This window comes from Bufo gargarizans, chromosome 5 (genome assembly GCF_014858855.1).
Source record: "Bufo gargarizans isolate SCDJY-AF-19 chromosome 5, ASM1485885v1, whole genome shotgun sequence".
NCBI lineage: Eukaryota > Metazoa > Chordata > Amphibia > Anura > Bufonidae > Bufo > Bufo gargarizans.
The window spans coordinates 56,744,415-56,815,694 of NC_058084.1; the positions used below are offsets into that span (position 1 = coordinate 56,744,415).

The 71,280-nt window shown below is 46.0% G+C and overlaps 1 protein-coding gene across 3 annotated transcripts; it reads left to right on the forward strand.

Moving 5' to 3' along the window:
• The first annotated feature begins 5,451 nt into the window (after positions 1 to 5,451).
• ZHX2 (zinc fingers and homeoboxes 2) lies at positions 5,452 to 51,511 on the forward strand. Of its 3 annotated transcripts, none has more exons than XM_044293062.1 (4): positions 5,452 to 5,892; positions 28,254 to 28,319; positions 44,447 to 46,982; positions 50,619 to 51,511. In XM_044293062.1, the coding sequence occupies exon 3, from the start codon at positions 44,633 to 44,635 to the stop codon at positions 46,976 to 46,978; it is 2,346 nt and encodes a 781-aa protein (XP_044148997.1). In that variant the 5' UTR covers positions 5,452 to 5,892; positions 28,254 to 28,319; positions 44,447 to 44,632; the 3' UTR covers positions 46,979 to 46,982; positions 50,619 to 51,511. The 3 variants fall into 3 exon arrangements, with proteins under 3 accessions (XP_044148997.1, XP_044148999.1, XP_044148998.1); XM_044293064.1 differs by lacking the exon at positions 5,452 to 5,892 and adding an exon at positions 6,798 to 6,840; XM_044293063.1 differs by lacking the exon at positions 5,452 to 5,892 and adding an exon at positions 27,160 to 27,276.
• Positions 51,512 to 71,280: the final 19,769 nt, after the last annotated feature.

The following is a 71,280-nucleotide window of genomic DNA, read 5'->3' on the forward strand; positions in this document are numbered from 1 at the left end:
AGCAGTATGGAGATTGTCGCAGGCTGCAGTCAGAGGACAGAGAGGTGGCGCTGGATCAGAGCAGGCGCAGGAAGGTAAGACAAGTTGGTTTTTTGGCATTTTGGCAAAAAGTGTATAAAAAAATTAAAAAAAACTTGGACAACCCCTTACAATGACAGAATTGTGCCTGCCTGCAGTTGTACCCGGGGGGGCTCTCCATGTGTATGTATACAGTGCTATGAGAGATGCATGTATGGAGCTCCCCCTAGTGGTGGCTTCAGGCAGACATTATTATGCACCTCTATGGCAGAGTGAAGGAGTTTATACAGAATTATTGCCAGATTTCATCGCTGGTTGCCCTTTGACGAGACGATTAGACTCAGGGGACACGTTGTCCCTCATTTACCATTGTGGCCCTATCTGATTTCCAACATACCAGTAATTGGGCACATTCTGGCGCTTCTCTACATTTTAGACAATATCTAGGGGATGCAGGGAGTCGCTACCGGGCCCTGAAACCTGAGGGGGCCCCTCTGCCGTATAGGAGGACACCAATATCATAAAAGGGGCATGGTATGTGGAGGGGCCCCTACTACTGATTTGTATGGGCAGAGATCTGCCCCATCACCACTATGGCAGCAGACACATTTTTTTCTATAGTCTGGTGGGATGTTCGTGCTGCCCGGTGGCACGAGCTGTAGCGGGCGAGGACAGGGCAGGGACGGGCACAATGAGTGTGCACTGGCTTATGATCGAAGCCGTTCTTACAATGCTTCACGTGTGATGCCACCCTGCAGCCTATGTCATGCCATATAGACATATATTACGATGCGCGCCTCACAAAGGGAGCGCCAACCGGTACGACGCACCAGCTCCTGCCATGCCTGAACGTTCCCGGCCTCCACCCCCAGAACTGGCTGATGATTCACTCCCCTGAAGTTGTGGCCGCTGGATGACATCATCACGTCGTACAGCAAATGACCCCCTCCTCCATCTCCAGCCCCCACCGGCCTCTCAAGAGATCATGTGATGCGCCTGCATGCCCCAAATCTACTTAACCTCTTCACCACCAAGCCTGCAGTATTAACCCACAGAAGCCCTTAGGAACCTGTCCTCCTCTCCCCATCCCGACCTACGGATACATTTAACCCCTTATTCTTTTCAATCCAGGAGGAGCCAGCCATCTGTCGCTTTAACCCCTGTGATGACTGACGGCACCTGGGAGTCGCAAATGACGGTTAACCCCTTGAGTGCCAAAGGTGTCAAATTTAACCAACGTTGGGAATGAGTGGGCTCAGGAAACCACCAGAATTTACAAAGTCCCCTCGCACTCCGCCGCGCAAAGCTTACTTAACCCCTTGTTGATCACTTAGCAGGATCCTTAAATGTGAGATCGAGATGTTTTAACCCTTACAACCCTAGACTGTAAAAATGTTTTAACCCACAAGAGGTCAAGGGCTAAAAATTTTCATGCTGAGCAAAGATTATTTAACCCCCTGATGACCATGATATCAGATTAATGACTGGACTCAAAAACATTAAATCCGTTGCAAATGTTTGGAGGGGAAGGGGGGGGGGGGGGGGCAAAGACCCGCCGAAGACCATTTCCATCAGGACGGTCCTTGCGGAAAAATGCAAGAAAAAAGTGGCACCAATTAAAAAAAAAAAAAAAAGGCGCTACGTGAAATCTCTCTTGGTCCCGCATTATCACCTTGGGGCCCTGCGTCAGGCTGGCGGCCCACACCACGGTTATGGCGCTCTGTCATCACATCCTGATATTTTACGTTATGGCCATTTGGCGGCATATTGCACGAGGTGTGTTGCTAATCAAACATAATTTAAAAAATAGATTTATTTTTTCCCTGATTGCAAGTTTGCAGATGCATGAACTCACATACATGGACACAAAGTCACGAGTTCACCGCAAGCGCGATTTTACCGCGCACGTGTATGCTCGCTGTGGAGCCCCGGCCTTTGAGTTTTCATATTCTGCGTCACAGCATCTTTCCCTGCATACCTGTTAAGCCCCTGATGACCACAGCAAACAAGATCATGTGATCTAGTTTGCGAGCCTCACACGGATGTATGGGCTCACGACCGTTGCCTGTTTTGCAGTCAGCAAATTGCAGATACACAAAACACGGATACGGGCCGCGTGCATTCCGCGGAACGCAACATCCGGCCCATAATAGAACTGTCCCATATTTGTCCGTAACGTGGACAAGAATAGGACGTGTTCGATATTTTGGTGGATGCATGCAACGGAACAGACATGAATGGGTCCACATCTGGCCCGCAAAAAATGAAGATTGGATGCGGACACAAATACGTTCGTGTGCGTAAGATCCAACGCCGTAACCGCCAGCTATGTACATGGTACTAATCCACATGAGCCCTGCAGAAGATCCACATCCTCAAGAGTGAACTTATTTAACCCTTTGTTATCAAGCAAGCCATGAAGCGGCATTAATACACAAGAAGGGGGGTAGATTTAACCCACAAAAGCCCAGGAAGCCCCCAGAATGCTGATAGGTCATCTTGTCTGTTAAAGACTATTTAACCCCCTGATGGCCACGACCTCGACTCCACACAAAGTCATCAAATATTATTTAACCACTTAACCCCCAGTCCTCTCCAACAGAAAATGATTTAACCCCTTGAGAGCCACAGGTTTCAATAAACAAATGAGGGGACTAGCTTTAACCCTCAAAAGCCCAGGAATCCTGCAGAATCCATCAAGCTGTAGATCAGGCATCCTCAAACTGCGGCCCTCCAGCTGTTGCAAAACTACAACTCCCAGCATGCCCGAACAGCCTACAGGTATCAGCCTACAGCAGGGCATTGTGGGAGTTGTAGTTTTACGACAGCTGGAGGGCCGCAGTTTGAGGATGCCTGCGGTAGATCATCCTCTCCTCTAGTATTAACCCATTAGCCTAAGGCCTCATGTACACAGCTGTGGCCATATTGCGGCCCCCAAACAGCGGGTCCGCAATATGTGGGCACCGGCCGCGTGCACCCCGCATCATGGATGCGGACCCATTCACTTGAATGGGTCCGCAATCCGGAAGGTCTGGTGCCAAACAGAGGCACAGAACCCCAGGGAAGGGTTCCGTGGGGTTTTTGTCTGGGCCTCCGCGCCAAAAAAAAAAAAAAAAAAAGGAGTGCATGCACTCCTTTTTTCAGTGCGGATGGACCACGGACCCAGTCAAGTTGAATGGTTCTGGATCCGTCTACGGAATCCGCACAGATGTTGCCCGTGCATTGGGGACTGCAAATTGCGGTCCCTAATGGACGGAGTCGGCGATCAACAGCAGTGTGCATGAGGCCTAAGACTTTTAACCCACCAGAGGCCAGGAGCTTTTGAGAGATGTATAGGGTATGTTCAGACATACCCGCCATATGTTCAACAAAATCCGCCACGTAGCCCACGGCAGAAATCCTTGCGCTGCGGTTTCCACTGTGAGATTTCAATGCAGTCCCTCTCTAGATTTAGCTTCACTGCGCTGTGGCTTTGCAAGGGGTCCATGCGGTATATTTGCCAAGGCATAAATCCTCAGCCGCATGAACTACAGAGAGGCCTCCATAGGAAACAATAGGAGGCTGTTCCAGTGCAGATTTAGTCCGGGTTTCGGCACTGAATCCGTGCTGAAACACATTCAAAACATCCTGTCTGAACACATCCTCGTACATGGTGTAAAGAGAATCTGGCTGAGTTGCCCATAGCAACCAATCAGATTCCACCTTTTATTTTGCAGAGCTCCTTTTCAGAATGAAAGGTGGAAGCTGATTGGTTACTAGGGGCAACTCAGCCAGTTTTCCTTTTACACTAGTTTTGATAAATGTCCTCAGGATTCCTCGTGCTTTTTGATCCTGCCCATTTCAACGGGACACGGAATCCGTACCAAGAATTAACACATCACTACTTTTTGACATGCTGCGACTTTTACGGCCATGCCAAAATCCCATTGGTGTCCGCCTCCCGTTGTTTTCAGGGACAGTTTGTGCACCCTGCAGTTTAGGCTACATTCACACGACCGTATGCGTTTGGCGGGCCGCAAAACACGGATCCACAAAAGATACGGATGACGTCCGTTTGGCATCCTTTTTTTTTTGGGCGGATCCATTGTAACAATGCCAGACAAGAATAGGACATGTTCTATCTTTTTTGCGGGGCTGCAGAACGGACATACGGATGCAGACAGCACACAGTGTGCTGTCTGCGTTTTTTGAGGACCCATTGAAATTAATGAGTCCACATCCTATCTGCAAAAAAAAACCGAGCAGACGCGGAAACAAAATACGTTCATGTGCATAAGGCCTTAAAGGGATGTGTCTCTTCTGCCAGTTCAGCTCCATTCAATATCGGCAGCATTATGCTTAAAGGGGTTGTCCAGGTTCAGAGCTGGTCCAGGTCCAGGTTCAGAGCTGAATAAAAAAACTGTGTAAATTAACAAGTGGTTTTCCTGTTGAAATCAATGGAGATGATGATCCACCAACGTTTTGTGCACAGCTTTTTGGTGTGGAATCCACACTAAAGAAACTAGGTGCGAACGTACCCTTAAGGCCTCATGCACACGGCGGGTTGGCAATCCACGGCCGCTGGCCGTGTGCACCCCGCATCACGGATGCGGACCCATTCACTTGAATGGGTCCGCAATTCCGGAGATGCGGAACGGAGTCACGGAACACCGGAAGCAATACGTAGTGCTTCCGTGGTGTTTCTTTCCGTTGTTCCGCACCGCAAAAAAATATGACGTCATATTTTTTTGCGGCGCGGACAGACCACGGACCCATTTGCCTGTGCATTGGGGTCCCCAATGCAGGGTACGGCCGCACAATGGCCGTGTGCACGAGGCCTAAAACCGTGAGTTAAAAAAAATAAAAATAAAAAACCACAGTGTAAACTAACAAGCGGGATTTCCTGTTGAAATCAATGGAGATAATCCGCCAATGTTTTGGGCACGGCTTTTGGGTGTGGGAATCTGCCCCAAAATCCAAGTTGAAAGATAAAAAACCGCGCCGCGTAACTCAACAATCGGTTTTCCTGTCGAAAATGACTCGCAGGCGTCTTTGGCGTCGTGTTTTCGGGGGGCGGAATCCGCCCCCCAAATCCATGTCGATGGGTAAAAAAAAAAAACAACAACACAACAACCCTGCGTGTACACACCCTCCAAACGTTCCCCTTCTTGGCGCCCTGAACCGAGTTTCTTTAACCCCTTCCTGACCAGGCAGGAGGCTTTAACCCCTTCACAGCACCCTCAGCTCACGTGACCCCCTTCCTTTTTGAGGTTTTTTTTAACCCCTCGCTCCCCAGGCTGCTCTCGCTCGGCCGAGCAGATGGGCATTGTGAGCCATGCGTCCCCCCCTCTCCTCTCTCACACACACGTGCTCGGGATCAACAGTTTGCAGATCTCCCTCCCGACACCTTGAACTTTTTGTTTGTGTTTTTTCCTCCTTCTCATCCCTCCCCTTATTTCTTCCAGTAAAGCGCGGCGTGCACTTCCCAGGCGACGGTCCGTCCGGGGATGGGATCGGTTACAATAAGCCCCCTGTTTATGGGGCAGGTTACGCCCATCCCCCTCCTCCTCCTCCTCCCTTCCTTCCCCTCCTCACAATGGGAGCTCCATGCAAATCACCAGTGCGCAACTTTGCGCAAGAACCGAGCTACGATCCGGGGTGAAGTGCGGGTGGTATCGTATGCAAATCCGTCTGCTGACGTTACAGATCATGTGGGTTTTGGCGTAGATTCCCCACTGATCGAGGATTTTTTTTTTTTTTTTTTTGCCTCCGCTCCTCTTGCGCTGTGTGTTGGGGGGGGGACGAAAATTCGTTGCAAGGTTGCGTTTACCCCAACGTTCCATCCGCCTTTGATACATTGTTGCCGCCAACGTTCCATCGCCCCGGGAGCCGCAGGTAAGAAGAAACTTCCTGGAGGAGGCCGGTGACACGTGAGAGGGCAGATCGGACGGGGTCACCGACCGGCGATCGACCAACTTTAGCAGCGTGTTTAGTGGGGGCAACGGAAACCTTTACAGGCAGATGGGGGGGGGGAGGTGACTAACGACTGCTGATTGTAACACGGCGGGGGGATCGGGGACAACTTGGCCGCCGATCCGATCGGGGGCGGGGGGCTCTCTAGGAGGAGCCGCACTACCTACGTTTCCCTATGTCGACATCAGCAACAGAAAATATGGCGTCCGCTTTCGATAGGGCGTTACGTAGAGGCTGCCGAGAGCTCCGCTCCTGCCCTCATCACGGCTGGGCCTGCTGGAGGCACAGGGCAGGGGGATGGGGGGGACAAATTTGGGGTGATTTGGTTGTGATGTGGTTGCATGACGCTGGTGCAGCGCCCCCCCCCCCCCCCAAACTGCAGGGAGGGAGAGGGGCTGAGCACACACCACCATGGCTGGCGGATCCCATCAGTGGGGGGCTCTGGACCATGGGGGGGGGGGGGAATAGTGCGATCATCAGCTAAAGTTCACACAAGTCTGGGCAGCTTTGTTTTTACGGAGGGGGGGGGGTGTAGCTGAGCTGAGTGTGTCACTTGACGCAACTCCCGTCAGCCTGTGTGCTTGTAAAGTTTAGGAATGGCGTAACGGAGGGCCTATTCGCATTTCGTTTTCCCTTTATGTTAAGGGTAGGCAACCGCAAAGGGGTCAGGCGCCCCCCCCCCCCCCCCCCCCCAAAGCACCCAACGCCTCCTTTATTTTTCTGCTACTCTTTGCTATAAAGGGAGAAAAAAAAGGTATACAGTGCGGTTTTTTTTGGACGCCGAACGGTGTGTGTGTGTGTATGTATATATGTATTTTTTTAATAGAACTGGATGACTGAGTGTGAACAGGACCTGTCATGTCCCAAGCCGTGAGTATTAAATCCGCGACGCCCAGATCGCCCCCTCGCCGGCAACGCGTTCGCTTCTGCAGACCTGACCTTTAGGGTCTGTTCACACACCTGTGTGTTTTGATCGGGTTTTTATTTTTATTTTATTGTGCAGTTTTTGAAACCTTCAGCCAGGAGCGGAAAATAAAAAATGTGATATCGGGCTTCAAAAACAACATAAAAAAAAAAAACCTGCACGTGGACCTTCGCGAGACTAAAACGCGTCCTGTTTTGCGGCGTCAAATCGGCGTAAAGTTTTCAAAATGGCGTGATGGCATTTTAACCTTACTTTGTAACTTTTAGTATGTGACCCACGTCTAACTCGTGACCTCCCCCCTTCTATTCTCCCGCTCAATCGTCACTCCTAATAATAACCTGCACCCCCCCCTTCTCCGCCATCAGACCTCATGCACACGACCATATATACTTTCCGTGTCCTTCCGGTTTTTTTGCAGACCGTATGTGGAACCATTATTTCAATGGGTCCGCAAAAAAAAAAGGAAGTTACTCCATGTGCTTTCCGTTTCCGTATGTCCGTATTTCTGTTGCGCAAAAAAATAGAACATGTCCTATTATAGTCCGCATTACGGACAAGGATAGGACTGTTCTATTAGGGGCCAGCTGTTCTGTTCCGCAAAATACTGAATGCACACGGACGTCATCCGTATTTTACAGACCGCAAAATGCATACGGTCGTGTGCATGAGGCCTCGTCCTGTGTCTGCACTTGGCGGACGACCCAAGGCACTTGAGAAAACTTTGAGGCAGTAGCATCTTGTAAATTGTTCCTTGAGTGCCCCCCCATTAATCTGATATAAACGACTCTGAGCTCTTCCTGGAAGTTCAGGCGGGGGCCCCCTCCTCGTTCTGAGTACCCAGCCCACTTGCAGCTCTATTGTTACCCCTCAGCTGACCTGTTTGATCAGCGGCTGGAGCCATGCTGGGAGCAGTAGGGTTAATGTACGTTGCTGTATGCGCCCCCCCTTCCCTGATGGATGAATGGAGTTGTACTGGTGAAGAGTGAACTTGTGTGTAGGAAGTGCCGCCATCCTGATGTCCTAAACGCTGCTCCACCTGATTACTTTACTTCAAAGTTGTTAAATTGGGGGGGGGGGGGGGGGGGCTGTTGTTGTCAAGTGTTTCCTGGCGGCTTTTGTTGGCCGAGCTGTGGGAATCCGGGGCTTGGACTCGTCACGGTTTAGGCCTTTATGATCAGTTTACTACATGTAGATTCAGGTCTCATTCCCATTTCCGTTTTTCACGGACGTGTGCTGCCCGCATTTTCCGCTGACGTCGCACTTGCCCATTGATTTGAATGAATTTGTTCGCAAATCACGGAGACGTGCACTACTTTGGTCCGCGCCCGTTGGAGTCTATGGGTCAGTGAAAAAACACTGATGCAACGCTGATGCCATTTTTTTTTTTTCCTTTATTTTTTTTAATAGAGCCTCGGTAGGAGACGCTCTGGAAATTCATTTTCATCGGAGCAGTGTCCGTGACTTACGTATGACACACAGAGGGCAAAGAACGGATCCTTCACGGATAAAAAGTGGACTGATTTTCCACGTGGAAATGTGAACGAGGCCTAAGACCTCATGCACACGAGCGTAGGATTTATTTATTTTTTCGTCCACCTCCAATCTAAATTTTTGTGGATCAAACGGACCCATTAATTTCTACGGCGCCACAAAAAATGCGGACAGCACGTGGATGTCATCTGTGTGCTTCTACGGTCGTGCCCCAAATTATACAACATGTCCTGTTCTTGTAGAGCCTGCACAAATTGTGGGACGCACACAGACCGCATCCGTATTTTGCCTGTCGTGTCCTGAATTCAGTAAAAAAAAAATATTTCAGCCTCGTGTTTTTTTTTGAAAACCCCATTCGCCTGTAACCGCAATGGACAATTTGTGATCGTTGTAATTTGAAGGTGACTTTGGGTCGCCACTGAGCTGCAGCCTAAGGCCTCTTTCATGCATCCGTGACAGGATTGTCAGTGGTTCACCCATGATGGATCCGTGTGTCCGTTTTTTTGCCCACCGTGTGTCATCCGTATTCCACAGACACTGCTAGACTGAAAACTAGGCCTCTTGTACAGAAACGTTGCGGACCCGCAATACGGCCACACAATACACGGGCACTGGCCCGTGTGCACTCCACATCACGGATTCGGACCCATTCACTTAAATTGGTCTGCAATCGCGGAGATGCGGAACGGAAGCACGGATCGGAACCCCACGGAAACACTACGGAGTGCTTCCGTGGTGTTTCTGTCTGTGCCTACGCACCACAAAAATATAGAACATGTTCTATTTTTGGATTTATTTTTTTTGCGATGCGGACGGATCACGGACCCATTCAAGTTGAATGCCTCTTGATCCGTCCCGGCCGACGCACGGACTTTGCCCGTGCATTGTGGAGCGTAAGTTGCGGTCCCAAATGCACGGAACGGACGCACAACGTTCGTGTGCAAGAGGCCTTAGTTTCTGGAGCGTCTCCTAGCAACCATCTGTGAAAACCACTGACAGAACATGGATGCCTTCTGTGCTGCGTCATTGGTTTTTCACAGACCCATAGACTTCGATGGGCGTGTTTATTCCACATCGTGCATGTCTCCGTGTTTTTTCCACCGGTCAGTGGAAAAATTAACTGATTGTGTAAAAAAACAGAACAATGTCATTCAGTGACGGTGCTCGTGGATTTCAGGCTTTACCTCATGCGGAGGTGAATAGCCTAACAAGTAGTGCTCTGGCCTTACTGTGGCAGCCATGTTGTGGTACCGGAGGGTACATCGAGTATGGACAGTGTTGACCTTGGTTCTGTCTGACACCTGTTCTAGTATTATATTCTGTCAGCAGTCCTTACTCTCCCACCCGACATAAAATAGCTGTTCAGCTGACAGGTGTCTCCCTCTGACCTCCCCATAAACATCAGCACACAAAATGGCCGACTGCATGGGTATTACAAGGGGGAAGACGGAGTGATGCAAGGTCCAGGCGTGGCACGCGGATTCCACACCGCAAATCTGTGGCAGGTTTAGAGTACGATGCGTCTGAGGTGTAAACATAAAAAACTTTACATTTAGTAGAAATAGGAGTTGTGGCTTTCGCTTTTTTTACTTTAAAACCCAGCAAAATCTGTATGCGACACAGACCCGGCCTTACGACCCCAGCTCGTGTCCCAGGCTAACGAATAAGCCAACATGGCGACATCCGGCTTTCCTGACGCTCTTTCACCTTGTCGACATCTCCAGTCAGTGGATCCCTTCCCAATGTCGTCCACATTAAAGCGAACATTCACTGAATCTGAATATATCTTTTTGATTATAGTTAAAAAAAAAAAAAAAAAAATTGCCGGTACATGATCATGGGTCGGCCATCTTGCCTGAGCTGCTTTTAACAGCATTTCGAGATTCGCTTTACAGTAGCCACAGAGGCACAATGGACAGGAGATGGCTAATTAAGTGTTGTGGGCATACTCTGTGACCTGTGCAGGGAAGGGGAGTAGATAAGCTGTGACCATCACTTGGTGTGAAGGGTGGATCTTTTGTTTTGTTATTTATTTTGTTATATATAATTGCCTGTCATTGTAATCCTGCTTGTGATGCTTGTGAGATGACTGCTGAGAAGTGATCCCTGCAAAGCAGGAAGTCTCAGCATTTTATTAGGCTTAGTGTTCAGTGTAAAAATTAAGTTTAAAAAAATCATAAATGGTGATATGAAACATTAAAAATAGCACCCCCAAAAAGTCTAAAATAATCATTCATAAAAACTTGATTTAATTAAGTTTGTTTTCCGATGACCTGTTGCCATAAACCTAAATCCTATGAAGCTTGTTGTCTTCTAGGACTGATAATGGGGACCATGACTACAGGGAGCGAGGGGCTACTTTACGTACATGTCTCAGTGGAGTGAAAACGTCCTTATGGTGGACTGTTTTTGTTTTTTATAAGTTTAACTAGTCTGGTTATCCTTTATTGTTTCTGTGTTAACGCATTTAGTTGTTTTCTCATCACAAAGCTATTTTTGTGGTTGGTAAATCGAGGTTTTTTGTTCCTAGTACAAAGAATCTGACAGATCTTACCTCATGGGAAAGTCTTCTTCTTGCCTCAGCCTGCCTGGCAATAAAATTCCTTACTTGTGCGGTGGGAATAGGATTGTTAGGACAGTTCAGATTCCATGTGGTTTCTCGTTAGTTGGGTCAACGGCATGACCAAGTTATGGAAGCCTATAGTCTTTGTGGACAGTAGGCTGCTGCTAGGGACAACGTTAGAATAGGGGCTGTAATTTCGAATTTTTGAGAAACCAAACTTCATCATACCTGGGTTCTTCTGCCAAAGCAAAGAGCTGAGGAACCGGATAAAGATGTACAGTCATAGTTTATTCATTCCTCCAAAAACTTCTTGCCTTTCTTTTTTTGTTGTGTTCCCAATAGCGTTGAGCGAAATTGTGTTTTTAAGTTCGGCGTGAAAGCTTTTGGGTTATCTAAGAATTCCATTATGGATTTCGCATACCATGGACCATAACGTATGGTCCCAAATGGATTCTGCTACTAAGGACCATAACTTATGGTCCGTGGTAGAGGAATCCATAACGGAATTCTTAGATAATTCCGAACCTTGTACGTCGAACTTGAAACACAAGTTCTCTCATCCCTAGTTCCCATCTTTACGAGGAAATAAGTGGAATCAACATGGACCGAAATATGGCTGTCAGATGTCTCTTCTAAAAACTGACTTTTGCTGTGACTTGAGTTGTAAGAATGGATAAGTTCCTGATTTAGACTGTTCAATGAGATCTCTTCTGGTTGGTAACGTTTGGTATTGGTGTTCTCTAACATTTTTAGTCATTGGATTCACTCATTCTCCACTGTGAATGTTTAATACATTTTATATAAATGTTTGCTTTGTGAGCGTTGGCATTTGAAGGCCCATCGGCATGGGTGACCTTCGAAGACAATTTGGTTGTCATATATATATATATATATATATATATATATATATATATATATATATATATATATTTTAAAGGTTTTAACTGTAAAGTTAGCTGTAGACCAATGTTCCCCAACTTGTAGTTCAGGCTGTGGGACATTGCTGTAGACTAATGACCAGAGTGAAGTTACCATAGTTTATGGTACTATGGCCCAGAATTGTTCTTAAGAGAAATCCAAAAGTTAAGTCTGGTTCATTGAAGTTTTCCAGCTCTGGTTGTGTATTGTTAGTGTGATGTCCAGTCTATTGACTCTGCAGAACGTATGTGGATCCTCCAACCCATAAGTAGATACGTTTGTGATAATTCCCTGGCTAGTTGGTGGGAAACTGTTTGGTATATGGTGGTTTAGAAATGAGATGTTTTGGATTGTAGATGTTTTCCCCGCTTTGGGTGCATAGTTTACTCTTTTTACTCTTCAGGACCAAAGGAGGATTGGGAGCCTTTGAGGGTCTGGTCTAGATCTTACGGTGAAGACCCCCTATGGAAAAGTCATCAGCCATAAAAAGTCCACATGACTTTACAACAAGCAATATGGGGTTAAAGAGGTCACTTAAAGGTGCCTATGCATCTTCAGCAGCTGTTGGCCTGGAACTCTCATTCAACCAACAGCTGGGGTACGACCACACAACGCAGTCGTGTGGCGCTTGTGAGCGGGTATGTAATGTTGATGGCCGTTAACAGTACAGACCGGCTGAACAATGCGGTCTCGTTAGCTTAATTTGAGCCTGCTGCGTCTCTTTTGGCCATGCGGTACTGGCACACAGTGCGGTCCTTGTCACCAGCACCGAGCCACTGCGCTGTGTGGTTGTACCCTTAGGCCTCATGGACGCGCCCGTAAGGGTTTTGCTGTCCACAAACCACCGATCTGAAAGAATACGGATCCCGACCCTCGCTTTCCTATTCCTCACATTGCTCTCTATTGTAGAAATACCTATTCTTGTCCGCAACACGGACAAGAATAGGGAATGTTCTGTCTTTCTGCGGAGCAGGTGAATGAACATACGGATACTGACAGCACGCGGTCTGCCCTATAGAAATGAACCGGTCCGCATACGAGCCACAAAAAATGCAGATCAGGTGCGAGCAAAAAATCTGGTTGTGTGCATGAGGCCTTATTTTTCCTGCTTCACCATACACGCGTATGCTCGGCTTAGCAGTGTGTGCAATGTGTTCCCAATGGCGACAGAGGAGTAAGGCTGGTCTCATACCTTTGGTGTGAATTCTGTCAGACAATGCAGCGTGCAGCAGTTTGTGTCCAGCCGATTGTCTGCCGCAATGCGAGCGGATCTCCGCCAGACCCCATTGTACTTATTGGGGCTGACGGGCATTCCGTTTGCATCTGGAGAATTCCAGCAGGCTGTTCTCTGCCGTAACAGCCTGCCGGAATTCACACCGCAGGTGTGAAACTAGCCTAAGGCCTCATGCACACGACCGTATGTATTTTGCAGTCCGTAAAAAATATGGATGACGTCCGTGTGCATTCCGTCCCTAATAGAACGGTCCTATCCTTGTCCGTAATGCGGACATGTTCTATTTTTTTGTGGAACGGACATACAGAAACGGAATGCTTACGAATAACTTTTTTGCGGACCGATTTGAAATTAATGGTTTCGTATGCAAAAAAACGGAACGGACACAGAAAGAAAATACGTTTGTGTGCATGAGCCCTTAGACTGAGGGACCATAACCATTGACGCCCCACCCAAAAATCATCTAAATGGCTTTGACCTTCTAGTTCAAGAAGCGTTAAGCCTCTTTGTACGAGAGGGTTTTCCGTATGGGTGCGATGCATGAATTGAACGCACTGCACCCGCACTAAATCCTGACCCAGTCATTTCTATGGGTCCGTGTGCATTCCATTTCCGTATGTCTGTCTGTGTTTCCATTCCGCAAAACAAGACAAGGATAGAGGGACTGTTCTATTAGGGGCCAGCTGTTCTGTTCCAAAAAAATACGGAATGCACACGGACGTCATTCGTATCTTTTGCAGAAGGCCAAATACGTAGTCGTGTGCATGAGCCCTTGTCGTGGCTTGCAAAAAATACAGATGGCGTCCGTGTGCATTCCATATTTTTCGGAATGGAACAGCTGGCCCCTAATAGAACGGTCCTAACCTTGTCCGTAATGCGGACAATAATAGGACATGTTTTATTGTTTTGCGGAATGGAAATACAGACATACGGAAATGGAATGCACACTGAGTTAATTCCGTGTTTTTTTTTTTTGAAATGAATGGTTCTGCATACGATCAGCGAAATTAATGGTTCTGCATACGATCAGCAAAAAAAAAAAACGGAACGGACACAGAAAGAAAATACGTTTGTGTGCTTGAGCCCTTAATGTTACATTAGTCAGAATAATATCGGTGCCACTTAATCTCGTGACTTCCTTCAGCTTCGCGTTTCGTCTACATTCGGGCAGATGCCTTTTAATCGATCACTGTGGGGCCTCTTGCACACGACCGTATGTATTTTGCAGTCCGCAAAAAACGTATCCGCAAAAAATACCGATGACATCCGTGTGCATTCCGTATTTTGCGGAACGGAACAGCTGGCCCCTAATAGAACAGTCCTATCCTTGTCCGTGATGCGGACGATAATAGGACATGTTGTTCTAATTTTTAGCGAAACGGAATGCTAACAGATTAGCTTCGTTTTATTTAGAAATTTTTTTGCGGACCCATCGAAATGAATGGTTCCATATATGATCCCCAAAAAAAAACGGAACTGGCACAGAATGAAAATACGTTCGTGTGCAAGAGGCCTCACTGATTAACTCTTTCAGCACTGTGACACCTGTTCTGTCGCCGTCCTCCTCAGGCTTTTCCTTACGTTAATTTACGGGGCTCCAGCACTGCAGTGACTTATTACATTCTGGGCACATTGCAGAGTTGGAGCCGTGGGAAGTTGATGCTGCAGTGTATGTCAGCGAATAGACATTAGGGCAATGGGGAGGCTGGCGATTTAAAGGGATATTAAAAAGACGCCTGTTTGAAGCTTCTAGAAAGACAGGTATGAAAGCATTGAATCTAGATCCTGTTTTATCTCTACTTACATTGTGCAGTTTTTTATTTTTTTATTTGGTCATGTTCATACTGATCGCCCGCAGAGCTGCCTTCACCAAAGGTAACGTCTGTCTGCCACCTGCATAAAAGCAGCTGTCGATGAGATCATTGATCCGGTCGCTATCGGACACGCGCCAAAAATCAATCTATAGACAATGGCATCAGCTGTTTATTGACGGCTCTGGTGTGGAGTGCAGCTGTCTCCTGTGGGGCTTATCGCAGGCCGACCCAGCTGGCGAGCACGTTACACGATCAGGTTCACGTTGGTCAGTCCGGCGAGCGTACGAATGTGTGATTGCTGGTCAGTCTCGAATATTCCTCAACTTTTTGAGATCGCAAGTGTTGTCGTAAGCCCACCGTAGACTATAGTGGATTGTTCGGGATTACAAAAAACTGCTGAGTTGCAATACCGTATACAACCTGGGGAAAGTTGTGGCGCTGTTCTTATTGAAGACCACAACCCTGTTTTCTAAAGTTTAAAAAATTGCCTGTAAGGTTTAGGTTTTAAGATGGTCTCCTGCACATGACCCTATCCGTTTTTGCAGTCTGCAAATCGCAGACACACAAAACACGGATACTGTCCCGATAGCCTGCAGCCATATTTTTTGTTTTGTTTACTCCTTCCCAAATGTCTGCAAAACGGACAAGAATAGGACATGTTTTTTGCGGTGTTGCGGCCCAGACTTACGGATGCGGCCAGAACAGGAGTGTGCTGTCCACATCTTTTGCGGCCCCGTTAAGGTGAATGGGTATGAATCTGATCCGCCAAAAATGTGGTTCGGATGCGAGCCGAAACCACGGTTATGTGCATGAGCCATTACTCTGTCCTTACCTATGGGACAAGTGAACTGATTGTGGTGATTCCGGCCATTTTGAGTAGCCGTCCTTTAAAAATGTAATGCCAACGCGTAATTCATAGAGCTGGAAAGTTTTGACCAATGTCGGCCATGCATACAAGCGTGTGGCGTGATCGGCCGATCCTTTGCCTTTTTGCACAAGCTGGTCGATGCTGTTTAAGTGTATGGCCGGCATCAGACCTGATCGTGAGGGGTAAAGATGTCCATTCGCTTTAGATGAAACTGGGCTGAGCGCTCTGAAATTTCGTAACCTGTACTTGAACCATGAACTCGACAGCAGATGTCGGGCATGTTGTTCCTAGGAGAGATAAGCCGGTGCCAGAGACCCTCTCCCCATTGAAATAACCCTAAATACTTGGCCAAGCCCAAGAAGGTGAAGCAACTATTGGCCTACAGCCTGTTAAAGGGAACCTATCAAAAGATATTTACCCCTCCCTCTCCCAAAACGCCATCAGTACCCGCCAATTCTACTCATCTATTCTCTAAAGTAGGACCTCATTATGGTTCCACATGTTGTATGCAAATCTAGGTCCCTGAAGTCCAGGAGGTTGAAATGTGGCCAAACAAAGTCAAGGTCTTCGTGCCCGAATCCCACCTCTTCTGGCTCGATTGAAGTCCCTGAGAACAGGGACGCGCACTGTGCATGCGCAAGGATTTGTCCTGGCTGATAATGACGTTCCCTGTCCTCGGGGATGTCGATCAAACCAGGAGGAGCAGGATTTGTCGCATGGAGACCTTGACTTCTTTTGGCCACGTTTTCACCTCCATGACTTCAGGGACCTAATACGCATATGGCACGGGGAGGCGTCAAAGTTTTTGTCAGCTCGAGGACTAAATTTTGGGTGTTGGTGGCAGATCGGAAAGAAGGGCCTGGGTTGGATCTTTTGGCCTGTGACCAACCTAGGCTCCGGAATGGCCGACTAGAAAGCAAACTCTCAGCCAGAGTTGGCAGGAGGCTTTACAGTCCTCCTGAGCTAAGAAATAAAAATGAAAAAAAAGTATTTTATTTTTTATTTTTTCATTTATACGCTTTTTATTCCAACTATAAATGGCTTAGAAACTAAATAACTTGATATTTCGGCTAAACTATTCTGTAAATGAGATCTGTGACCTCCGCGTTGTTATGGTGGACGCGTCTCGAGTGCCTGACACGGCTCAACCTGGTTAAGCTGTTATGTGCGGCCGCCGTTCTGTAGAAGGTGTGAATGGAAAGCAGCAGTTGTTATGATTGTGGATAGGTTGATTGTATCAGACGTCTCTATTTATTCTTATGTAAAATGGGGATCGGCGGAGACGCGATCCTATAATCTGTTAAACAATCTCCCCCGTCACTCGCTGCGAGGGCCTTTATGAAAAAGCAATTTGCACCGTAACATTGGAGAGGAGATGCTGCGCCCGCTGATTGGTCCTTCTGCGGTTTTTGTAAGGCGTTTTGTACCAGAGCGATGATTAGAGGGTAAAGTGAAGGGCCGGGAACGGTGAAATACAAATTATATTAACCCCTTCTGAGGGGAGTGGGGGTGCGGATTCCACCAGAGCTCCCAGGGTAGAACGCTGCTTGTAGGTGGACATCTGAGCAGGTCCTGCCGGTGATGAAAGCTCCTGGAAAACAGGTTACGACTAAGGCTACTTTCACACTAGCGTTCGGGGCTCCGCTTGTGAGTTCCGTTTTTGAAGGCTCTCAAGCGGCCCCGAACGCATTCTGAATGGATGCGGATCCGCTCAGAATGCATCAGTCTGGCACAGTCTGTCCTCCACTCCGCTCAGCAGGCGGACACCCGAATGCTGCTTGCAGCGTTCTGGACGGATCAAACGGATCCGTCCAGACTTACAATGTAAGTCAATGGGGACGGATCCGTTTGAAGGTGACACAATATGGTGCAATTTTCAAACTGATCCGTCCCCCATTGACTTTCAATGTAAAGTCTGGACGGATCCGTCTGACTAACTTTCACACTTAGACTTTTTTCTGAAATATAATGCAAACGGTTCCGTTCTGAACGGATCCCATCGTTTGCATTATAGGAGCGGATCCGTCTGTGCAGACACCAGACGGATCCGCTCCAAACGCAAGTGTGAAAGTAGCCTTAAAGGTGTCCTGTTAAAGGGGTTGTACAGGATTGGAAAAACATGGCTGCCTTCTTAGAGCCTGTGTGCGGTATTGCAGCTCGCCTCATTCAGATTATTTTTATTTTTTTAATTTTATTATTCTGTACACGCCCCTTTAAATTTACTTCTAGGGGATCTTTTTGATGAACTGTGGCAGAAAGTTCTTTTAGGAAGCCCCTATGTACATTTTGTATGCCGGAACGCTTGGGGGGGGGGGGGGGGGGAAGCATGCGGTGGCCACAGACGTGTTTAGCTCTTCTGCTTGGTGGGAGGACTTCCTGTCCTGGAAGGGGTTGAGCGCTCCTTCAAGATATGCTCAGCCTTGCGTGTCTCTGCAGCGCCATTAGGGAAAGGTCGACCTGGAGGAAACGAAGGCCCTCGGAGACGTTACTGTCCTGACGCATCTTCTCATGAGGGCTCTGCTTTCAGGGGCATTTCCTGAGCGTGAAATAAAGATACTGTAAAAATGACTAAGGGCTCATGCACATAAAAACAGATCCGCAAAACATTCGGATGACGTCCGTGTGCATTCCATATTTAGCAAAAAAAAATGCTTAAAGGATTTCTCCAGGTTACGGACATTGATGACTTAGGCCTCTTGCACGCAACCGTGTGTGTCCCGTGGCCGTATTGCGGCCTGCATACGGCGGGTCCCTAATACACGGGGCACCGGCCGTGTGCATTCCGCATCAAGTGATTATTCTGATATTACTGACCTGTCCGGAGGATATGTGGTCAATATCTGTGGCTTGGAGAATCCCTTTAATGCAGACACATGGAATACGCGCAGAGTCATTTCCGTTTTTATGTGACCACCCCCCACTTCCTCCCCCTTACTGAAGTGAATGGTTCCACATACGGGCCGCAAAAATATATATATTCGCGTGCATGAGCCCTTAGGGTCTTTGGTCCCACTGAAATGCATTGACTTCATGTGTCCCAGATCAGGTCGCCTGCCTGAGGCCTATCACTAATGGTCCTATGGGGGGGGGGGGGGGGGGGGGGGCTGGGCCTTTACCAGTGTCACTCGATGTCAAGTCAGAGATTTTAAAGTGCAGTGGCCCTTTAAATCTAGCTTCTAGTATAAGGGGTAGCTAGTGGCCTCTCTGGTCGGACGGGTTTGTATGGCCGGTTTCTTCCCTGGAATTCTTGGCCTGGTCCCTGAGCTGCATCTGTGCTGCGAGGACAGTTTCTGCTGAATATAGAACAAGCCTGGCTTTGCTCGTCGTTGTGGGATGTGCCGCTCCCCTGCCAGCAGTGACATCACAAGATCTCCATGACTCATCGGCTCAGCTTTATTTTTACACACAGACGCAGTTCTGCCTGCTCCGAGGACAGCTGGATGCCAACAAATATGGCCGCCTTTGCCGCTTCCTCTGCTTTTCTTGAGTCCTGAGTGGCAACTTTTTCCTAGGGGGGGCAGAAGTGCAGGAGCCCCTGGGGCCTTGCCGTTACTTCCAGAGGCTCTGCTCTCTCTGCAACGGCCGCGCCCTCTGCCCTTTGACAGGGCCAGATGTGATGATGTTTAGGCTAGGGCTGCACGACGACATGTGAATGTCGCGCGACAACTTTTATAATGATAGTCTATGGTGCCGCGCTGCGACTCGACAGTCGCAGGAAAATCCATCTTGGATGGATTTTTTGCTACGGTCGTGTCGCAATCGCAGTGTGACACCATACATAGACTATCATTATAAAAGTCGTCGTGTAGCTCTAGCCTTTTGCAGCCTGGCCCCGTCAATCAAAGTGCAGAGGGTGCAGCAGTTGCAGAGAGAGCAGAGCCTCTAGGTGTAACGGTAACGCCCCCGTTGCTCCTAGAGGCTCATCTGCATATATTAAAGCATCATATTTCTCAGCAGTGCGGGCACATATGAACATGGGACCAACACAGATGCCTTCAGCTGCCAAGCGCTGTAACAGGTCAGCCAGTGTCATAGGTACAAAACTGCTGACAGATGCCTGCCTAACACCTCCATTGAGAACAAAAGGATTGGGCGTGCTGAAATCTGATATGTCCGATCCTTCTTCTTTTTTTTTTTTTTTTTTTTTTTTTTTTACCCTCTCTCTCTCTGATGTCTGTTGAGGAACACATGATGTGACTCCATACACATGTCTGCCGGTCCTGGCGAACTCGGGGTGTTCTCGTAACAGGATCCCCTCCTCGGCGCTAATCACAGGCTTGTAATACTATTCCTATATATTAGTTGGTCAGTGGTAACCCCCCCTCCCCCCTACTGCGCATATGTGGCCACTAATGATGCCTTTCTTTGTCACATGACCAGGCGGCTATACTGAAACAGCAGGTGGCGGCACCAGTTTGTCTCCTCGTGCCTCCATCTGATTGTGCATTTATGTGACCCTAATCACCGGGACCCCCCCCCCCCCCACACACACACACACACACACACTAGTAAAATGCACCACTACCTCCGTATCGGTGAAATGTCCTGGCTTTTTTTTATTTTTTTATAAAAAAAATTGAAATTAAAAAAATGACACAAAAAAAAGCCCTTCTTTTTCAGCACGGCAACTAGAAGACGGGGGAATATTCCCGATGGGATGATCCGTTACGCCTCCTGATTGCAGTCTGCTAGGCAACTGCTAGGAAACAAAATGGCTGCTGCTTTCGTCAAGCGTCGTGGTCAGAGAGCGGATGCAGCCGAGATTCTTCTTAACCCTTTCACACCAGAGCTTGACCCGATGAATAGGAAGCCGTTTTTTTTTGTTTTTTTTAAGGCGGTTTATTGGTTGGGCCTGAGCTGGTGCAGCGAGGCCAGGATTTAATGAGCGTGCCTTCCATGAGGCCCTTAAAAAAGAAAAATCAGTATTTTTCCACAGCCTTAAATGAAACGGCGGCATATGGTCACGCAGCCTTCTCTGGCAGCGAGCGGATTTGTCATGTGGGACCTTACTGGCATTCTCTGCATGAAAGCGCAGTTCAATGGTCAAGTGATTTCCTGTGCCGAGCTCCCAGTTTCTCTTTGTCAAGTTTAGTGGTTTGTAGTATCCTGGTCGTTTAAAGTTTCTGCTTGTCTCGTCGTTTTTTATTTTTGTATTTTTAATATTTTTGTGTTTTAACGTTAAATGTTTAGTTTACATTCAGTTGAAATGTACGGTACGTTCCTAAATGTAGCCTTTTTTTTAACTTTTTAATCTTTTTTTCTTTCATCTGAAGCCACTTTTTTACTGGCAAAAAACTGCATCGTAGGTAAATGAAGTCAGGATTTAGTTGGCGATATGTACACATTCACGTTATAGTACTGAGAAAAAGGCCAAATTGGCTTTGTAGTTTTTCAGCATTTCCACTCATGCAAACGACTGTATTTTGCGGGCTGCAAAAAAAAAACAAAAAAACACGGATGACGTCCGCGTTGCATCCGTTAATTTTTTTGCGGATCCATTGTAACAATACCTGTCCTTGTCTGCAAAACAAACAATAGGACGTGTTCTATTTCTGCTATTTAAAAAAAAATATATAAATTTTTGTGACCCCGTTGAAATGAATGATTCCGCGCATGGGCTGACACCGACAAAAAAAATACGTTTGTGTGCATCAGCCCTTTGCTTGCTTATTAAATTTTATTTGAATTATTTTTAAAAATGTTAACTTTTTTTTTTATTATTAATGTGTAAAGAGTCAAATCTAGAATTGTACAAAAAAAATTCACTAGACCTTTTTGCTTCTGGACGCAGTCTGTCCGAAGTAGTAAGCCGAGCCGGCCGCACAACGACATTTGTTGCATGGCAAAAAAGGGTACAGCTACACGGCGACATGTCGCGTGACTCTTTGTAATCCTAGTCAATGGTGTCGCAATGTGACATGCTACAGCAACTCGACAGTCGCAAAAAAGATCTGGATGGATTTTTTTGCGACTGTCCTGTCGCAGTGCGGCACCATTGACTATCATTACAAAAAAATGTCTGTTTGTAGGGAAGCTGAATATCGCCGCCTTAAGGGCTTGTTCACACCGTGGGTTTTCTGCCCCGAGACCAGACAGAATCCGCCTCCCATTTTTGAGTAAGACTCTGAGCGGACGTTCATAGGGCCACAGTATTTTTCTTTTTTTTCTTTGAATTCTAAACCAAGTCAAGAAAGGACATGTCTCTTCATGGCGCAGTTTCCGTACACAAACTACCTGGAAAGCTGAGGGCGGCCGCTCGCCCTGTTGGATGGCGCTAATACCACAGGCATCCGAAGCAGCAGCAGAAATCTGAGGGTCCTTTGGATTTCTGCAGTGTGAACATACCTTTAGGGCAACCATACATTATCTTTCGGACAACAGCTATGTCTCAGACTCCCTCCCAGTTCCTCGGCTGAAGAAAGCCGCAACCAGACGCTTCTGGCACCAGCTTATCTTCCGGGAGAACAAAAAGATCTGGCAAAAATATTGATCCTCCTCTCCCTCGACGCCATCTGTCAGGTGGGAGTCAGGAGCTCCCCAAACACAGACTGATGAGTATGGGGGCCATTAGGCCTTCTTCGCTCAGGCTTATTTATTTTATTTTTTTATTTCATTTATTTGTTTAAAAAAGTGGCATGAATTTTAGGTGTTTTGTTGCTTTATTTTTATTTTTTTAAACAAACAAACATATTTTTCTGGTGTTTTCAAATATTATAGAGCAGCTTGTGTGAAAACCGGCTGTTCTGGCACCGCATTACGGATGCAGACCCATTCACTTCAATGGGTCCGCAATCTGGAAGGTCTGTGCGTAAAGGGGGCACGGGACTCCACGGAAGCACTACGGAGCGCTTCTGTGGGGTTTCTGTCCATGCCACCTCACCGCTACTTTTTTGTGCTGCGGACCGTTGGATGCGGATCGCGGACCCCATGGGCCTGGACGGTACATGGTTGTGTGCATGAGCCCTTAGATTGTTTACGCTCCCTTTATGCCACCTCCTTAATATTAAAAATAAATAAATACCTGACCACTTCATCAAGTTTTTTTTTTTTTCCCAAGCCAGAGGACGTGCTAGTCATCGCGCAGAGTCTCGTTCTCAGACCCACGTTAGCCGCCTTATGGTGGGTGTTTTTGGGTTCGGTAGCTTTTAAAAAAATTAAAATAAAACCTTGAGCGTCATTAGAAATGTGTGAAGAAGGGTTTTATAGTAAAATGTTATGTTGACCGCCCTTCCAGAGAGTGCTCCACCATTTATGGACTTTCCTCTGACCATCCAGTAATCCAGAATCTTTGCTAATTCAGTACCTGTCTCTGCCCACTGACGCCAGCTTATCATTTTGCTGGTAATCGGTAATTGCGAGTACTGCCCCCGCTTTCTGCTCCTTCTCTGCTCTTCGTTTTGTGCCATTTCAGATGATAGACTGAGACAGACTGGTTGCGATGAAATATTCTGCTTGACAACCCCATAGAAAAGTTTGGTTGCCAACAGTCCTGAAGTTGAAGGGAGTATCTTTTAATTTTCAGAGACCATCCCGGTAAATTCAGGCTGTCCCGACTCAACAAAAGGGCGGGGCTGCTGTAAGCTCCGCCCATAATTTGGCTGATCCTGTGTGGGTTTGACTGTTCCCAGGGGCGGGGCTTAAATGATCTGAATTTACTAACTGCAATGTTGCGAAGCCTGGAAAAGACTATAGTTGTACGTGCTGTATCCCTAGCAACGACTGTCCGTTGGTCTTGTAGAATTTTTTTAATTCATTTTTTATTAGTAAAAAAAAAAATGTAAATCTTGGAAAACTGGTGGATTTGTTGCAGAAATATCAGCAACGGACTCTTTTACCTGGATGGGGCGTGCAGAAATCCATGCACATGCTACAGAAACAATCCCATTCAGACGAAGGGAGCGTATAGTCATGGAAATTTCTGCAACGAATCTGCCGCATGTGAATTTACCCCTACTGCTACATTTCGCGAATGGGAGGGGGGAATTGTCAGCCATGTTACTTAGACATCTGATAAATGCTTTTCAAGTGGTCGCAAAACTGTCTCTTTAATGGAGAAAATCGGAATATTGAAATCTCTTAATTTTAACAGCCACTTGTAAATGAAGATCTGATGTCCGTCACTACAGCTGGTTACAAAAGAAAGAGACCTGAGGTTATGTTTCCATGCCGCCGAAAATGAATCTTTCCGAGGCTGCATCCTCTGCGGCGTGATTTTACTTCAGGGGCTCCAGCTGTTGTGAAACTACAACTCCCAGCGTGTTCCATTCCCGCCTATGGGAGTTCCAAGCTAGTGTACATGTTGGGAGATGCTGACCCCTGACTCGGGCCTCTCGCACACAAAGGATTTTTTTTTCCGTTCCGTTTTTGCGGATTCCGTATGCGGAACCATTTATTTCAATGGTTCCGCAATATGTTTCCGTATTTCCGTTCCGCTGAAAGATAGAACTTGTCCTATTATTGCCCGCGAATAACAATCCGTAGCTCCATTCAAGTCAATCGTTCCGCAAAAAAAACAAAAAAAAACAGAATGCATCTGTATGTCTTCCATATCCGTTCTGCTTTTGCGGAACCATCTATTGAAAATGTTATGCCCAGCCCAATTTTTTATGTACTTACTGTTTAAACATTATTGTATGCTTCCGTTTGCGATCTGCAAAAAACGGATCACTAATGGAATGGCAAAACTGAACGGAACGAAAACGGAAACCCTACAGAAACCAAAAAAAAGAAAAACCGATCCGTTTAAAACTGACCGCAAAACCATACGGTCGGGTGCAAGAGGCTTTAGAGAAATAATTACTTTGAAGTGGAGGAAGGAGGACATTAGGGCCTTGTTTTCTTTTTAAAGGGTGTTGACTCCGTGTTGACATGAATTGGGGGGGGGGGGGGGGGGCTGGGAGAGCAGGTTTTTTTAAGATGTTTTGAGTGTGAGTGTTATTGGATGGATTCTCCTTTGACGTCCGTAGGGGTTTTCATTTAGAAAATGAGCCTCTTCAGTCGCCTTTATGATGCTAAGGAGTCATGTGGCTAATTAGCACATCACAAGCTGGACAAATGGCTGAATGTGATGTGGGGGGGGGGGGTGTTATGTAGGTCTGACCGTGTTATATTGAACTGTTCAGACATCACTGTCATCCAATATCGGGAGGAAGTGTTGTACAAGGGGCTGTATTAACCTGTAAAGTTTGGTCAGATGGCTAATTTGAAACTGGCCTCAGATAAGTTGAGGCCTCCAGTATAAGTTTCTTCTCAGACCTCAGATATGGTATGCCTAGTTGTGCAGCGCACTCCCTGGCATTTATGGTTTGTTCTCCCCAGGTGGGAAAAATCAAACAACCTAAAAATTTTTACTGTACTTGGGCTATGTTCACATTTATAATGGAAGCTACGATGTCATTCCCATACTGTTGTATGACTGATGCTCTCTACGGACCACATTTGGCTCTTTTGCTGCTCCGTTGTGGTGCCTGGCGTCTTAGTCTACTTTCACACTGGCGTTTTGGCTTTCAGTTTTTGTGAGATCCGTTCAGGGCTCTCACACGCGGTCCAAAACGGATCAGTTTTGCCCTAATGCATTCTGAATGGAAAAGGATCCGCTCAGAATGCATCAGTTTGCCTCCGTTCTGCTTTGGAGGCGGACACCAAAACGCTGCTTGCAGGGTTTTGGTGTCCGTCTGACAAAACTGAGCCAAACGGAGACACAATGTAAGTCAATGGGGACAGATCCGTTTTCTATGACACAATCTGGCACAATAGAAATCGGATCCGTCCTCCATTGACTTTCAGTGGTGTTCAAGATGGATCAGTCTTGGCTATGTTTAAGATAATACAAACGGATCCGTTCTGAACTGATGCAGACGGTTGTATTATCTGAACGGATCCATCTGTGCAGATCCATGACGGATCCGCACCAAACGCGAGTGTGAAAGTAGCCTTATCTGGAAGAAAAGTTACGCCTGTCTAATATAAATGAGGGGGGAAAAAAACTCCACTTCGTCACAAAGAGTGAGGGTGCATGTGACCATAGGGTCAAACACTGGTGATATCTATTGTATGTGGGTTGGCGCTGTTCACACTTGCTTTAGTTCCTTACAGTCAAGCTTCTGTTGCTTTTTGATGATCAGAAAAGTGTAGGATACCCACAGCGCTATCTATTGAATAGTGGCTGGGTTTGGTATTGCATCTCGGTCCCATTCACTTGAGGGCATGTGACCGAGGAACGTGATATCACTGGGCTAGGCTAAGCTGTGAAAAGCGGCAGTGCTAGTGCCAGTCAGATACTGATGACCTATCCAGAGAATAGGTTATCAGTATAAAAGTCTCTAAAAACCCCTTTAAGAAAGTAATGGATCAGTCAGGATTCTTTCAGGTATCTTGCACTTTTCTGATAAACTAAAACCATGGAGTGCTCCAAAGGATTGGTCATTATTTAAAAAGTGTTGGAAAACCCCGTTGAGGACTAGTTTTGGTATTTGAAGGGGTTTTCTGGCCTTACACCCCTATTTATTCTGACCCTGGACCGTGATTTGTCTAAAACAAGAAACCCTCATCTGCTCCCTGCCGAGATGTTCATCAAATTTTTATATATTTTTTTAAAATCTTTCCTTCGACATAGGCATACGAGGATTTGTTTTATAAAGGGCGACATATATTTTGAATGATGCCATTTTTGGAATACCTGTATTGTAAAACCCTTTACATTTTATTTATTTTTTTTTAATACGCATTTACGCCATTGTTTTTAGGTTTTGTTAGCGCAGTAAAAATGACATCATAACTTTTTATCTGCCGATCTGTACGGGGTTGGAGATATCAACTTTCTATGGTTTTTGTTCTGTTTTACAATTTAAAAAAAAAATAAAGAAAAAGCAATCTAGCTGAACAGGATGGATAGGAATAGACACTTCACAGGTTAACCGGCTCTGTAAGGTGTGTCACTGGCAGGCAGCAAATTCATGCGGGATTTCCGGGGGTGTGGTTTTTTTTTGTTTTTTTTTTGTTTTTTTTTCCTTTTGAATGTGTGCAAAAATACTCGTCCGCTAAGGAAAAGATTGTGTTTTGTTATTGGAAAGTATACTTGCTAAGGGTTTCTAGGGTAAATTTAGGGATTCTACAAAAAAAGCGCCTTGTGGCGGTATATGGGCAGTAATGGCGCATTAAGTTGAGAACCTACCAGCCACATCTTTGTTTTGGCCTTGTGGAACCCGTCTGAGGTGTGTGTGATTCCCAGCTCTTATATTCACATAGTCGCCGTCCTAAACCGCGCAGTAATGGTTGACACGTAGGAGAATCGTAGTCGCCAATAATACATTTAGCGGACGACGTGAAACTTCTGGGTCTTCTGGGGTATGTTTGTGGGGGGGGGGGGGTGTCATTATTGTCCAGGATTGGAAAAACATGGCTGCTTTCTTCGAGGAATAGTGTTACGTGGCGTCTCTCTGGCATTAAAGTGAATGGAACTGTACTGCAGTACCGCACACGGCCTCTGGACAGGTGAGGCGCTGTTTGTGTAAGAAAGCAGTAATTTTATAGTCCCTTTTTAAAGGGGTTTTTCAGGAGTGGAATATTGATGACCTATCTTTTGGATAGGTCATCAATACCTGATTGGTGGGGGTCCGACTCCAGGCGCCACTTGTTGATCAGCCATTTGGTGAGCGCCGCAGCCTCTCCTTAGGCCAGTGAAGTCTTGTTCGTCAGTCACGTGGCCTAGGCGCAAATCACTTCCATTTAAGTGAATGGACTTGGGCTGCAATACCAAGTACAGCCACTATAAACGGCGCTGTGATGAGGCCGCAGCTGCGGGGCCTGATCAGTGGCGGACCCACCCCCACAATCATATATTGATGACTTAGGCCTCTTTCACACTACAGGTTGTTTTTTTCCGTTTTGCGGGCCGTTTTTTGCATTCCGTATACAGAACCATTCATTTCAATGGGTCCGCAAAAAAAACGGAATGTACTCCGTATGCATTCCGTTTCCGTGTCTCTGTTCCGTGCAAGGATAGAACATGTCCTATATTTGGCCGCAAATCACGTTCCATGGCTCCATTAAAGTCAATGGGTCTGCAAAAAAACGGAATGCATAAGGGAATGCATCAGTATGTCTTCCGTATCCGTTCCGTTTTTTGCGGAACCACCTATTGAAAATGTTATGCCCAACCCAATTTGTTATATGTAATTACTGTATGCTGTATATGCCATACGGAAACAAAAAAACGGAACAACGGATCCGTGAAAAATGGACCGCAAAACGCTGAAATAGCCATACGGTAGTATGAACGAGGCCTTACCCTGAGGATATATATGGTAATATACTGAACGCGGCAAAGAGAACCATGTATATAGTGGGGACTAATGTCTGTGGACCCTCCGTGGGTGACCTGAGGAGTCCCCTGGAGGACTATTAATCCGGAATTCCGGATGTCATTTTATGTTAGCGGAACGTTTGTAACCATTTATTCTTCATTTCAGGTCGGGCTGTAGAATGTGGCTGGACGTGTCTGAGAAAAGAAGCCCCTCGTAACCAAGGTGTCCGTGGTATGTAGCCCTCTGTTCTTAGTTTTTTAGATTTTACCTAATGATTGGAATTTAAAGGGGTTGTCCCACTTCATAAAATAGGTTTTATCTAATCTATTTACCCCCACACAACATATCTTCCTATCCATGTTATTATCCAAAAGCTACCTTTCATTCAAAAAATCATGTAAAGCGATTCCTTTGTTGTTTTCTGTATCCCATGGATACGGCCTCTTTCGTCCGGCCGCATCGCTGTGCCGCGCCTGCGCACAACAGCTGAACAAGTACTCGGGCCGCCTCTCCATTCTTACAAGTACGCGCACGCCCGCGCATGCGCAAATACAGCAGGCGGGTGCCGGAATCAAATAGCCGGCACCCGACCTCTATGACAGGGAGCGGGACCTTAGGGGTTAACTGCCGCTGATCGCAGCCCCCTATCATAGAGGTCGGGTGCCGGCTATTTCACTCCGGCACCCACCTCCTGCATTTGTATTAACATTGGTGGCGCAGTGCGCCCCCCCCCCCCCCCAGTATAATATACATTCTGTGCGGCCACCCCCCCCCCCCCAGTATAATATACATTGAGGGCGCCCCTCCCCCTCCCCAGTATAATATACATTCAGTGCGGCCACCCCCCCCCCCCCCAGTATAATATACATTGAGTGCGCCCCTCCCCCCCCCCCCCCCAGTATAATATACATTGAGTGCGGCTCCCTCCCAGTATAATAAACATTGGTGGCGCAGTGGGAAGTGCCAATGAGGGTTAAAAAAATAAATAAAAAATTAACTCACCTCCACCAATTGATCGCACAGCTGCCGGTCTCCTGTTCTATCTTCAGGACCTGTGGTGACGTCACTGAGCTAATCACATGGTCCATTACCATGGTGATGGATCATATGATGTACCATGTGATGACCACAGTGATGTCACCAAAGGTCCTTTCACAGGTCCTAAAGATAGAACAGGAGACCGGCAGCTGTGTGATCAATTGGTGGAGGTGAGTTAATTTTTTATTTATTTTTTTAACCCTCATTGGCACTTCCCACTGCGCCACCAATGTTTATTATACTGGGAGGGAGCCGCACTCAATGTATATTATACTGGGGGGGGGGAGGGGCGCACTCAATGTATATTATACTGGGGGGGGTGGCCGCACTGAATGTATATTATACTGGGGAGGGGCGCCCTCAATGTATATTATACTGGGGGGGGGTGGCCGCACTGAATGTATATTATACTGGGGGGGGAGGGCCGCACTCAATGTATATTATACTGGGGGGGGTGGCCGCACTCAATGTATATTATACTGGGGGGGGTGGCCGCACTGAATGTATATTATACTGGGGGGGGGGCGCACTAAATGTATATTATACTGGGGGGGGCCGCACTCAATGTTTATTATACTGGGGGGGGGGGGGGGGCGGGACCTCACATACGGCTCCATGTGGATGACTCATACACATGAACGAGCACGCAGGGTGAGTCATGAGGAGGCGTGGCCTTCACTCAACTGCCTGAGAACCAGGAAGTTACCAGTACATCTACTGCTGGTAAGATTAAAAAAGCGAAGTGGGACAACCCCTTTAAGGAGACGTCCCCTATTTGCCAGTTTCCCTCCTGATTTATAAACCGCCGCGGTTACTGCTCTCCAGGAGAGCACATCGCTCCAGTCTGATGTCAGCCAGCTTTGATGATGTCATGGAAGTTTCCAGGCAGCGTGACTCAGAAGCGGTGACTGGCAGGATGCAGGGGAGATGTGTCATCCCTGCACCTGACTACATGATCAGCTTCTCCGCATGTTCAGCGCCATTGTCTTGTTTAGAGGTTTTTATGATCGTACAAGTCTGACTAAACCGCGTGACTGGAGCGAAAAGGATATGGGAATCTGAGGGGGGGGGGGGGGGCCTCTACTGGCCGACTCCAGATTATTTGTGCAAACAGATTTAGATGTTTTTTATTGAAGTGGAAATGCCAAAAAATAGTGTTTCTTATTTTACTTTATTACAAACTTTTATTTTTTTCATCTTATCCACACAATGTTTTCCTTTGTGTTTTTTCATCTTTTACTTTATTTTATTACAAACTTTTTTTAAACCATTTGCACATGGAGTTTTCCGTAAGTCCCATAGACTACAATGAAAAGAGGCGCGCAATTGGATATCCACTTGTGTCTGATATTGCAAATCTGCTTTGAGTTGCAATACAACTCCCAACCTGTGGACAGGAGTGGTGCTGTTTCGGAATGGAAGCTGCCTTGTTTTTCTAATCCTGGACAATCCCTTTTAATATCTAGTTAGAATACCCCTTTAAAAGGCTTTCTCGGTAGTAGGATATTGATGACCTATCCTTAGGATAGGTCACCAATATCAGATTGGTGGGAGTTCAACTCCCAGCACCCCTGCCAATCGGCTGATTTTAACACGCTGCGGCCTCTTCCTAGGTCAGTGACATTACATTCATCAGTCACGTGGCCAAGGCACAGCTCAGTCCTGGGCTGCAGTACCAGGCACGGCCACTATACAGTGTGTGGCGCTGTGCTAGCACAATAGCCTGTTCAAATACATGATTGACAGGAGCGATGGGTGTCGGGCCCCCACCGATCAGATATTGAGGACCTATCCTGAGGATAGGCCATCAATTTTCTACTCCCCTTTAAGATAAAATGGTAATGGCCAATTTCTTGTAATTAATACTTTTTTATTTTGCACTTTCATCAGATTTGTGAAGTGGAAAATAGTATTTTTAGATATACAGTAGATGTGTGTTTGTGTGTGAAGTTCCTTTAATCCAGAATGTCCAATAATCTGACACTTGTACGTTCTTGAATATCTTCTGCCCTTTTTAAAATTCTTTCCTGTCTGATAATCCAGACTATCTGCTAATCTGTCCCCCTTCATGTCTTATAGAGGCCATATGTGTGCCTATAGTATTTCTTTTCACATTGCTGGCTTCCGTCAGGGCCTTGATGAGTGTCCTGCTGGTGTCTCTGGTCCCCTGGGCGCTGCAGCGGATGTACTGCGGGCGTTCCTCTGACGCCGGTATGGTCCGATCACTGTCGTGCGCGTCTGACAGGAGTAGATGGGAACATCCTCCAGACTGGACTGGGGGCAGATTATATCCGTCACTGCTCTCTGGACCTGTCAGGACCTATAAAACGCTCCTCAAGTCACCGGCTTAGGCCGTGGCCTACTTTCTCAGCTTTATTCTGCTTCATTAAGTATTGCAGTTGCTGCAGAAGAGCGCGGCGCTCCGGCTATAATTACTTCTGTGTACACCGCCCCGGTACATGTGTGCAGAGGGGCCGTGCTGGCGCGCTGTGGCTTTCTTGCTTTGACATATGGAAGGTGTTCCTGTGGTTTCCTGATGTGGGCTCAGACCAGATGAAATGTCACACTGCGTCCTCTCCCTGCCGTGACCACTGGTGTCATCTAAGCCTGTGACCAGACCACAGCGCCAGGTGCTGATCCATCTGCAGCGTTTACTGTCATCTTCCAAGCGGTCGCAGACGTCTTGAGGTTTTGACATTCTGCGAATGTGTGCAGAGCGGGAATTCACATTTCACAAGCAGAATTTTTGTATCTGCTGTTGAGCAAGAGATCCGTTTCTTAATCATGTGACCCCTCCCCCATGCTGTTTTCCGTGAAGGAGCACCCCCCCATACGGTTTTGTGTGGTAGCACAGCCCCCTATGCAGTTTTGCGTGGTGGCGCCCTCCCCCATGCTGTTTTGGGATGGTGGCGCGCCCCCCACTATACTGTTTGCTGGGTAATCGTAGCCTACTTTTGTGTAACCATTTCATTTGGGGCATTTTTCTTGAGAATATTATACAATTTTATGTCCGTTTTCCTTTTCTATGAATATCTAGTAATCCGCCCACTAGAAAGTCCCATTGAAGGAATTTTACTCTGTTTATTTCCAGCCGCTTATGGGTGACAGCTAAAATGGGTGCCGTTATGGTTGAATTGTCACCCATCTGTGATGACAATAAACAGGGAAAAATTTGCATGTGAGCCCTAGCCTTAAACCCCATCAGGACCCTGCCATTTTTCACCTTAAGGACCAGGCCATTTTTAGCAAATCTGACCACTGTCACTTTATGTGGTAATAACTTTAAAATGCTTTTGCATATACAGGCCATTCTGAGATTTTCTCACCACATATTGTACTTCAAAACAGTGGTAAATTATAAAAAAAAATACTAAACTTACCCAAAAAATTTTAAAAAAATTAGCAAATTTCAATTTCTCTACTTTTATAATAGATAGTAATATCTACAAAAACAGTTATTACTTTACATTCCCCATATGTCTACTTCATGTTCTGGATCATTTTGAAAATGACATTTTATTTTTTGGGGACGTTAAAAGGTTTAGGCCTCTTTCACACTTGCGTTGTCCGGATCCGTCGTGTACTCCACTTGCCGGAATTACACGCCGGATCCGGAAAAACGCAAGTGAACTGAAAGCATTTGTAGACGGATCCGTCTTCAAAATGCGTTCAGTGTTACTATGGCAACCAGGACGCTATTAAAGTCCTGGTTGCCATAGTAGGAGCGGGGGAGCGGTATACTTACCGTCCGTGCGGCTCCCGGGGCGCTCCAGAATGACGTCAGAGCGCCCCATGCGCATGGATGACGTTTACATGCGATCACGTCATCCATGCGCGTGGGGCGCCCTGACGTCACTCTGGAGCGCCCCGGGAGCCGCACGGACGGTAAGTATACTGCTCCCCGCTACACTTTACCATGGCTGCCAGGACTTTAGCGTCCCGGCAGCCATGGTAACCATTCAGAAAAAGCTAAACGTCGGATCCGGTAATGCGCCGGATACGTTCCGGGCCTGAACTGAAGACATCCTGATGCATCCTGAACAGATTTCTCTCCATTCAGAATGCATGGGGATAATCCTGACCCCGACGACGGAACTCTATGCCGGAAGACAAGAACGCAGGTGTGAAAGAGCCCTTAGAAGCAAATCTTAGAAATTTTAAGGACATTTCCAAACCCTCATTTTTTCATGACCAGTTCAGTTATGAAGTCACTTTCTGGGGCTTACATAATAGAAACCACCCATAAATCGCCCCATTTTAGAAACTACTCCCCTCAAGCTATTCAAAACTGATTTTACAAACTTTGTTAACCATTTAGGTGCCCCACGAGAATTTAAATGAAAATGGGAATAAAATTTCAAAATTTTCCTTTTTTTATTAAGCAGATTTTAAATTTGAATCCATTATTTCTGCAACACATCAAGGGATAACGGCCAAACAAAACTCAATCTATTAACCTGAATCTGGAGTTTACAGAAATGCCCCATATGTGCTCAAAAGCTGATGTATGGCCGCTCAGCAGGCTTCAGAGTGGAAGGAGCACCATATGGCTTTTGGAGAGCGGATTTAACTGGAATGGTAATTGGAGCTATGTCTCATATGAAGACACCCTGAGGTGGCCCTAGAGTGGAAACCCCCAAAAAGTGACCCCATTCCAGAAACTACACCCCTCAAGGAACATTTCAAGGTGTGTAGTAAGCACTTTGACCCATAAGACGTTTCACAGAATTAGGAAAGGCTTGGCTGTGAAAATTAAAAATTTAAAATTTTTGAAGAAAAAGTTGCTTTACACCCACATTTTACACTTTCACAAGGGGTAACAGGACAAAATGCACCCCACATTTTGTTCCCCATTTCCCTCCGAATACACCAACACTCCATATGTGCTCAAAAAATGATGTATGGATGCCTGGCAGGGCTCTAGAGCTAAATATGGATTTTGCTGACCTGAATTGTCAGACATGGATTTTAGCTGCCATGTCGCGTTAAATAAAATCCTGAGGCCCCTAGAAATGAAAAACCCCCATAAAGTGACCCCATTTCGGAAAGAGCACCCCAGTACGAACATTTTAAGTGGCGGAAAGGGTACTTTTTAGCAAACGGGTGTTTCACAGAAGGCAGAAATACTTGAGAGAAGCATTTCAAAGCACACATTTGTAAAAATGAAAAATTACTAGCACACCCCAATTTTTCACTTTCACAAGGGGTTAAAGGAGAAAATGCACCCCAGTATCTGTTCCCCATTTTGCGAACACCCCATATGTGCTTGTAGCCTTCTGTATGGGCGCACAGCAGGCCTCTAGAGGCAAAGTGCAAGATTTGGTGTTTGCAGGCCTGAATAAACAGACATGGATTTTAGCTGCCATGTCGCATTTAAAAAATTTCCTGAGGTCTCTAGAAATGAAAAACCCCAAGAAGTGGCCCCATTTCGGAAAGAGCACCCCCGTACAAACATTTTAAGTGGTGGAAAGGGTTCTTTTTTAGCAAGCAGGTGTCTCGCACAAAAGAATATGTAGTGGTTGTTGTAAAGTGGATATGCAAGCGAGGTGAACTAAATCGGATATAAAGTGGAAATATTAGAGGGAGCATAAAGCATGAAATGCATTTAATATTCGATAGAAGAATTGTAGAGTCTGAAGCGCTCCTGCATGCACAGGCCAGGTTTTTCAGGGCAGAGTTCGCAGTGGTAAATGGTGTCTTTCCTTAACCCCCTTTTATGACACACCCTGCATCTTTTTTGGGTCCTTCCCTTCCTTGCTGTCTGGGGGACTTGACCTGGAAACAGTTAAATATAAAAAATAAGCAGTCTCCAGTCTTTGTGGTTACTTATCGGCGCTGCAGATCCACCAAGCGTGGAACTTGGACTTGACCTGGAAAATATTGCCCTGGTACAAGTACTGGGACCCTCCCCTGCCTGGGTTTGATAAATTAGGGCCTTGATAACCACCTCTTGGAACTGAAGGAAAGTTCCTGTGTGGCCTGAAGATTGAGATAGTGTGCTATCTGTACAATGTGTACGGCCAGCTTTTTGTACCACACTGTAGGGCTTCAGAAGTTGATCTGCAAGATCCACCCCTCCCATGCGCCTGTTGTAATCAAGGATGCAAACTGATTTGGGTGTGGTACCTCGTACAGCGGCAGGGGAGCTGGCGTTAGTGTGAATGGTGGTCAGTACAAGGACGTCCCTCTTGTCCTGCTTTCGCCCATTATCAGTGGTTGCCCTACCAGGGATCTAGCGAGACCTCTCAGATTTTTGCGTACTGTGCTGCACGCCACAGTACCTCTGTGCAGCTATTCCAGGTGTTCTTCTTTCTTCTTTTCAGCAGTAAAGGGGTTAAACTCGCAGTGGTGGTACACCACAAGTCCCAGCAAGCCACAATAGCACAGAACTTCTCTGCATGCAGTCACAAGGTAGAATGGCTGCATGCAGGGAAGTTCAGCCTCTTCCTGTGCTGCTGTAGCGCTGCCACTGGCTGAGGCGTTGTTGCAGCCAATCGCAGCGCTGGCAGGAAACCCAAAACACTGGTGTCCCTTGCCTCACCTTGGATGTGACCGGTAAGGACCAGTTTAGCACCGGCCCCTGACCACCTCCCGACCCGCCCCGCATCTTCTGACAACTTCCTGCGCTGCGATGTGCCGGTCTCGGGCCAATTGGAGCTACAGCGGGGCGGAGCGGCACCATGCTGCTCTTACCCGGCATGGCTGCTGCCCGGTAAGAGCAGCCTTGGTGCCGCGATTCCGCCCCGATCTTCCCCCAGAGCCCCGCAGACCTCATGAAGTACATGTACGTCATGGGTCTTTAAGGGGTTGTCCGGGTCTTAAAGGGGTTGAGCTGAACCCGGACATATCCCCATTTTCACCCGGGCAGCCCCCCTGACTTGAGCATCGGAGCAGTTCATGCTCTGATGCTCTCCTTTGCCCTGTGCTAAATCGCGCAGGGCAAAGGCATTTTGTGATGAACCGGGCCCTCCATAGGGCTGCCAGGAGGAGGCTTCCGGCCAGCAGTGAGCCCAGTGATGTCACCGGCACTAATGGGCGGGCTTTAGCGCTGCCCTAGCCTATAGAACAGCTAGGGCAGCTCTAAAGTCCGCCCATCAGAGCCAGTGACGTCACCGAACACACTGCTGGGCGGAAGCCTCTGCCCGGCAGGGGGGTATTGTAAATAAAAGAACCCTTGCCCTTTTTTTACGAGACGGGCATCATTTCTATCATCAGGATTAACCCTAGCAGGTAGTATACCCGGTTTAATAGAGTTGCTCCTGCTGACAGATGCTCTTTAAAGGGAGTCTGTCAGCAGATTTACCCCTTTTTAACAGTTGCCATACCGCTGTAGCCGCAAAAGAGATGATTAACACAGTACCTTTATATGCTTTGGTGGACTTTTAAATATGCCAAAAACGAACTTTGATGAGGGCTCGCAAGTGCCCAGGGCGGAGTCCACCGGGTTGGAGCCCAGGAAGCTCTGCCTCTTCGGCTCTTATCCCCGCCCAGCCTCCTCCTCTGCTCGCCTATCTGTTGTCTCTCCCCCTCAGCGAGATCCCGCGCCGACGCGATAACTTCCTTGGCCGGGGCATGCGCACTGCCATGCCCATTGCTGACACGGCATCGCAGTAGCTTATGCGCATGCCCCGACCAAGTAAGTCATCGCGTCGGCGCGGGATCTCGCTGAGGGGGAGAGACAACAGATAGGCAGACAGAGGAGGAGGCTGGGCGGGGATAAGAGCCGAAGAGGCAGAGCTTCCTGGGCTCCAACCCGGTGGACTCCGCCCTGGGCACTTGCGAGCCCTCATCAAAGTTCGTTTTTGGCATATTTAAAAGTCCACCAAAGCATATAAAGGTACTGTGTTAATCATCTCTTTTGCGGCTACAGCGGTATGGCAACGGTTAAAAAGGGGTAAATCTGCTGACAGACTCCCTTTAAAGAAGACCTCTTACCTTTCCTGACATGTCTTTCAGTAAATACTTGGGTCCCTCATACAATTACAATTTTGGAACATCTTTTCTTAGGACACTTGTTTGTTTGTGTCTCAGATATTCCTCCTGAGCACGGACTCATCTGTCAGGTTCTTGCAGTTTTCAGCAAGGTAATATTTCAGATCTACCAGTGAAATTCTGCACAAGCCTGTGATTTGGGGGAGGGGGTGGGGGGGTGTCGCCATGATGGAAATACAAGCCATTATCCGGGTGTACAGCGGACTGTCCCACGGAGCAGCTGTAGGGGGAAGTCTGATCCTGGCCGTTTAACCCCTTCTGCAATGTAGAGTGTGGTGCTGATAAAGGTAGGGCGTTCCCTTTGTCCTGTCCTTGATTGCCCCAGCAGCGCATTTAGGAAATGATGACAGCCCCGCGCCTAATAAAAGCGGACCAGTCGTAGTGTCATCTTTGTATGATCTCCATTGTTGTGTCCCCCTCTAAACAACACGTCAGGTGGCAGTGGCTTAAGTTTCCTATGGGATCTACGCGTTTCAGGCCTGGTCTTTTCCGACTCAAGGATGACTGAGGGGTAAAGCTTAACCACGGAACTTATCTTTTTATCCTACATGAGACCGGTCAGAGGGGAGAGGCTCGTGTTGCAAGCAGTTGTCTTACCGCCAGACACAGGACCATAGAAACATAGAATGTGTCGGCAGATAAGAACCATTTGGCCCATCTAGTCTGCCCAATATACTGAATACTATGGATAGCCCCTGGCTCTATCTTATATGAAGGATAGCCTTATGCCTATCCCATGCATGCTTAAACTCCTCCACTGTATTTGCAGCTACCACTTCTGCAGGAAGGATATTCCATGCATCCACTACTCTCTCAGTAAAGTAATACTTCCTGATATTACTTTTAAACCTTTGCCCCTCTAATTTAAAACTATGTCCTCTTGTAGCAGTTTTTCTTCTTTTAAATATTCTCTCCTCTTTACCTTGTTGATTCCCTTTATGTATTTAGCAGTTTCTATCATATCCCCTCTGTCTCGTCTTTCTTCCAAGCTATACATGTTAAGGTCCTTTAATCTTTCCTGATAAGTTTCATCCTGCAATCCATGTACTAGTTTAGTAGCTCTTCTCTGAACTCTCTCTAGAGTATCTATATCCTTCTGGAGATATGGCCTCCAGTACTGCGCACAATACTCCAAGTGAGGTCTCACCAGTGTTCTGTACAGCGGCATAAGCACTTCACTCTTTCTACTGCTTATACCTCTCCCTATACACCCAAGCATTCTGCTGGCATTTCCTGCTGCTCTATTACATTGTCTGCCTACCTTTAAGTCTTCTGAAATAATTACTCCTAAATCCCTTTCCTCAGATACAGACCATGAGGAGGATAAGAGAGAAGGGCTGGGATATGCTTTTTTTGTTAGAGCTGAATACAGGATGTAACCCAGGATCAGTACAGGATAAGTAATGTATGTACACAGTGACTGCACCAGCAGAATAGTGAGTGCAGCTCTGGAGTATAATACAGGATGCAACCCAGGATCAGTACAGGATAAGTAATGTAATGTATGTACACAGTGATTCCACCAGCAGAATAGTGAGTGCAGCTCTGGCGTATAATACAGGATGTAACTCAGGATCAGTACAGGATAAGTAATGTAATGTATGTACACAGTGACTGCACCAGCAGAATAGTGAGTGCAGCTCTGGAGTATAATACAGGATGTAACTCAGGATCAGTACAGGATAAGTAATGTAATGTATGTACACAGTGACTGCACCAGCAGAATAGTGAGTGCAGCTCTGGAGTATAATACAGGATGTAACTCAGGATCAGTACAGGATAAGTAATGTAATGTATGTACACAGTGACTCCACCAGCAGAATAGTGAGTGTAATGCATTTATAAAGTGACCCAACACAATAAAAAAAAATATAAATCGGTGATCTATACGCGTTTCTGGACGTAGCCATGGCAACCAGTAAACTACCATACTACCATTCTTTACACTGCGGGCTGTATCCTGGGAAACCACACAGTAGATCCAGGTTTATCTTACAAGGTGACATCTTTATCTCATTTTATGACTACTTCAGTTATAAGATTTCTTTTTTTTTCACGTCAGTCTTTTCTCTCCGCCGTCTACCTGGCTGCGCGCGCGTTTCGTCCTATGGTAATGACTGCTGGAGACGGGTCGCCATGAAAATTGCTGACCTGTTACAGGAATGTGCAGCCGTGTGCGCCGAGGAAAGTTCATTAGCTGCAGTAACTGATTAGCATTCACTCCACACAGAGCGCCTCATTAGAGCGCCATCATCGCATCCCCCTCCATGGCGATCAGATTCCGCCCGGATGACAGCGCTGCGGCTTCTTTGTTATATTCCTGCTGCAGCAGAACAGCAAACTCTTCAGTCTGGTCATGGTCTGATCTGCGACTGGGAAAGCTGGGTGACCACCATTGTGCACCAGCTTCTGCAGTAAAAAAACTAAAAAAAAACTACTTTAACCCTAACCTGTGTTTAATGTCCTAGATCTTCCCCCCTCCCCCTACGATTTGGGTTACTGGGGTGGGAGTGATTTACCATTCAGGAGTCTGGGAAAGCTGGGTGACAGCCGCGGGTGGAGCTTAAATAGTGACTTATCCTGGACAGAAAGGGATTAGATTTCGGGGGGGGGGGGGAACGACACAAGGAGGGGGTGATTAAATCTGAGAACTTCTTGGTGTGGGGTGGGCGCATTACAATCGTGCTTATGACCTGGAAATTCGTGGCTGTGAATAGTTTAAAATATTCTTTTACTTCGCCATCCTGTCATCCAGCACTTCTTGTTCTAAATCCCCCAGAAGCGGAAGACTTAGCTTTCGATTTTATGTTTAAATTAGGAAAAAAAACTGTCTTCCCTTCCAGAAACAGCGCCACCGCTGTCCACAGGTTGTGTGCGGTATTGCAGCACAACCCCAATTATTTCAGTGGAGATTAGCTGCAATTCCAGACGCAGCCTGAGGTGGGGCGCTGTTTAATTCTTGAACAAAGCGGCCATGGTTTGGTTTTCTGTACGCCTTGGGCCATCTTTTGGAGCTTCTCGGCTTTATCCAGTGAGGTGTCTTTCCCATAATCTGGCACTGATTAGGTCTTGGCCTTAAGGGCTCACGCACACAACCGTATGTATTTTGCGGTCCGCAAAAAATACGGATTACGTCCATGTGCATTCCGTATTTTGCGGATCGGAACAAGCTGGCCCCTAATAGAACAGCCCTGTCCTTGTCCGTAATGCGGACAATAATAGGACATGTTCTATTTTTTTTTTGCAGGTCGGAGATACGAAAACGGATGCACACGGAGTAACTTCCTTTTTTTTTTTTTTTTTTTTTTTTGCAGATGCATTTAAATAAATGGTTCCGCATACGGCACGCCAAAAAAATGAGCGGGCACAGAAAGAAAGTACTTTTGTGTGCATGAGCCCTAATAGAATTTTACTGGTGACTGTCCTAGGGATTAAAAACGGCGACCACCGCCGTGGGTGCTTTTGTGGCTCATGTCATGGTTGACACTTCCCTGCCCATGAAGCAAAAGTGACAGGTACCGTATTTTTCGCCGTATAAGACGCACCGGCCTATAAGACGCACCGGCCTATAAGACGCACCTAGGTTTTTGAGGAGGAAAATAAGAAAAAAAATATTTTGAACCAAAAGGTGTGCTTTTGGTGGGTTTTGAACTAATTGTGGTCTGTGGATGGCACTGTTATGGGGGATCTGTGGGTGACGCACTGTTATGGGGGATCTGTGGGTGACGCACTGTTATGGGGGATCTGTGGGTGACGCACTGTTATGGGGGATCTGTGGGTGACGCACTGTTATGGGGGATCTGTGGGTGACGCACTGTTATGGGGGATCTGTGGGTGACGCACTGTTATGGGGGATCTGTGGGTGACGCACTGTTATGGGGGATCTGTGGGTGACGCACTGTTATGGGGGATCTGTGGGTGACGCACTGTTATGGGGGATCTGTGGGTGACGCACTGTTATGGGGGATCTGTGGGTGACGCACTGTTATGGGGGATCTGTGGGTGACGCACTGTTATGGGGGATCTGTGGGTGACGCACTGTTATGGGGGATCTGTGGGTGACGCACTGTTATGGGGGATCTGTGGGTGACGCACTGTTATGGGGGATCTGTGGGTGACACTTATGGGGGATCTGTGGGTGACACTTATGGGGGATCTGTGGGTGACACTTATGGGGGATCTGTGGGTGGCTCTTATTGGGGTCTCTGTGTATGACAGTTATGGGGGGGATCTGTGGATGACACATATATAGCATCTTATGCTATGTGTCATCCACAGATCCCCTCCATAAGTGTCCCTGTAGTGAATGACCCTCAATACAGGGCTGGGGGCCGGCATCTGGTTTTATAATGACAGCGGGGCCCGTGCAGTGACTATTCTACTACACGGGCCCCGCTCACTGTATAATCGTATGTCTAATAGTAAATAGTTATGTGCATAATCGCATAATGAGCGGAGTACTTACAACTACAAGCGCTCGCCGAGAGGAGGGAGGAGGCAGGAGGCAGGCCGGGAGGACAGGCGCTGGCAACGTGAGTCATACGTCATGCGCCCACGCCGCCTGCTTCATTCATAAAGTGGGCGGCGCGTGACGTATGACTCACACTGCCAGCGCCCGTCCTCCCAGCCTGCCTCCTCCCTCCTCTCGGCGAGCGCTTGTAGTTGTGAGTACTCCGCTCATTATGCGATTATGTACATAACTATTTACTATTAGACATTAGACATACGATTATACAGTGAGTTGGGCCCGTGTAGTAGAATAGTCACTGCACGGGCCCCGCTGTCATTATAAAAGCAGACGCCGGCCCCCAGCCCCTCCTCCTGTACAGCTGAAAAACCCGCCGCGCGGCATCGCGGTGGGTGTATCATTGAAAATCGCAAAATTTGCTCAAAAAAATTCGCGCGAAAATTTGCAAATCGCAAAATAAGCTGCATTCGCCGTATAAGACGCACTGCTATTTTCCCCCACTTTTGGGGGGGGAAAAGTGCGTCTTATACGGCGAAAAATACGGTAAATGGAAGTGAGAAGATTTACATTGATTCCTATTTTATTTTAATGATTTTTTTATTTTAAATATTATTTTTTTCCGACCACCTAACATTTGTCTGCTGTATAAGGATTAAAGGGGTGGTCAGAGTTAAATCTTTTAATAGGCAGGGGAGGCCTTCTATCCGGAATCTCTGGCCTCGCTGACACAATGGTGGGAGTTGTGTTACCAGCTCTCGTCTTTTTGGGCTTGGTGCCCCTTTAAGGATTTGCAGCTGTGATTTTCGATCACAGTCTGCTGAGCCGCAGCTGAAGATGTCTGCTAGCTCTGCGGCAGAACGCCCAGGGCTCGTCTGAATCCGGATCTATATTAAAGCCTTGTGGTTTGATTGATTTTCAGCCTGCCTTGCCCAGTGACGCATACGTGGTTACCTGCAGTATTCCGGGGGTAGCTGCATACCAAATTCTGGGCGCCGGCGCCTGCCAACTGCATAGTGCTTTCTGGAAGATTTATCCGTGCAGAAGCTAAATCCAGTGACACAACTGCATTCATAGTATATGTCCTGACGTGTGACAAATGCTGCAGCTCTGGTGCTGCTCTGTTCACACACAGACATTTGCAAAAATCTTGGCGTCCCCCTCCTACCACTAGGGGGGGTCTAATCTGTAAACAGATGCATATGGCTCCTATGCCGGTCAATGAAAGCAGCAGACAGAGGAGATCAGACCTCCCTAGTGGTGGACGCAGGGCGCTTAGTTTTTTTTGCGGGGCATGATTATTGAGAACACTTAAAGGGGTTCTCCGGGGTTTGACTAAAATCTCCTATTCGGATAACTTGTGGAACGAGGATAGGAGCAGAACTGGTTGAGACATCAGCAGATGAGCGCGCAGTCGGCAGCTCGACAGACTGGTAAATGTGGCTGAAACTATCTTCTTTCCACAGGTTCTGAACGGGAGATTTGGATTGTACCCCCTTCTTTTTTTTTTCTTTTTTTTTTTTTTAAAGGAAAATTTTCTTCAGGAAAACCCACCAGGATTGCCTGACCGTTCAGCTCCTCGTGTGCCAGGTGGTGTCCTTATTGCTTCAGCCGATCCCTTGTTCTTCCACCAGAAATCCACTTTATTCGCCATCCACGGTGTACGCAAATTAGCGTTTTGGGGTCCAGGAGGTGGAGACTTCTAGAACTGAAGTCAAGCTTGCCACGCCCAAATCCTGTCCCATCACCCTTGATGGACATCACAGAAGACTGCAGCTCTCGCGGGATCTCGCATCTAACACTGTACTTGCCCTACCTTCTGGGACCAGTCGGGTCACTGCACATGGCGCTTCGTTGCATGCGAGAGATCACAGGATGGCGTTCCCTGTCCTCAGGGACATCAATCAAGACTGATGGGGTGCGAATTGGGTGCATTAAAGGAAATATGTCACCAAAAATGTTATCAGCAAGTTAAAACCAGATAGGGACAAGTCTTCTTTTTTTCTAATCTGTTTTTATTTTCTGATTTGGAGATTTTTTTTATTTATTTTTTATTTATTTTATTTGGGGGCAGCCATGTTGCCAGGAGATGTTCTTAACAGAAATGACAAATCGTTAAAGAATTACTTTATGGCAGCCCCCATGGGCCCATAGACACAATGGTCTGGAGGGGACCTCAGTGACTTCTATGGGAGAGTTTTCTAGGCATGCTCTGTGATCTTTCCAGAGGTCATCGTACAAGGAAAGTATAGATGAGCTCTGCCAATCACCTATTGTGAATGGTGGATCATGTCTTATCTATTCTCAGAGGTGATATCATTACAGGCAGGATTAGAATGGCAGATAACTGCAATACTGTACAGACCAAGAAGTGGCGCCTATTAGGTGTAGTGGCCAGTGAGAAAACTGCAAGATTTTGTTTTTTTGTTTAAATATAGATAATGACATGGAAAATGAAAAATAACAAAAATTCTTATAAAATGTTAAACATAAAAAATGTGATTTAAACAGGCGATTTTCTGATGACACATTTCCTTTAGTTTGACTTCAGTTCTCAAAGTCTCCACCTCCTTGGCCCCAAAAATGCTCAATATTAACCACAAACTCCATATTCAAAAATGTACTTTTGGCCAAATTAGGCATTTCCCTGGGCAAACAACTCCAGCAGGCATATTAGCAGTGCGATGGTCAGGTACTCCTGGTGATTTGGGGAACAATATTCAGCAAACATATTCCCTTTAAAATCATATATACTGTACCTTTATAATTACCTCAGAGAAATGCATGAAATCAGGAATATGTAGTAATATTGGTCTTGTTTGTTCACCTTAAACTCATTGCTTCCATCATTTTTATTTTTCAGGTGTGTCGCACGAATACTAACCTTATGCAGATTCAAGGGAACCACCAAAGCTCACCCTGGATAGTGTGTGGAGTATAATAGTCCACTGCTTGAACAAAACCACTCCTACATCCCTCCCCACCCAACATTTTTTGGTTTACTCCATCTGAACTCGTTTGTATACTATAATTATAACCCATCTTCAACATGGCCAGTAAAAGAAAGTCTACAACGCCGTGCATGGTCCGGGCAACTGAGCTTGTAGACCAAGAAGAACAAGATGTTGATGCACCAGCCTCAGAGACTAAAAATGACTGGCCAGCGGAGAAGGAAGCAGAGGACCACGATGCAGTGGAAGAGAAGCCACCCGCTGAGACTCAGTCCAAAAAGTTACAAGGTGGTTACGAGTGCAAATACTGTCCGTACGTAACACAGAATCTCAATGAGTTTACAGAACATGTAGACATGCAGCACCCAAACGTCATCCTTAATCCCCTCTATGTCTGCGCCGAATGTAACTTTACCACCAAAAAATATGACTCGTTATCTGACCACAATTCTAAACATCATCCAGGTGAGAGCAACTTCAAGTTGAAGTTAATGAAACGCAATAACCAGACCATACTCGAGCAGTCCATTGAAGGTGGTGCTGATGTTTCAAGCACACAAGAAAACATGGAAAATGATGACCCATCCATGACCGGCATATCCATAAATAAGCTGCCTATCACTAAGCTTGGAAAAAGTCGTGCAGAATTGAGACGACTGCGAAAGGCTGAAGAGTCGCTGTATGATGGCCACTTTGGCCTCTCGGAAACTAATGGTATTTCTGGAGATGGTTTAACTCATGTGATGCCATCTGTTCAACTTCCACCCAACATAAACCTTATACCAAAAATCCCTGTACCTCTAAATAGCAACAAATACAATTCTGCTCTTGACACTAACTCAACTTTAATCGATTCTTTCAATAAATTTCCTTACCCTACACAGGCGGAACTGTCGTGGCTAACCGCAGCCTCAAAACATCCAGAGGAGCAAATACGAATTTGGTTTGCTACCCAACGGTTGAAGCATGGTATAAGTTGGTCTCCAGAAGAGGTGGAAGAGGCAAGAAAGAAAATGTTCAACGGGACTATCCAGTCTGTTCCACAGACCTTTACCGTTGTGCCAGCTCCATTAACAACTACTGCTAAGGTTTCCCAGCCAATTATCCAGACGGCCGTGCCTTGTCAAATTCTTGGGCAGACCGGTCTAGTCTTCACGCAAGTGACAAATGCCCCTACAGTGACTGTAACTCAAGGCAACTCAACTGGAGCACCAAGTCCAAACCAGAAACGTTATTTACAAAGCCCACAAGAAGCTCCAGAGCCCAAACGTCAGAATCCAGGAAAAGCTTCATCTCCATCTACTCCCAAATTAAGTATGGTGTCTCGACACGAGCGTAAAAAGACAAACGAGCAGATTGCCATTTTGAAGGCCAGTTTTGTAGCTAGCCAGTTTCCAGATAATGCAGAAGTTTACAGGTTAATAGAGATCACTGGGCTTTCTAGAAGTGAAATTAAAAAATGGTTCAGTGATTATAGGTATAGGAGCCAGAGAGGTATTTGTAACATTACCACTGAAACTCTATTGAGAGACCGAATGTCATCCAGGAATCGAAGGCCCTATCATTACAGAGACATAACGCCCACAAAGCTTGCAGAGATGACAGACGAGCAGCTCCAGTGTCTCGAAGACAGCTTTCAGAAAAACTCCTTCCCAACACAAGTCGATTTGGACTATCTACGATCTGAGACGAAACTGTCAAGGAGACAGATACATTACTGGTTTTCAGACAGGAGGAAAGTTAGAGATTCCATGGAACAAGCTGTGTTGGACTCCATGGGTTCCGACAGCAATGATGGACTTGTGAATGGGACAGCGCCACAATCTGGTAAATTATCGAGCTCTTGCCTGCAGTCTTCGGCACCATACAAATCTAAACAGGAGCAGCTCCATTTGCTGAAAAGTACCTTTGCAAGAACTCAGTGGCCGTCTCCACGTGAGTATGATCAACTGGCGGCACAAACTGGACTCATTAGGACGGAAATTGTGAAATGGTTTAAGGATAACCGATGTGTCCTACGGAATGGGAGTTTAAGATGGATGGATCAGTACCGAAAGATGTACGAGCGCTCTTTGGAAGAGCGGAAAAAATATATCAAGATTGTGTCGGCCACTAATACAGGCAAAGACATTCTCACCAGGTATTTCCAGGAATACGGCCAATTACATGAGGAGGATGTCGATCTTCTGATGAACAAGGCTAAATTAGATGTTGATGAACTGAGAGCATATTTTTCAGAGATGCAGGAACAAATGGTCTTAGATCAACTGAATAACGAACAAGACGACGACAAACTTGATTTGGAGAGTGAATCGAAATCGCATGGAGATGAGGAAATCCTATCGGATGGTGGAGACAGCTGGAGTCAGACTGGACAGGACACCCAAGATGACGTGGGTGATTATGAGTATGGAAGTACCCCTAAAGATGACTTTACTGTCTAACAAGGTAATAATGGCACCACTCATAGAGTTTTCTTTTTAGCTTATTAATTATGTTAATTGCTGCTGTTGAAAAAGTTTTCTGAGAACCTGCCCATTACAGAGTGTAAAGGCAAAGAGGTGAGCTGTTCTGATCCACTTTTCAGTAATTGGCCTAATGGACCAAGTAGGTTATTTTCAGCATACCAAAAGTACCAACTCTAATACTATGCTCTAATTATAAAAATATAAATGGTATAATACTGCCCCATGTACAAGAATAGAACTACTATAGTACTGCCTCCTATGTACAAGAATAGAACTACTATAATACTGCCTAGACCCAAAGTGAAGCAAGAATTTTTGAGTGGCCATATTCTGTTCCATACTAGATGCCTCTAGGTTTTGTGTGTAATGTTGCATTCATGCAGGTCTAATTTTGATTGGTTTGGAAGCCGCAGAGTAGGTGCATAAAATAGCTCTGTATCCCATTATGTAAAAGCAGGAAAAGCAAAATGTATTGACTTTTCCATGTCAATATTTTATACTTAAACCAAAACCATATAAGTTTTCCCACTGGCCAGGGTTATACCATGAAAATCAGACCTCATTTAGAACATGACAACCTCTTTCTAACAAAGCTAGAACCAGCCCTGTACCTCACATGGGTCCAGAGATCTCCACATTCATTGCTCTGCTAGATTTATATCAAGCTGACCGCTCAGGGGAGTGTCTTTTTCTGCTGCAGCTCAGGGGGTGTGTCCATGCTCTCCCTATCACAGCTCAGGAGGTCTGTCTCAGCTCTCCCTATCACAGCTCAGGGGGTGTGTCCATGCTCTCCCTATCACAGCTCAGAAGGCAGATGAAGGGTGAAACTGAGCATGTGCGGCCATCTCAGTGAGCAGGTCAAAGAATAAGAAGGAAAATACAAACAGCAGGTGGCGCTGTACAGATACATTCAATTTAATAACTCGGTAGTTATGCTAAATTTTTTATTTCATCCAATTACAAAAGTATTCAGATCCAGGTGCTGGTTGTTCATGGGACAACCTCTTTAAGCCTAATAATAGGCACCACTACTTGGTCTATACGGAACACTTTACTGCAGTTACCTGCATTCTAATCTCTGGTCCCTGGTTTTCAGACACTGTCCCAAATTCACAGCTTATCTACTCCCTCCTGACCTTTGCACAGAAAACTCTCCTTTAGAAGTCTCCCTCCTGACCATTTGTGTCTACGGCCCATGGAGCTTTCTTTAATTTCAGTTGGACTCTGTTCACATCAGCGTCAGGAGCTTCTGTTGCACATTCTGTCATTTGACTAGCGCAGCATGCAGCATTATCCCTCACATCAAAATGACCAATACCGGAACAGAATCTAACAAACCCCATTAAAAGTCAATTATAAATGAAAGCCTTGATGCAGGTGTGAACAGAGCCTTTAAATGTTTTTTAGACTTGCCTTGATAGACTAGGCTTACAGTAGGCCATTCCTGTGCGACTGACCCCTGGGATCGCCACCAGTCACCTGAACAACAAGACAGTGTCATGGCTCCTATACTGCAGTATCCACATGTGTATGAATATCTCTGTATTAGGTACTGTAGGGAAGTGGCCAAGGAGCTCCACCTAATGTCCCAGCCCCTTAATCAATCTCTGCTGGTGACCAAATCGGTGGTTGCAGAATTCGTTCCACACTGTCCATGAAGCTCCCCATGGACAGTGGCCAGACATTCACTTCATTGACCCCTGATGCTCACTTTCCCTGTAAGGCCCCATACAGCTTCCAAGAGTTTGTGGGCTTCCGATCCGTGCCTCCGCACCGCAAAAAAAAGGACATGTCCTATCTTTTGCCGTATGTAGTGGATCCCAGACCCATTCAGCAGCGCAGAGTTTACACGGGCAGTGCCTGTGTTATGCAGACCCACTGTTTGAGGTCCGTGACATGGGCACGGCGGCCATACAGTCGTGTGAATGACGCCTAATTTTATTTATTTTTTTACCAGTATATTTCAGCTCCCCTCCTCCCATCCCTGATGTTAACCTGTATATAAATGACGTGTTTGCTCTTGGACATGGACAGTGGCCAAACATTCACTTCATTGACTCCTCTTTGCTCTTATAATACAGTTGTAGTGTTGTGAACTAGCCCGCCTTCAAATAATGAGATAACTCTGCTCATTTGTCCCAATCTATACAGCGAAGCTGATAAGTGAGCAACAGAGAACTGGAAGTGTCAGCCTATTGTGTGTCCTAAACCAAGACAGTCAGGCCTTAGTTTGTCATTTTTAAAGGGATTCTGTCAGCTAGTTTGAGCCTATAGAGCTGAGGACATGTGCTGCTAGATCGCCACTAGCATGTCCACAATATACATTTCCCATAGCTCTCGGTGCTTTTATACAGTCAGAAAAATGAGGCAAGTAAGGAGTCCAAGGGGCTGTTACCAATGTTTCAGGAGCCCAGCCGCACCCACTGCGAAGGAACCCAGCACCGCCCGCATCCTCCGAATCTCCTTCTTGCTCCCCTGACGTCACACAGGGAATGAACAGCCAATGCGCGAGATTACAGCGCTCTGAGGCTGCCAGCACAGGGAAGGAACACTATGCCGGCACTAACATGCGGCATGCATGCGCAACGTTATGGGGCTCCAACTGTGTGACAATAAAAGCACCGAGAGCTATGGGGAATGTATATTGTGGACTTACTAGCGGCGATCTAGCTTACAGAATCTCTTTAAAAATGACAAACTTAAAGGGGTTCTGCACTTTGTTTAAAATGATGATCTTTCCTCTGGATAGATCATCAGCTTCTAATCGGCGAAGGGTCCGACACCCGATCAGCTCAGCTGATTGAGAAGGCAGCGGTGCTCCAGCAGCGCATCAGCCTTTTCACTGTTTACCCCTGGCCGAGTGACGTCACGACTTTCATCAACTGGCCTGGGCAGGGCTAAGCTCCATTCAAGGGAACGGAGCTTAGCCACGCCCAGGCCAGTGATAAGGCGCCGCTGCCTTCTCAAACAGCTGATCGGCGGGGGTCTTGGGTGTCGGACCCCCGCCGATCAGAAGCTAATGATATATCCAGAGGATAGATCATCCGTTTAAACAAAGTGCAGAACCCCTTTAAGGCCTGACTGTCTTGGTTTAGAACACACAATAGGCTGACACTTCCAGTTCTCTGTTGCTCACTTATCAGCTTTGCTGTATAGATTGGGACAAATGAGCAGAGTCCTCTCATTATTATTATTATTATTATTATTATTAGAAGGCGGGCTAGTTCACGACACTACAACTGTATTATAATAGCAAACGGGGTCAATGAAGTGAATGTTTGGACACTGTCCATGGTGAGCTTCATGGACAGTGTGGAACGAATTCTGAAACCACTGCTTTGGTCACCAGCAGAGATTGACTAAGGGGCAAGGTATAGGCTAAACCAGGCATGCTCAACCTGCGGCCCTCCAGCTGTTGTAAAACTACAACTCCCACAATGCCCTGCTGTAGGCTGATAGCTGTAGGCTGTCCGGGCAGCCTGGGAGTTGTAGTTTTGCAACAGCTGGAGGGCCGCAGGTTGAGCATGCCTGGGCTAAACCTAGCTGACAGAATCCCTTTAAAGTGCTGAACAGAGTAGTTTTGGATATTTACAATCTTCTTCTTTTTTCTTTTCAGATGTGAAGAGGTTGGGAGAGCACGGACCCATTTCATTTTTGAAGATACTATAAAGATATATTTTCCTACTGTTGATATAAAAATGTGCAGGTTTCTGCTCAGCCCGAACCTTGTCCATAACCTCATTGTGGATTGTAAAACTAAAAAGTTCTTTCCTTGCCAAAGAACGAAATCCTAAAAGACTTTGTACATTTCCCGCCCGTTTCTTCTGTGCCGGAAACGTTTTGCGCGTCGGAGAGATGTTGGTTACCGACTTTTGTTTTCTTTCATTTTTGGCAATTATTATATATTTTTTTTTTTATTAAATTTTGCATTGCTTAGAATTAGTAACCACTAAGTTGTCTACTTTTTTGTTGTTGCCTTTTTGTTGTGTGTGTATATAGAAAGTTATATACCGTATTTACTTCCTATCGGTAGAGCCATTTTTTGATGGGACCACTGGTTTTCGTGGGAGGGGTTGGGATTTGATAAAAAGCAGGGATGGAGAGTGATGAAAGAGAAGCAAAATACTGATCACATTCGTCATGAAAGAAAACTCCAGACACGACTGACGCGTTTCACCAGAATGGACTGCCTTGCCAAAAGGGGTTTCTTGGCGTCTTGGGGTTCAGTCTCAAAAATGGACACGGTCATGGTGGATGTTATACTTTTAAGGGCTTCCCGGTGTGTTAAAGCAAGCATTTTACTAAACTGAAAGAAGAAAATAGAAAGCATCTCAAATGAGATTAAATATATATATATGTGTGTGCGCACGAGAAATAGATTTGTTTTCATTTTTTCGTTTTGATTTTTTTGTCAAAATATTCAGAATTGTTTTTGTATTTTTTTAAATATATGTATAAAGTTATCTGAAAGCCTCGAGCACAACTAAAGACTATTTGTTTTTAGGTGTAGTTGAGCCTATCCAGTGAGTGCACTTTTTTTTTTTTTTCTTTTTTTTTTCTGCTTCATATTGGATGTGATGAGAAAAGAATAGTTGTGTTTTGGAGACATAATAGAGATGATCTCATTTCACCGTACTGCACAAATATACTAGGACGTTTGAATTGAAAACAAAAAACTTCTTTTTTTTTTTTCCTTCTTTTTTTTTTTTTTTTTTTATAAAAAAAAAAGATTTAAATAAAAGCATTTCTATTGCTTGAATTTCTTATAATTTGATGATTTACTAAAACATGATTGAAAAGAGGAGTGTTATTTATTTCTAATATACCTTTTTTGTTCAACGGATTTTTCTTCTTAGCGTTTTCTTGGGCCGGATACTGAGGAACATGGGACTAAATTTCCTAGGATTAAAGTTCTTTTTATTCCTCCAGAAACAGCGCCACACTTGTCCTTGGGTTGTTTTTGGTAATGAACCTTAGCCCCCATTAACGTTCATAACATGCAATATCGGACACGACCTGAAGACTACAGAGGTGCCATTTCTGGAGAGAGAACAGTTTTTCCCAGTCCTTGGACAACCCCCGTACCCGTTCTTTGTCTTCCCACTTTTGAAAAACACCCAAAAAGCGGCATACTCCGGGTGTGGAGTTTTTTCAGGTGTTTTCCCTTAGATTTCTCTACTGTAAAATTGTATTCAAAAGTATGTGTGAAGGAATCCTTAAAGGAGTATTCCTGTTAGATTAAGTTATCCCCTATCCACCACATAGAGGATAACTATTTGCTCGGTGGGGGTCCTACCACAGGGTTCCCAGTACACCCTGCAGCCCTGTGTGGCTGGTTGCTGCAGGCGGTACGGGGCCCCATTCTCATGATTGGTGGTGGTCCCAGTGGTAGGATCCCCCTTCCCCCTCCATCCCAATATAATAGTTATACTCTATAAAATAACTTAATCTACCCGACAAAGGGGTTGTCTCACTTCAGCACATGGCATCTATCATGTAAAGAAAGTTAATACAAGGCAATTACTAATGTATTGTGATTGTCCATATTGCCTCCTTTGCTGGCTGGATTCATTTTTCCATCACATTATACACTGCTCGTATCCAGAGATTATGACCACCATGTAATCCAGAAGCAGTGGTCGTGCTTGCACACTATAGGAAAAGGCGCCAACCTCTCTAGTGGCTGGGATTGCGGGTGTGTACATAGGCACGCAAGCACAGTGGCGCTGATCCTGGCTGCTGCGGTGGTCGTAACGCTTGGAAATTACCCCTTGAAAGGTAATCTGTTACCAATTTTATGCTGCCCCGTCGGAGACCCTGAGGAAACGCCAGTACCTAAAGGGGTTGTGTCATCTCAGGACATTGGTGGCATATCCTAGCAATAACCCACTAATGTCAGATAGGTGCAGGCTCCATCTCTGGGACCTGCACCTATCTCTAGAACAGGGCCCCCAAAGTGAACAAAAGCACACTGTGCATGTGTGGGACGGTCTCCATTCACTTCTATGGGAGTTCACGAAATAGCCAAGCAAGCCATTGGAATGGAGAGCGCACCGCGCATACATGGCACCCCTCCTTTCACCTTTGAGACTGCTGGAAATGGCTGAGCTAGCACCCACTCTCCCCCCCTCAGAACTCCTATAAAAATAAAGGGAGTGTGGCTTTTCTAGAGATAGATGGGGTCCCACCTTTCTGACATGGTGATATGCAACCAATGTCTGACGTGAGACAATCCCTTTAAAGGGGTTATGCCATTTCTGATGTCTGATAGGTGCGGGTTCCACCTCTGGGACCTGCACCTATACTTAGAACGGAGGGCACACCGGGCATGCACGGCTGCCCTCCATTTATTCCTATGGGAACGCCGAAAATAGCAGAGCGCCATGCATGGCTATTTTCGGAAGTCCCATCGAAATGAATGGGAAGGTACCGCGCAAGTGTGGCCACCGCTCCATTCACTTGTATGGGGCTGATGGATAAAGCCGAGCCAGCGCTCCCACAGCAATGAATGCAGGGCAGCCGCGCATGCCCAATGCGCCCTCCGAGACTTTGCGGGCTCTGCTCTAAATATAGGTGCGTGTCCAAGAGGTGCAACCCTCACCTGTCGGGCATATCCTAGCGATATGCCCCCAATGTCTGAGATGGGACAAACACTTTAAGGGGAGATTTATTTATACCTTAATACCACTTTGTAGTGCTAAAAAAAACATAAATTGTGAGGGGATGAAATCAGACACACTGAGGTAAAGCACAGACCCCGTGTACCTGTACAAAATGGAGCTATAATATGGCCGCGTACATGATCCTGTGTTGTCACCAGCCTAGACCTTGTTGCTAGGCAACACACCAAGCTGATTCCGGTGCTGTCGACTCCATTCCCAAATACATATGTGTGATTTTTTTAGGTAATGGAGGTCTATGGAAGCGTCTCTTCTGTGAATGGTTCCCATAGAGGCTGGTCTGTCTGCCATCACAACTACCTAAAGACTGCAGAGACCTCTGTCCCGAGATGTCCACATTACATTGGGGAACATTTATCAAAGGCGGAGCAGTTATTCGTAGCAACCAATCAGAATTCAGCTCTCATTTTTTCTAAGGTCTTTTGACTGTTGAAAGTAGAAATCTGATTGGTTGCTATGGGCACCGGCTCTGGTTTGAAGAAATCTACCCCTGTGCGTTTCTAAGATTCCAACAACAGGTCTAATCACCCAAATTAAATGCCATCATAGGGATCTGTGGTGGTCGTGTGTTCAGACCTGGACTTAGGGTCCATTCACACATCCGTGTGTGTTTTGTGGATCCGCAAAAAAACGGACGGCGCATTTTGTGGACCACGGCATTGGCGGCACTAGTAGAATACGCCTATTCTTGTCCGCAATTGCGGACAAGAATAGGACATGTTCTGTTTTTTGGGGGAACGGAATTGTGGATGTGTGAATGGACCCTTAGAGAAGTCTGAAGATTGGGGAGAATGGGGTCTCTTTTCCCTGTTTGAATGGGGCGTTGTGGTCACGCATGCACACTGCCATTCTATTAATTTACTGTGGGACCACCGAGTACAGAGCTCCACTATGACCACCAGTCCCATAGTGGTCAATGGAGTGGCAATTGGGGGGGGGGGGCGCTATAGCGGATCTGCAATACACCACGGACGTGTGAATGGACCCTTAAGGAAGATTCTCTACACATCCTGGTCATGAGAGATAATTGCTCAATGCAGTAATATCTACTGGACTATGTACATCAGTCCCCTAAACACAAATGGAGCACAGGGCCAACATATGCACTACCACCCGATGCCACCATTCTCAGGATCACTGGGGCTCCCAGCACACGGACCCTCCATGAAAATTTGATATTTATCACTGAATAGGTGAAAAATATTTTTTTGAATGGAATAACCCCTTTTAAAGCTGGAGGAAAAAGGAAAAAAAAATATTAAATTTCATCTGACAAAGAGAATGAAATTCCTGAATTTTTGTAGTTCTTAAAGTCCCCACTTGGTGGCACTGTTGTCAGTGTTTTTTAATAATTAATTTGTTCTCTAGTTTCCTAATTTTCAAAGAAAGGTGTGTGTGTGTATAGAGCGATCAGCCTTGATATTAAAACCACTGACCATCTGGTGACAATGGCTCCTGTCAAGTGGTGGGATGCATGAGGCAGCAAGCGAACATGTCAGTTCTTTAAGGAAGGAGAAAAAAAAAACATGATAAGGGTAAGGAACTGAGCAAATCTGACAATGGTAACCTGCACAGATCCCATCAAATAGGCTCTGTAGAACAAACTGGAAACGTTAAAGAGGTTGTCTCATCTCAGACAATGGGGGCATATCGCTTGGATGTGCCCCCATTATCTTATAGGTGCGGACCTGCACCTACATCAGGAATGGAGGACGCCAGTCTGGGCACCACCAAGCGCACTCCCATAGAAGTGAATCTGAGCGCACCAAGCATTACCGGCCACCTCTCCCATTCACTTCTATGGGGTTCAGCTATTTTCGGCGGCCCCATAGAAAATAAATGGACGACGGCTGCGCAGTGCTCCGTTCTTGATATAGGTGCGGGTCCCACCGCTGGGATCCGCATCTATAAGACATGCGATATGCCCCCATTGTCTGTGATGAGACAACCCCTTTAAAGGGGTTTTCAAAGACCTATATACTGATGACCTATCCTCTAGATAGGTCATCGGTATCTGATCTGTAGGGGTCCGACACCTAGGACCCCTGGTCTGATCAGCTGCCTTCTCAAATAGCTGATCAGAGGCATCGGACCCCCACCCATCAGATATTGATGACCTATCCAGAGGAGAAGTCATCAGTATATATATCTTGGAAAAGCCCTTTAAGGTTGGCTATGATAGAATGCTGTCAGAACACACAGGGCATTGCAGCTTATCCCTTTCCTCTTCCAAAATCACTGGGGGATTGTTGCTATACGCTGAAGATTTGCTATACTCCCCTGGCATAACTACTAGCTCTTGTAAGAGCTGTTCCTGCTCTCTGGCTGTAGGAGAGGTTCACCCACTGGAGCCTGGAGCCTTGTCGTAGGTCCAGGGTGGGTAGGAGACGGTGAGGCCTCAACCAAGCTTCGGCGGTTCGTGGGGTCTGCAGCGCTTACGGTGTCAAGTAGAGTGCTTGGAGACCTCGGGAAGCACTAGGAGCATCTATCGACGGAGGTACCCGGTCGGGGTGCTAGGAGATCCGTTACATTTGGTGGCAAGCAGTGGGATGGCGTCCTAGTGTGAGGAGAAGCAGCTCGGAGACACCGTTCGTGGAGTATATTGAGGGCAACGCTAGTATCCGTACAGCGCCCCTGGCTACAGCAGGATGGAATCGGCTAGTCTTCAAACAGCGTTCCATTACGATGAGGAAGACCTGGATGGCCGGGATGCATTAAGGAAAGACATCTGGTGCCAGGCCCTGGGTAATGTACAATACCAGCGAGGTGAGAGTCTCCCCAGTGTAGAGCAGCGATTGCAGAAGCAAGTGGCCCTGCGGATGCCCTTCCTGGGAGACCAGCCCCTGGAGGAATGGGTGAATGAACTAGAGCACCGGGTATGGCAGGAGCTATGTTTGGAGCAGGCCTACCTGGCGCTCTGGTGGTATATGGCACAGTATATACCCTGGACAGCTGAGCATGACAAGCCATAGGGAGAGAAGTTTTATGGTCCTGGCTTGTTATGGGAGTCTTTTGCAGAGCCTGACTTCGGGAGCCCAGCACAGTCCAGACTTCAGAACATCTTCTACGCGAGGGAGGCTAGGCAGGATTGGGATGACCCCCACGAGGTAGAGAAAGACCTGGCTCACCTAGCAACCCTGGAGTGGGAACTGGAGCAGGACTACAGAGATCTCTTCCACTCCATTGAGAGGGCTCAGCGAGAGAGCAGAGTGTTAGACCCAGGTCCAGAGCCCTTTACCTGGGAGGATATTGTGGAGGTTTACTGGGAAGACCCGACTGAAGTATCCCCTGCTTCAGTACCAGCTACACAGGTAAGGGACCTCATAGACTGGTCCTGGGGGGATATCCATATGACAGGTGGAGATGGGACCGAGATCTCTCCACCGGCCCTACAGGGATGCTGGGCAGTCGGCCCAGATACCCAACGGCAGCCAGTGTTTCAGGGAGTAGGGACAGTTGGTACTGCTCCCCAGCATCAGTGTACTTTGAAGGGAGAGGAGACAACCGGTCTCTCTCCCCAACCACAGGGGGACAGCACCCCTAACTCCAATGATGCAGATGGGACTGCAGTTTCTGCACCAGGCCTACCAGGATGCTGGACGGCCGGTACAGAGTTTCCACCGACCCCGCAGGAATGCCAGGAGGAGGAGGTAAGCGATCCCTCCTATCCACAGCTGATCCGCAACAAGGTCCTGGGGGTAGGATTCCCTGACCCCATCCCAGCGGAAGAGCTGGCATCTGGGAAGAGCGCAGTTGGCCTCTGTCCTCCTCTATCCTCTTCTCCAGAGGCTGACTCCACACAGGCTTCCCCGGCGGAAGAGCTGGCATCGGGGCAGAACACAGTTGGCCTCTGCCCTCCCCTATCCCCTTCTCCAGAGCCGGACATCCTACAGGCTACCCCAGCGGAAGAGCTGGTATCTGGGCAGAGCGCAGTTGGCCTCTGCCCTCCTCTATCCTCTTCTCCAGAGGCTGACTCCACATCGGCTTCCCCAGTGGAAGAACTGGCATCTGGGCAGAACACAGTTGGCCACTGCCCTCCCCTATCCTCTTCTCCAGAGGCTGACTTTCCACAGGCTACCCCAGTGGAAGCGCTGGCATCTGGGAAGAGCGCAGTCGGCCTCTGCCCTCCCCTATCCTCTTCTCCAGAGCCGGACTTCCCACAGGCTACCCCAGCGGAAGAGCTGGCATCGGGGCAGAGCGCAGTCGGCCTTTGCCCACCAAGTACCTACAGCTCCAAGCTAGAGAGCAACAAGGAAGCAAGGAGTAGCAGATGCCCCCTCAACAGCTGGGGACATACAGAACAGAGCCAGGCCCCAAAATTCAACAGGTCCAGTATTGGGTTGTGGGTGGACTGCCAGACTAACTCAGATACCGACCTGGCTACCAGCCTCTTGCCTCAGGATTATGGCCCATACTAACTTTAAAGGAGAAGACAGACTGGCCACACAGCCTAAATCCGTCTTTGTAATTGTATTGTATGTTATGTGAGGGTACCCAGATAGCTAATTTTATTGTATTCGTGTAGTCTGAGTGCCATTCACTTAATAATATGCACTCAGACTTGAGCTATCTGGGGATATGTTAAATGTCTGTGTTTACTGTAAGGGTGTGACATTGTATGTTTAAATGGTGATTTCTGTCCTGTTGTTCCCACTTGTGTATTGGCTATTTCCCTTTGTCCTGAGAGATAATTGAATTGCTCCTCGGGTGTCTCCAGGGCAGAGAGGAGGAAACCATGTTACATTATGGGGATGTATTGTGTCTGTGTAGCCTGAATTGCTGCATATCTGTCCTGTGTCACAGTCTTCCATCTGGTCCCCTAGGGGAGTGTCCACCAGATGGGGACCTGCATAAATACGGGCGGGTAGCCCTCAATAAAGTGTGCCTGTTTTATCCTTCATCATGTTGAGGCTGGTGTTTGGGTAACTGATCAACACTGGGGGATTGTTGCTATACGCTGAAGATTTGCTATACTCCCCTGGCATAACTACTAGCTCTTGTAAGAGCTGTTCCTGCTCTCTGGCTGTAGGAGAGGTTCACCCACTGGAGCCTTGTCGTAGGTCCAGCCAGGGTGGGTAGGAGACGGTGAGGCCTCAACCAAGCTTCGGCGGTTCGTGGGGTCTGCAGCGCTTACGGTGTCAAGTGGAGTGCTTGGAGACCTCGGGAAGCACTAGGAGCATCTATCGACGGAGGTACCCGGTCGGGGTGCTAGGGGATCCGTTACACTTAGTATTGGAGCCCTGGTTACGAGTGGACAGGAGGGTTCCAGTATGTTTATTAGGGCGTGGGCACGTTGGAAAGTGATGCTAGGTTTAATTTTCCCAATGATTTTTTCCCAATGTTTTTGAAATATCAGTTTTATGGAATTGTGCGGGGTCTCAAGCACTCCACCCGACTCTCTTTTAAAATTTGAGATCTTGAGTCTCGTCTAAGATTTTTTGGGTACCCCTTATCCCTGAATCTCTTTTGTAATGTGTCTAATTGATCAGCCAGGATCTTGTTGTCTGAACAGTTCCTGCAGACCTGTCTCATCTGTCTGTAGGGGATGTTCATTTTCCATTTGTGAAAATGGCAGCTACTGAAATCCAGATAGCTATTTGCATCCACTTCCTTGAAGTGTGTCCTTGTGGTAATACAGCCCTCATTAATTTAGAGGTGGAGATCTAGAAAAACTATAGAGTTTTGGATCTGAGTGGGCAGTGAATGATAAATTCTAATTATTATGGTTAAGTTGTTGAATGAGTGTGGATATGGAGGATGGGCCCCCTTTTCATCAATTCATCTTTTATAAAGACCAATGTCATTATGTTCAAGGAGGCCCTCTTTACTCTCGAAGGCACCCATGAATAGATTCGCATATTACTGGGCAAATTTGGTCCCCATCGCTGTTCCGGTATGAGGGTGAGTTCTAGCTCCAAAAATGCGGAAGTAGTTATGTGTTAATATGTATTGGATAGAGTCCAAAATAAACACTTTCTGGCTGAAAGGTATCCTCATTAAGGAAGCCTTCTACTGCCTCTATGCCCAGATGATGTTGGATGTTACTATACAGGGCCGAGACTTCGAGTGTGGCCCATAAAAACCCTGCTTCCCAGTTAATTTCCTGTAGAAGTGTGATCAAGTGACTAGAATCCCTCAAGTATGAGGGTAAATGTTTCACATACCTCTGTAAGGTGTGATCTATGTATGCAGATAGGTTTGATGTCAATTAATCTATCCCTGAAATAATAGGTAAGGGTTTTATGGATTTTTGGCAAAAAATAGGAATAGGGGGTGGATGGGAAGGCTATTTTAAGGAATTTTTTATTTTATTTTTTGTGACGATCTTTTCCACGTAACCCCTATCTTTGAGGGTAGCTAGAGTCTTTTTAGACTCGTCGGTTGGATCGTCTGGAAGTTTTGTGTAATAATTTTCTTCGGACAAGATTCTCAGGGCTTCAGTATTGTAGGCACTGGAATCAAGGTTGACTATCCCCCCACCCTTGTCGGAGTTTTTAATTATTATTTCTTTATTAGATTTTAGGGAGGAGATAGCCTTCACTTGTACTCCAGTGAGAATTTGTTGTAGTCTCACCCCTGTCAGGCCTGAACCTACCAAAGTTTTTAAATCAGTGAGGACCATATTATAGAACGTTTCCAAGTGAGGTCCCCGATGTTCTTTGCGATAAAATATGGACCGAGGTTTTAACTGGGATGGGATAAGGTGGTTGAAAAGATCCTCTACTAGAATGTCAATCTCATCTTCCTCTGTTGTGGTGACTTGGGGGTTGATGGTAGTTTGGATAGTAGAGTTGGGTGCAAGATCTTTTAATAGGAAATGCCATTTTAGTGTTAGTTTCCGCAAATATTGATTCAGATCTACAAATAGTTCGAATATATCTGGCCCCTTGAATGGACAAAACGACAGCCCCTTTGAAAGCCCTTCTACCTTGTTGTCACTTGTACCTCCCTGTAGATGGACAGATGATTTCCCACCATGCCTCCTCAGGATGACCAAAGATGCCAGCTAGTGTTTTTGGCACCTATAGAAAGTCCTGAAGGATCCTAGACCAGTTTATTTAAGCATTTAGTTACTATCACCCTACCTGGTGAATTCCCCAGCGGCCCAGTCTAACCCTTTTCGAAATATACGCCCACAGCGAAATCTGAAAATTACTCAGTTCTTCAGCCCGATCCAACCACTCCCCCGCTAAAACAAAAGATCAATGTCCAGCGAAGAGGATGCAAAGGAGGAAAGAGATGTAGGTCCAGGTACCGAAAAAAAGCGACCCGAGCGGATAAATCTAGGACAAGAGCCCAGTGAGCGCCTAAAAGAAAAAGGCATATTTAATCTTTCAAGCTTCAACCTTAGTGACATAGAAACATAGAATGTGTCGGCAGATAAGAACTATTTGGCCCATCTAGTCTGCCCAATATACTGAATACTACGGATAGCCCTTGGCCCTATCTTATATGAAGGATGGCCTTATGCCTATCCCATGCATGCTTAAACTCCTTCACTGTATTTGCAGCTGCCACTTCTGCAGGAAGGCTATTCCATGCATCCACTTCTCTCTCAGTAAAGTAATACTTCCTGATATTACTTTTAAACCTTTGCCCCTCTAATTTAAAACAATATCCTCTTGTAGCAGTTTTTCTTCTTTTAAATATTCTCTCCTCTTTTAACTTGTTGATTCCCTTTATGTATTTAAAAGTTTCTATCATATCCCCTCTGTCTTGTCTTTCTTCCAAGCTATACATGTTAAGGTCCTTTAATCTTTCCTTGTAAGTTTTGTCCTGCAATCTATGTACTAGTTTAGTAGCTCTTCTCTGAACTCTCTCCAAAGTATCAATATCCTTCTGGAGATATGGTCTCCAGTACTGCGCACAATACTCCAAATGAGGTCTCACTAGTGCTCTGTAGAGCGGCATGAGCACCTCCCTCTTTCTACTGGTAATTCCTCTCCCTATACACCCAAGCATTCTGCTAGGCATTTCCTGCTGCTCTATGACATTGTCTGCCTACCTTTAAGTCTTCTGAAATAATGACCCTTAAATCCCTTTCCTCAGATACTGAGGTTAGGACTGTATCACTGATTTTTATTCTGCTCTTGGGTTTTTACACCAGGTGCATTATCTTGCACTAATCAACATCAAATTTTAGTTGCCAGATTTTTGACCATTCCTCTAGTTTTCCTAAATCCTTTTCCATTTGGTGTATCCCTCCAGGAACATCAACCCTGTTACAAATCTTTGTGTCATCAGCAAAAAGACACACCTTACCATCAAGGCCTTCTGCAATTTCGCTGATAAAGATATTAAACAATATGAGTCCCAGAACAGATCCCTGAGGTACCCCACTGGTAACAAGACCTTGGTCTGAATATACTCCATTGACTACAACCCTCTGTTGTCTGGCCCTCAGCCACTGCCTAATCCATTCAACAATATGGGAGTCCATGGACAAAGACTGCAATTTATTGATAAGCCTTCTATGTGAGACAGTATCAAAATCCTTACTAAAGTCTAGATAAGCGATGTCTACTGCACCTCCGCCATCTATTGTTTTAGTCACCCAATCAAAAAAATCAATAAGATTAGTTTGACATGATCTCCCTGAAGTTAACCCATGCTGTTTTTCATCTTTCAATCCATGGTATTTTAGATGTTCCACAATCCTCTCCTTGAGTATGGTTTCCATTAATTTCCCCACTATTGATGTCAGGCTTACTGGCCTATAGTTGCCCGATTCCTCCCTACTACCTTTCTTGTGAATGGGCACAACATTTGCTAATTTCCAATCTTCTGGGACGACTCCTGTTGCCAGTGATTGGTTAAATAAATCTGTTAATGGTTTTGCTAGTTCGCCGCTGAGCTCTTTTAATAGCTTTGGGTGTATCCCATCAGGTTCTTGTGACTTATTTGTATCAATTTTAGACAGCTGACTTAGAACCACTTCCTCTGTAAAGAAACATGCATCCAAATTTCCTAACTGAGGTCCTTTTCCTTCATTTTCCTTTGTAAAAACTGAACAGAAATATTCATTGAGGCAGTCAGCTAGTTCTTTATCTTCTTCCATATACCTTTCTTTTTCTGTTTTTAATTTGGTAATTCCTTGTTTTAGTTTCCTATTTTCATTTATGTATCTGAAGAATGTCTTATCGCCTTTTTTCACTGACTGAGCTCATTTCTCTTCTGCCTGTGCTTTAGAAGCTCTTATAACTTGTTTGGCCTCTCTCTGCCTAATCTTATACATTTGCCTGTAATCCTCGTTTTGTTTGTATAATTACTAAATGCTATCTTTTTGTTTTTAATGATTTTGGCCACTTCTGCTGAGTACCACAGTGGTCTCTTCCTTTTTTTGCTTTTACTGACAAGCCTAATGCAATTTTCTGTTGCCTTCAATAGTGACACTTTTAAGTAGTCCCATTTCTCCTGGTCTCCATTGAAACTGTTCCAATCTGATAGGGACTCGTATACCACTAATCTAATTTTAGAAAAGTCAGTTTTTCTGAAATCTAAAACTTTTGTTTTTGTGTGGTGTGACTCTCTGTACTTATAGTAAACCACACTGACTGGTGATCACTAGATCCCAAGCTTTCCCCTACAATAATATCAGATACCAAATTCCCATTTATGAATACTAAATCTAAAATGGCCCCCTTCCGGGTTGGCTCCTCAACTACTTGCTGTAGAGATAATTCCAGTAGAGAATTTAGAATATCTGTACTCCTGGCAGAACTAGCTAATTTGGTTTTCCAGTTTACATCAGGAAGATTGAAGTCTCCCATAATGATAACTTCCCCCTTCAATGTCATTTTAGCTATTTCCTCAACTAGTAGATCATCTAATTCTTTGACTTGGCTAGGTGTTCTATATATCACACCTACACAAGTTACCTTATGATTATCAAGCTGCAAGGTAACCCAAACTGACTCTAAATTATTCTCGCTAACTTGCATCAAATTAGATTTTTATGCTATCTTTCACATACAGGGCCACCCCTCCCTCTTCTTGCCTTCTCTGTCTTTCCTGTATAGAGAGAACCCTGGTATTGTTATATCCCAGTCATTACTCCCATTGAACCACGTCTCAGTAACAGCCACTAACGAGGTAGAAGTGCTTTCAAAGGGGCTGTCGTTTTGTCCATCCAAGGGGCCAGATACGTTCAAACTATTTGAATCAATATTTGCGGAAACTAACACTAAAATGGCATTTCCTATTAAAAGATCTTGCACCCAACTCTACTATCCAAACTACCATCAACCCCTAAGTCGCCACAACAGAGGACGATAAGGTTGACATTCTAGTAGAGGATCTTTTCGACCGCCCTATCATCCATTCCAGTTTAAACCCCTGGTCTAAATTTTATCCGATAGAACATCGGGGACCACACTTGGAAACTTTCTATAATATGGTCCTCGCTGATTTGAAAACTTTGGTAGGTTCGGGCCTGACAGGGGTGAGACCACAACAAAATCTCACTGGCGTACAAGTGAAGGCTATCTCCTCCCTAAAATCTAATAAGGAAATAATAATTAAAAACGCAGACAAGGGTGGGGGGATAGTCATAATTGATTTTAGCGCCTGCAATACTGAAGTCCTGAGCATCTTGTTAGATGAAAATTATTACATGAAACTTCCAGGCGATCCAACTGACGAGTATAAAAATACTAGCTACCCTCACGAAAAAAGAAACCCAATTCCTTAAAATAGCCTTCCCATCTGCAGCTGGCCAGCTAAGACCTGTCCTAGGTTGCTAATATAGCTTTTGTGTTTATACAGCTAGGACCTGCCAATAACCTTAATACAGTTCCTATGTTTGTGTGTTAAAGACAAAAGCAGAGTTATTTACAGTGACTTCATGTTTGGATGTCATATAACTGTTATATATATTGTGTTCACAGAAGCATAAAAGATAATATGCCTTTAAGATTCATTATATCATGTAAGGTAAGCTCAATGACACAGCAGAAACAACAGAAAGCATAGCGTTAAACTGTTGTTGCTGGGCAGGAGTCTTGGCCAATCACAGCCAGCCTCACACACAGTCTGTGTGGGAAATCCCCCTAGCAGGAGCTGCTAGAATCATTACACCAGAAGAGAGAAGCCGAACAGACATTCACTCCACTAAGAGCTGTATTTTATGGAAGCAGAGAGGCCAAAATAGGTATTTAAAACAGTTATATAATGTTCCTACTGTTAATATATTGATTAGAACTGTATACCGAACTGGTTATATATGTTTACTTACAGTTCCACCAGACAAATGAACTACTGAGCCATACAATCATACAATCCAAACAAATTGCATACAAATGCGAACTACTCATACCTGATCCTAAGCAAATGTATAGAGCAAACTGCAAACCAAGTAGAGCAAGTGTGCATTAGTCAAACTGTAGCCGACTCTTAAAGTGGAAGAACGGCAAAGGCAAGATAGTCAGAGAAAGAGCGCCAACTCTCCTGCGATCCCTAGAGGGAGAAAGAGACGCATGGTGGGAGGCCAAAGTCCAGAGCTAGAGTGCCCGAACCGCTATCCACGGAGAGACCATGTACTGCAGCCAGCTTGTTTCCCACCACCTAGGCCCAAAGCCTGCAGCAGCGTATCCAAGCCATCGCATCGCAAGTATGCACAGAGCATCGCAAGTATGCACAGAGCATCGCAAGTCTGCACAAAGTATCGCAAGTCTGCAAAGAGCATCGCAAGTTTGCAAAAAGCATCGCAAGTTATCACAGAGCATCGCAAGTCATTGAAAAGCATCACAAGTCATTGAAGAGCATCACAAGTCAGTGCACAGTATTGCATCATCAAGAAAAGACACGTCTCCTTTAACACTGACATTTGTTACTGCTTTTTAGAATAAGGTCAGAGCTTCCTTTTATTACTTATTGCACATAGGTTTTGGCCTAAAAAAACATTTTTTGTGTTTAGGAATAAAAGACTTTAAAGTAAAACAAAGGACAGTTTGTAGTACACGGACTCTAAAGTATTTAAAGTGAAATACATTTATTGCCTGCATTTATCGCTGTTACATTTAAAGTGAAAGTCATTTATTCCTGCATTTATCAATATTGCATTTAAAGTGAAAGGCATCTTTTGATTCGTATTGATTGTCATTATTGCATTTAAAGTAAAATGTCTGAGCCTAGTATTACCATGCCACTGTTAGAGGATACAAAGATAGATACTGTAGAAGTTGAAGAGCAAAGGAACCTGTTTGAGGTAGAAGAGTCTGATACAGCATTAGTCTTGCCTCATACAAATATAGCCCAAACAGATGAATTAAGACGTTCATCACGTGCCAGAAAACCGACCTCAAAGATGCTGAAAATTTGGAGCAAGAAGCAGCATTAAAAGAGAAAAAGTTTGCCCGGATGTATGATAGGTGGAAATCATACATTAAAGACATTCGCAGAAAGCTAAAGCAAAAAAGTATAAAAAGGAACTTAAGTGATATGGTAGAGACGGTAGAAGAATCTGAATCAGAGCTTATGGCAGCATATGTCAACCTGCGGTCATCTACGACACCTTCCTAGGATATTGCAAGGAACATGGACACGTACTGCAGTCACTAAAGATTTAGTAAAGCTCATGAGAGAACTATCATCTGCAGCCTGATAAAGTTAAAGCAAGAAGTAGAATGAACAAGCTTTTTATGAGAGACTATGCTAGGTCCTTAGGGGCAACCACAATCTCAAGTGTGACTTCCTTCGCTAGCAGAAGTGCCACCCATATATCAGAATCCACAAGTACTTCAGCCAAAACAAAGGAATTAGCTGAACAACTTGCTGTCAAGAGAGCAGAAATTGAAATGGAAGCTGCCATCGAGGTGCAGCACCAACTGATGGCTGAAAAGGAAGCTGAAATGGAGGCACAGCGCCATCAAATGGAAGCTGAAATGGAGGCACAGCGCCAACAGATGAAAAGTCTGGAAAGGCAGAAAGAGGTTTGGGTCATAGAAGCCACACTCAGCGTACACAAGGAGGATATGAGTTAGAGTAGTCAGAGGTTCAAATCTGTACTAAGTGAAGAGGCAGACTGCTACTTTTCTTCATACGCCCAGGAGATTGGAAGGAAATCTCAAGCTTGTAGTGAGGAAATAAGTCATTATCCTTCCATCCCTGCTCAGAAAAACTAAGAGAGGCCTATTCCAGTGTTAGGAAAAAGGTGTGTGAATTTACCCTCTATCTCTTCCAGAAAAGATGAAGAAAGGGACTAACCCAGAACTGAGTGAGAAAATATAACCGGATAATTCTATTCCTAGATGTCACGGCAATGCTCAGGAGAATGTTACAACTACTGTCCCAGCAAGACCACAGAGAACAGTCTTAGCTAGACTTCCCGTTACGGAACCTACTGTATTTTCGGGAGACGTTCTGAAGTTCATAGAGTGGAAGGCAAGTTTTGAGATGATCATTGTGCATCATTGCTTCAGTCCAGTTGACAAGTTATTCTACCTTCGGAGATATGTTGGTGGAGAAGCCAAGGAAGTGCTTGAAGGTACCTTCTATAGAAAAGATGAAGAAGCCTACAAGCAAGCTTGCGAAAATTGAATGCAAGATATGGTCATCCTTTCTTAGTACAAAGAGCCTTTAGAGAGAAACTGAATAACTGGCCTAAAATAGGTCCTAAAAAACACTTCAGACTCCAAAAGTATTGTGACTTCCTACAAACCTGCAAACCTGCAGAAATGCCATCCCAAAAGTTGAAGGATTGGAAGTACTGAACAACTATCTAGAAAACCACAGGATGCTAACTAAGCTACCTGAAGAAGTGGTTTCTAGATGGAATCGCTATGTGACTGAACAGATAGATCTAGGTAAGGACTTCACAAGTTTTAAAGAGTTCTCTCAGGAGGACTAAGGAAACACGGATAGCATGTAATCCAGGCACAATAAGGAAGCACAGATAGCATGTAATCCAGTAACAGCATCTTACGTCTTAAAATCCTTAGAAGAAAGGCCTCACCCGTATGCCGATCACGTGCCTAAACCTTGGCTTTCCCTAAGATGAGCCCTAGGTAGTGAACGGGGCGGTGGGATCACTAGTCCGCACCACTGACACTAAGAGGAAAACACCAAGAAGAGGACAGACAATACAGACAAACATATAATCCCAGGTGGGCGACAACAGCAGACCACCAAGGCCCAACAGGAATCCGGAGGGTAACGTTCTGGAACAACAACCAGGGAACGCAGCAACACAGCTCCAGTGGGTCAGTATAGAAGTCCAGGCAGGAAGCTCTATATCTGGCAACCAGGAGAAGTGTGAGAGGGGAATATAAGGAGGTTGGGAGTGCTGGACAAGGAACAGCTGAGGAGAAGGAGCTACGGATCCCTGAGTGAGCCAAAAGGGGTTGCAAAGCAAACCCAGAAAGCTACCATAAAGAAACAGCCCTATCTTTCTACATAGAGCGCGCAGCCAACCGCTGCGACTTCCTGACCCCGGGTATAACGGAGTCAGGCGTGGTTCTTGACACCCTCGTGACAGTACCCCCCTCTCTACGAGGGGCCTCCGGACACTCAGGACCAGGTCTCGCAGGATGAGAGGCATGAAAAGCCCGAACTAGCCTGTCGGCGTTTACCTCAGACGCAGGAACCCACATTCTTTCCTCGGGACCGTAACCTCTCCAATGCACCAGATATTGAAGAGAGCGGCGGACCCGACGAGAATTAACAATTTTGGATATCTGAAACTCTAGATTACCATCCACAACAACAGGAGGAGGTGGCAGCGGTGATGGTTCTAGAGGTGGAACATACTTCTTGAGTAACGACTTATGAAAGACGTTATGGATTTTAAAAGTCTGAGGTAGCTCCAGGCGAAAAGCCACGGGGTTAATGATGGCTACAATTTTGTAAGGGCCAATGAACCTAGGACCCAGTTTCCAAGAGGGAACTTTTAATTTAATATTCCTAGTAGACAACCACACAGTCATTCACTCCTAGGTCCGGACCTGGCGACCGTCTCTTATCAGCCATGCATTTGTATTTACCTCCCATATTTTTCAAGTTAGCTTGCACCTTCTGCCATACCGATGAAAGAGATGACAAAAACCGCTCCTCTTCGGGAACCCCTGATGACCCCCCTTCTTTTAAAGTACAGAATAGGGGATGAAAACCATATGCACCAAGAAATAGTGACTTGCCAGTGGATTCCTGACGACGATTATTTATGGCAAACTCAGCTAACGGTAAATATGATGACCACAACTCTTGTTTTTCAGACACAAAGCATCTTAGATATGTCTCAAGGTTTTGGTTGGTACGCTCAGTCTGTCCATTCGACTGAGGATGGAAAGCTGAGGAAAATGACAAGTGTACCCCCAAACGGGAACAAAAAGCTTTCCAAAATTTAGAAATAAACTGGGTACCCCGATCCGAAACAACATCGGAGGGGACCCCGTGAAGCTTCACGATTTCACTGATGAATACCTGAGCAAGAGTCTTAGCATTAGGTAGTGCGGGTAACGCAATGAAGTATACCATTTTGCTAAACCTGTCCACTACTACCAAAATACCTGTTTTACCCGCAGACAAAGGTAAGTCAGTGATAAAATCCATTGTCAGATGTGTCCATGGCCTATTGGGAATGACAAGTGGCAATAAAGACCCTGCAGGACGTGTATGAGAGACTTTCGCGCGTGCACAAGTAGAACAAGAAGACACAAAATCCATTACATCCTGATGCAACCTTGGCCACCAAAAACGACGAGACAATAGCTCCAAGGTTGCTTTACTACCCGGGTGCCCAGCAAGTGCCGAATTATGATGTTCCTTTAATAATTCGAAACGCAGGTTCAACGGTACAAACAATTTCTCTGAGGGGCAAGAGACCGGGGCGTCCCCCTGGGCCTCTAACACCTTCCCCTCCAGAGCAGAGTGTACCACAGAGACAACCACTCCTCTTTGTAGAATGGGTACCGGATCACTCACATTACCCCCTCCAGGGAAACAACGAGATAATGCATCAGCCTTGGTATTTTTTGCCCCAGGACGATAGGTAATAACAAAGTTAAACCTGGTAAAAAATAGCGACCACCTAGCTTGTCTAGGGGTGAGACGCTTAGCTGATTCGAGGTACAGAAGGCTTTTGTGGTCCGTAATCACCGTGACGGGGTGGATTACCCCCTCTAAAAAAAGTGACGCCATTCTTCAAACGCTAGTTTAATAGCTAATAGTTCCCTATTGCCAATATCATAGTTCTTTTCTGCCGCAGATAGTTTTTTAGAAAAGAAAGCACAAGGACGCCATTTGCCAGGAGACGGACCCTGAGACAGCACAGCCCCCACTCCCACCTCTGACGCATCGACTTCAACAATAAAAGGCTGGGAGACATCAGGTTGACTAGTACAGGTGCAGAGGTAAACCTCTCTTTTAGAGAGGAAAAAGCAATTTTAGCGGCGTCTGACCATTTAGAAAAATCAGTCCCCTTCCTAGTCATGTCAGTAAGGGGTTTTACAATAACTGAATAATTTTTTATGAATTTTCTATAGAAATTTGCGAAGCCCAAGAACCGTTGCAGTGCTTTGAGGTTCTCAGGAAGATCCCAATCTAAAATTGCCTGGACCTTCCTAGGATCCATACGGAAACCTGAAGCAGATAAAAAATAACCTAGGAATTGTATTTCCTGAACGGCGAAGACACATTTTTAAATTTTAGCATATAATTTATTCGTCCGTAGAACCTGCAGTACTTGTCTGACATGCGCCTCATGTGTTCTCAGATCAGCCGAATAAATTAAAATATCATCTAGGTATATTACCACAAACCTGCCGATTAGATGACTAAAAATGTCATTAACGAAATGTTGGAAGACAGCAGGAGCATTGGTCAGACCGAAAGGCATAACTAGATTTTCATAATGCCCCTCAGGGGTGTTAAAAGCTGTCTTCCACTCATCCCCCTCCTTGATACGAATCAGATTGTAAGCCCCCCCTAAGATCAAGTTTGGAGAACCACCTAGCACCCGCAATCTGATTAAACAGGTCAGGAATGAGAGGAAGAGGGTATGGGTCTCGGATGGTTATCCGGTTTAATTTGCGAAAATCTAAGCAAGGACGCAGGCCCCCATCTTTCTTTTTAACGAAGAAAAACCCTGCAGCCACGGGTGAAGAAGAGGGTCTGATGTGTCCCTTAGCCAAGCTCTCGGAGATATAATCTTTCATGGCTTGTCTCTCCAGACCCGAAAGATTATATAACCTGGTTATGGGTAATTTTGCACCGGGAATAAGGCTAACCGGGCAATCATAAGGACGGTGAGGTGGTAACTTCTGACAACCCTTTTCAGAAAAAACGTCCTCAAAGTCCGAAACAAATGTAGGTAGGGTAGCTATGGAGGCGACTAAGCAATTGCTATTTAAGCAATTTTCTCTGCAATGCTCACTCCACTCCAATATCTCCCTGGCCTGCCAATCCACCACTGGATTGTGCGCTACCAACCAGGGAAGACCCAATACCACAGGAGTAGGAAGACCCTCCAGAACATAACATGATAGACACTCGTTATGGTGATCCCCTACCCGAAGGTGTAAGTTATGGACAATGTGAGTGAGGTTTCTCTGAGACAGAGGAGCAGAATCAATAGCGAAAATGGGAATAGGTCTCTGCAGCGTA

What these genes read in the sequence shown, in the direction of transcription:
- ZHX2 (XM_044293062.1), top strand. Translation starts at nt 44,633, where the DNA reads ATGGCCAGTAAAAGAAAGTCTACAACGCCGTGCATGGTCCGGGCAACT.